At 44.7% G+C, this 72,089-nt stretch overlaps 1 long non-coding RNA gene across 1 annotated transcript; it reads left to right on the top strand.

The window, feature by feature from the left end:
• The first annotated feature begins 24,420 nt into the window (after positions 1–24,420).
• On the top strand, positions 24,421–61,302 carry LOC146856794 (uncharacterized). The gene is made up of 4 exons (XR_014979503.1): positions 24,421–24,582; positions 54,072–54,167; positions 56,875–56,947; positions 60,699–61,302. It is a non-coding gene; the product is annotated as an uncharacterized LOC146856794 (long non-coding RNA).
• The last annotated feature ends 10,787 nt before the right edge of the window (positions 61,303–72,089 follow it).

Below are 72,089 nucleotides of genomic sequence, written 5' to 3'. Positions count from 1 at the left end.
CCCAGAAGGAGAAACAGAAATTTTACCTGGAGACTCTGACCTCATCCCAGAAACAGTGAAACATTCATACGCGCTAGCTCCAGCATTATACCACAACCATGTTAGGTGGGACTATGGTTCCCTTTATCACGTAATACCCGTGAGGTCGACCCCACAACCTCAAAGACAATACCCCCATTAAAAATGAGGTAAAAAAACACGTTAAAGAGATCTTTACACAATTTGAACACCAAGGTATAATATAACCTTGCACCTCTCCAATGAATAATCCTTTGCTTCCAGTAATGAAACCTGACGATTCAAATCGTCCATTATTAGATTACAGACACCTGAACATAGCTACACGTACATTCGCTGTACAAAACACACATAGTGCGGCACTAATAAACAACATAGTGTGAAAGAAATACAAAACAACATTGGATTTCGCAAATGGATTTTTCTGCCACTCTATAGCACCAGAAAGCAGGTTTTTGACAGCATTTAACGCACTCTGTTCTCAAAAACAGTTCTCTTGATTACCTCAAAAGCATAAGAATAGCCCTGTGCTGTTCTCAGCATGGGTCACAGAACTTATGCAAGAATTATTTGCCAACCAGGCATTGTCCTATGTCAATTGTAGGAGAGTAGGATCTGCTTCTTATAGTTACCCCCACTTTTTGCTGATGTTTCACTGTTTTTTTACTTTAGTCTGGCTGGGGCCCTGCTAATCAGGACCCCAGCCTAGCTGCTTCCTCTCTAAAATGATTCCCAGTACTTTAGGTACACTCCAGATTGGATTCTGGGGTACCCTTATAAGTCCCTAGTATATGGTATTCTATGTACCAAGGACATAGGTACCCCAGAGGCCTACCAGGGGCTGCAGCATGTATTATGCCACCCCTGGGAAGCCTTCCAAAATGACACCACAGGACTGCTACTGCAGCCTAGGTAAGATGGTGCATGCACCCCTTACTGAGATATAGGTTCACTATATCTCTCAATATCACTGCACATATAAACCTATCAGTCACCCCTATGTAACTGGTGTGGGAGTATGATCCTAACCTTCTAGAGGGAGAGACATGACAGCACCGGTATACCCGGTACCAGCTAACAGAGCCCTGGCATCACAAAATGGATGCTGCCAGCCACAGACACGAGTATGCCCTCCTGCTGCTGGAGGAAACTCTGGCAGGGGAGTCCTGGACAATAGGTTTCCTGTCACAAGGAGGTGTCACCACCTCCCAGACAGGCTTTAGTGTATTGGGGCTGGGTGGGTGCACTCCCAGAGTGCTTTGAAGTTCAGCACTGGGGGCACATTTGGTGTCCCTGTGCATAGTCCAGTTCAAACCGGTTGCAGGGGCTACCAGCCCCTGCTCTGGCGCGAAACTGGACAAAGGAAAAGGGTGTAGCCACCCCTCTTTCCTGACCCTCCCATAGGTGGGTCCCCAGAGTATGTCCAACCCCTTCGTTGGGTATAAAGAAGGAACCCCTGACTACAGGACTTTAGATTACACCTGGACGAAACTCTGATACTGAATCCTGGAACTTCGATGATTTACTTTGAACTAGATGTCTGAAGAATCTCCCTTGGAGTAAAGGAGTTACTCCCCTGCAAGGCAGGCACCAAAGACGCATCTGTCCGGTTTGCATCTCCGAAGATCCTGCTGGACTCTGAAGAATTTTGCAACACAGGAGTTGGGTTTCTGTTGTCTCTGAGGTTGATCTGTGCACTCAGCAATTCTGAGGCCTGTATCCCTCGTGGAAGACCGTGCAACCCGAATCCCTGGACACCGCGACCATTTGCAGAAGCATCAGCTTTCCAGCGACTCCTGCAGCTGAGCTTTGGGTTACTTGTAGCCCTGACCCGAGCAGTATTTGCACCGAAGATTGCCCGCTTACACTCCACAAGTGTTCCGTGAGCTGGCCCTTTGTGTTTTCTCTCAAGGTCCCTTCGAGATCCCTAGTCCGTCGACTGGTGGGTCTCTGTGAAGGCAACTTTACTTCTGATTGTGCTTACCTGGTTGCTCCAGACGTGCCCTGACTCTCCATCGCTTGGGGAGTCCCCAGGACCTTGCTGGTCCACACCGAAGCATCTTTTCTCTTCCTGCATGGGTTGCTGTTGCCATAGCTTGTTGGGTCTAATCTGGGCACCGACACCGCAGCACTTGACATCCTTTGTGGGACAGCTCGAATCCAGCTCCTGGTCATCCTCGACATCTCCTGGTCCTCGTGGCTGCAGAATTAAGCTTCACCTCTTCGTACCTGACACACCCGACATCAATGGGCATTCATCTATTGTGTCCCTGGTCACTGGCAAGTGACCCAGACTCTGTCCCCTCTGCTTTCAGGTTCTTCTGATCTTCGATCCAGGCTTGGATCACACCGGACACTTCTATCCTTCCCGGCAGCAGCACTTTGCAGCAGATCGCCATTGAAATCAACGACGATTCCCAACACCATTTGACACCATTTGACACCTATGCACTCTGCTTCCCTGGGTGAGTGTCACGGGGTCACTCCCATGGACGAACGAGCTGAAGATATTCTTGACTGTTCCTTTCCGCCCCGGCCGCAGGACTCACATGGTCCCTTTAACACGAACTGGGATATCCCGGGGGAGGAGTCAGTAGGAACCACGTCAAAGGCAACCGCCCAATCAGGAGCCCCGCTCCCTAGTAAGGGGAACCCGGAAGAGGAGGAGAGCGCGAAAGCCGGAGGCAGAAGCGAGAGCGGAGAGAAGGAGGCACGACAGAAGCGAGGAAGCAGTGAAGACCGAGAGAGCCCGAACGAAGGATACAGCGGAAGTCGAGGTGCGGCGTCGACGGAGCCAGGGTGCCAACAGATACGCCACTCGCCCCGCCACGTTCCTGGAGGAGCGTGGCTGGGAAAGGTACGTGACCGTATCCTGAGCTTTTCACTGCCACGGGGAGGGACGGAGTGATTGGTGCGAGGGAGGTCACAGAGACGCGGGGAGACCGAGTGTTGGGTGTTATCTGTCGGTTTTCTTCACCCCACAACCACACCTCTGTGCTTAGGCCTCTCGTTTTCTTTTTGAGTGAGACACGACAGACGGTGGCAGCCCCGGTGACCCCTCACAACCCTTTCCCCCTCACGTCCTCTACGCCCCCTTCAAGCCTACTTACCTTTGTGTCCCTGTGTGTTTTTGTCTCCCTTGGTTCAACTGGCGAGGAGATGCCCCAGGAGGAGGAACCCTTGACCAGGACTCCCACAAGCCAGAATACCCTACCTCCTCCATTCCCTCTTCCACAGTGAGGTAACTCGAGTACTACGGTGCTCCCGTGGGTGCTGGCCCTAGAACCCCCCCAAAGTCCTCTCCTAAGTGTCCTTAACTTGTGAAATTCCAACTGCGACTTTCCCATAAAATAGTAAGGGGCTCGCAGCTGTGTTCTCACACGTCCCCCGTGGGTCTCCTGTGTCACTACCTTGGGTGGTTCCTTGGGGTCCAAGCGATTCTACGTGCTCTAGACACTGTGTCTAGTCAAGTTGTGGTTCTTATACCACTTTCTTAATATATGGTTTGGTCCGCCCCTAAGGCCCATTGTATATTGTGCTATTTACTGTCGTTTTAGAACCGTATTATTGCGTGCCTTGTTCTTTAACTTCATAAAGAGGTTAGTAGAGGGTGTTTGGAAATAAATACATATATTTTATATATATACCATGTGTGGTTCTCCTTTCATTTAGTAATTCAAGAGGTTATAATCTGGTAAACCAAGCTGCTTTACACTCCTTCAAGACTTAGCCTGAAGGCTGCTCTCCACAGCTACCACTAGGATAGCTTTCAATAAAGGTTGTCTTTAAACCTAACATCAATAAGGGTTGTTTGTACTGATGCAAGGTGCCCACTATAACTAGTGGACAGCATATGCCAGGCCAACTTCTCACATCGATGATTTATATTTGACGAATTAATACCTTTCTACACACTTGACAAGAGTAGATCGTATAGTTCTGGGATTTGCTCACATGGGCTACACCTTTAATTTTAAGAAATCAAAAATAGCTCACCTCAATGTCCTATTCTTGGGATATGTGCTGTCAAGTGTAGGCAAAAGCCTTGCGATACATCTTAGAGAAGTTTGTGCTCTTACAACCACCAAACACATTGAAGAAGCTTCAATCTATATCGGGATTCCTAAATTATGCAGAACTTACATTCCAGATTAAGTAGAATGGGTTAAACCATTCTGCGACTTGATTAGTCCAGACTTTTCAAGCACACACTGGACAACTGAACACACAGATTTTACGTTTAGTACAAGCTGACATGCTAGCTTCAAAACACTTACACACATATGTAAATACAACAAACCTGGTGATCCGTATCATTGAAGGTGCATCAAGATATACCTAAGTTATATTCAACGAGGGAGACACTGTAACAATTGAACGTAAGTCACATTTTTACACCAATGCTGTGATGTGTTTTGCACCGTCAGAAAAGATTCTGACAGCCGTACAGACTGCTGTGGTGAGAGAGAGAGCACTGGCTCAGGGTAAACAAACAATTGTCAAGATTCCAGTGCCGGCCTTAAAGGCTGTCACAAAAGCCAGCATTCCCAACTCAAAAGCATTACATCAAGATGGATACAGTGGGCCAACTCTCTCACCACAACAGATGTAGACTACAGATTGGACTCTACACTACAAACACAAAAATATCTGCAATACAAAAATGAATACCCTCTGCCTAGTGAAGTTATGCCTCTTGATCAGTAGGATTATATCATCCATACTGAGGGTTCTGCATAGCCTTTCGTAGGGACAAAACAGCAATACTCAGCAACGTCAGGCGCTGTTAAGGGTAAAATGCAGGATGGAGAATTTCGCCCTGAAAAGACCTGCACGCAGTCACAAGGTGATTGCACAGCATAGCTGGCAGAACTCAGAGCTCTGATTCTGGCACTAAAGAATACAGATCCTGGATTCCGCACACTCATAGTGTGTGATTTGTATTATTGTGTCCAGTCTTACAATGAGTACCTGCACTACTGGAGCCAGAATGGATCCAGAGATTCCAAAGGGTACACCATCAGTGCTTAATTTGTGCTGGTGCTTTCCGGTGCTTAGCACCAGCATTTAATTATCAGGGCCGGGTCTACGAGTCTGCTGGCTGCACACAGTATTTGTAACAAAAGTATTATATATAATAAGTTAATAACTCATATATTATAAAGCTAAACTCACTCCAGTACTGACTCGGCACAGTGTTGTTGTTGATTGCTCCTGAGTCCGACTCGAGAGTCCCAACTCTGCTCCCGAGTCCCGATGAAGATGAGTGTTGCGGCGGCTGTGAGAGCCAGAGAGCTGAGCCATTGATTCGGCCAAGTGACAGAACAGAAGATTAAAAAATCAAATATGATGGCATTGACAGCCGCCGAGCCGCGGCCCTTAGTTTAGTGTACTGTTGTGCCGGTGAGCGGGACATTGAGATTGGGGCATTGGGCTGGATTTGGTTGTTCGGGGGTAGGGGCTGTGCGGCAGCGTGCGCAGATTTTATTCAGAATTGCCACGCCCCAGCACACCGCACCGAGTCATCATCATTCTAGGCAGCGGCCGCAGCACGAGGACGTTGAGGGCAGCCAGTGTAGCTCCAGGCCCAGGCAGGCCAGCTTAAATCGGTAAATAAACTGGCTCTAAGGCAGTGAGCCCCAGCCCACCACCGTAACTGTAAGTACTACTAAATTTAGCAGTATTATAAAGTAAATTAAACAACAGTAGTAGCCACGCATCGTCGTTACTGTCTACCCCCATCCTGTGGCGTAGCTTGGGCCGCCAAACGCGCCTCTTGGTGTGGCACTGCCCCAGCATCTGTGTACTTGGCTCGAGGGGGTGGGGGCAGCGGCTGTCGAACTTCTTATCTTGTGCAGGTGCACAAACCACAAACATTATTTACTGGCGCTAGTTTATGTTGTACTGCAATCGGAATGGATGATTTGGATCATCAGTAAATCTTAGCAAAAAGAGAAGAATCTCCCTCAGTGCTGCTCCAAAATAAGTAACAGACAAACGGAGTCCACTGTCCACCCCACCCCACGAGAATGTGTTAGTAATCGCCATAGCGCACACAACGGAACTATATTATTGAAGCAATTCTTGTGGGTGCAACAGCAGTTTCAGTTTTGGTGCCGTGCTGCGATGGCCTAGTCGGAAAGGCCAATCCGATCGGATGCGGGCATAAGTACTATAAATAGCCCATTACCATTGCAACACCGCGCAGGCAGTTTGTGAAGTCACATTTCTGCCATCCGTGGCCTGCTCCCAGCCCCGCACTTGCAAGACAAGGAGCTGCCAAGCTGGAAGCGCCCAACAACCCAGATGAAAGCCATGATTTGAGGCTTTTTTTTAAGGGGGGAAGGCAGCAATAGTCAGAGTAGTTTAATGGCAGCTGGTAAATATATCTCCAACTCTGAGTATGGAAGACTTTCAAGAATGCTGACTGACCGGCCCTAATGGATGTGTGCCTCAAATCGGTTCTCTCTGTCCCTAGTCTGTATTTTCTTCACTCTCTTCATGAGCCCACCCGGATGCCTAATAACATCACCTATATTCAGTTTTTAGTTTGAGCCGGTGCCGGTGGCTTCCGGTGCTCGGCACCTGCGTCTTAATCTACAACATCGGAAATAATCCACTAGGTATTGGAGTGCTTTTCATGAGCACCAGTTAATGTATGCATTCATTTTTTTGTATGCACGCCTGTTATCCTATTCCTAACTCGAGCAAACTTAAACCATGTATTGCTCTAATATTCCAGTTAAGAGTTTTCGAATTACGTTTAAATGCATATATTGAATAGGAACAGAATTCAGTTTTTAAAAAGCACACGTATACGTGACCATTTCACACACTGTGTGTTTATATTGCTGATCACATGTTTAATTCCATGTTCATGACCTCTGCCTGCACTTTTTACAATTCGAACAACACTAGCTGCTCATTATACTGTTGCTCAGTTGTTGCTCAGTTGTTTTGAGCTGGTGGTATAAATGGGAGGTGTGCTAACATTTCATGTGAATAGAAAGCTCCATGCAGATTGCATCGTGACAGTCCCATCATCTACGTGAGTAAGCAGTAGCTCAATACTGACTATAGTTGGACTAAACTAGTACTAGTACTGACAAGAGTTACCTCTGCGAGCACTCATTTAGCATTGAACCTGAAAATGCACAATTGTGGCTCAAAGAGGTAAAGTGGGGCTGGACTCAGAGCAGCATAGCCAGTGAGAGCAGGTTTTCTACTTGGCAAGAGCATCAGACCAGAACGGAGTGATAAAAGAGTATCAGCATCTGATAAACTTAGAATCAGATGGGACTTAAACTGCAGCCCAATATTCCAGTGAACAAGCCCGGCCTCGGTAAGTGGGTGCGCCAGATGCAGACTTGGTCAGTGCACAGTTAATGCTCCGCCACTGACCCTCTCCCCGGGCAGCCGTGACCTCACACCTGCTATGGAGGCAGCACATTAGTGAAAAAACGGGCGAGCTGGCTAAAGTAGCTGTTCCACTTTTCACAATGCAATGGCAACATGAACTGTTACTGCACCTGCCTGGAGAGGAATGACTGGGGCATCAACGGTACCTCCTTTTCTCCCCTTTCAAGTGGTAGCCCCACGCCACCATCAGTGTGCCACCTCACATGAGGCACACAATGTGGCCCCTGCCTGCTCCTTTTCCCTGCGCTGATATCTCCATGCGGTCGCGTAGAGAGCGTGCACAAAGTAAAAAGGTTTCCCTCATTTGCATGGAGCCACCTGGAGGCATTTCTTTAGGTTTCCGTAGAATAGCAGGGTCCTGGGGGCTTTAGCAGGTGAGTGTAGTTTGGCATCAACCGGCATGCACTGGCCGGCCACAGCCGAATAATTTGTTCTCTGCATTTACCTATGCATATCTGCCTGGGGCCTATACTATAGACCGACGAATTGAGGTACCTGCTTTCACTGCCTTGGAAGACTTTTAGCTCCAGTGACTTTGGAATATCATATTACCATTGGGGGCAAAATGCTCTAACAGCTTTATTAACCTGTGTATGTCAATACCACTTATTAAAGGGTCACCCTCTATCCCTTATAGGCCTGTGAATTGGGCTTTTAACTCAGGTAGGGGGCCTTTAACAGAAAGTATAGACATTGGTAGCAGAATATAATCTCTGGTGCAGGAAGCAGCTTGGTTCCCCCGCAGGCAGAGGCTGGATGAGTAAATAGGGAACAGCCAGGCCTGGGAGGAAGTGTTCTCTTGGCAGGAGGGCTCACATTGGAGAGTTTCATTTGCCAGGTAGTGAAGTCCTAATCTGCTCTCCCTGAAGTGCAGTGCACCCTTCACCCAGTGACACTGACACCCGCCCACCGCATAGCTGCCAAGGTTTCAGATTGCTATAAGTGCCATTTTCATAATTTCAGTCAATTTAGTGTAATTATTAGTGATATTACAATGACTATGAATGTGTCTGACACTTTCTAGCGAGCAAAATCAAGTAATGAAGAGAGATTAGAAACATAAATATCAGACATTGCACCCATTTGTACATCGAGATTGTCTGAATCATACGTTTTGAGCTGATTATGCTCCCAAACAGGGCGTCACATGTCTGTGATTGTTCAACACCTTTGAGCGATGCTTGTAACTTTTAGGCCAAGGTTTTGGTGAAAATGTACTCTATTTTTCTACGTAGAATTTTTTTTTCTGTAGTGTGGCCTGCAACAAAACCAGAGACTCACAGGACTCGCTTTGCTTCAGAGTCCTACGTCGAGCCATTTTGATTCTGAATTGAGTGGGTGGAGCCAGTGGATGAAGTGGGCGGAGCCGGAGAAAAGTAGGTGTGGCCTCCGACAAACATTTAAGCACCTGCACTTCATATTTTACAAATTAAGCACTGTACACCATAAAGCACAAAGTGCTGTGGGGATATGTGACTAAGCTGAAAGAAATCTTGCCACAGACTCATGTGATTCAAACCTTGAGACAATAACGTGTAGGAATACATGTTGCAGATCTGATGAAGCCACAAAAGCAACAGTGCAAACTGCTGCTTTCATTGCGATTACTCATTCCAGTATGAGGATAGATAGAGACATTATGATGTATGTTAACACTGCACATGATGACACCCACTTTCCTAAGGGATTTCCAGCAAAGTACTCCTACAAGTTAAGTGTACAAAAAATACCATTTGCTCATATTACCGGCGTGGGGGATAGAGCAATACCAAATTCAGATTGCAGGATAAGTTTAATCCTAGCAGCGCATGAGGAGGAGCCAAGATGGCGACCGGGACGGCAGCGTAGACTCCCGGCTCCGTGAACCTCCGCATCCCGCACGGATATCCTGCACGAGATCCTCAGTCTGCGCCATGAGATCGTGTTTGTAAATGAGAGTGGCAACCGATTGTGTGCCTCCGAGGTTTCTGGCTGCCGTACCGCCGGAGAAATCTGCAGTTGAACTTTGCGGCCCGTGCAGCCCCGGAGCCGGGACCTCGAGTGGACGCCTTGGCCGGGTGGCAGCTTACCAACAGCGGTCTGTGGTGACTGGGTGGAGTCGGTCCACCGGAGCGGTGCTGCCCTCGGCCTGCATTTTGCCGTAGTCGCTCCCACTGCTAAGCGTAGCGGACCGAGGACATGCCCGGGGGTGCAATTCTCAGATTCTTCGGTGCTTGCCCCTGCCTTTGACGGTGAGCTGCCCGGACGCCGCCCCTAGCTCGCCCTGATCCTTGCGGGCTGCTCCCGGCTTTTCGCGGGAGCTGGTCCGTGGCGGGGACGACTGTTGCCCGTGACCACGCAACGGCGGAATTTGTGCCTGCCCCCGGACCCCTGTCTTCAGCGACGTGGACCTCGAGGCGCTTGTCCCTGGGTCCCGGCCCCAATACGAGTCGGGCCTTCCCGGCGGCCATCTTGTTGCTATGCAGCCTACCATCCTGTCCACTGGGTCGCAGCAGGATTGGGAGTGTGTGACTTTTGGGAGTGTGGCGGAGCGATCGCAGAGAGCTGTGCTGGGATACGGCGACCTCCTAGAGGCCCTTGGTGCCCTTCATTTCTCCTTGGCTCGTGGCGCCGGGGTCTTGGGGAGTAAGCTCGATGGTGTGGCGTCAGCGTTGGGACAGTGGCGGCATGCTGGTCCACAGGTACACAGGGGTTTCCCACACTGCACACAGGAGGATAATGTTGCGGCCACCCCTGCGATTAGTGCACAGCCGGACACTCCGGACAGTATGCTACCGTGTGATCGGCTAACTGAGGGTCTGATCTGTTCCGGAGGTATTGGACCTGAGTGGAAGGTGGTGGCCTTGTCCCGTGCACGGCCTCCGGCGACCCCGGGACAATTCCAGCAACGTTTGTCTACTTTGGCTGATTCAGCCTTCCTGGACCTTGTGTGCAGTGCAGATCCTGGGGCAGCACTGGGAAAGACGTCCCTCCATGATGCGGACTGTGTTGGTACTCAGAGACTTCCACCCCACCTGTGTGCGTCGCTTCCCGTTTGTTTTTGGACACTCCTTTACCTTGGAACATCGGACATGGTGCTGGGTCGAGGGGTAGGCATGGGCAGAATTGCAAAGAGTGGTCAAGGATGAGGCTGATCCTTCGGGGGTGGTCATCTAGTGGACGGGCGGACTCATGGTAGCGTACTCTCATGGTTATTAGCATAGTTGGTGCATAATGCTCCCCATTTTCCTTTCTTGATATGGTCGATTTGGTGCTGCTTATTGTTTGCTGTGGGGAGACTTCACCGTGCGGGAGGGAGAAGCCGGGGGTATGTTTTGAAGGCCCTCCTCCAGTTTATTATACTTTCTCCACCCCCCCGTCTGGTGGGGTTCTTTCTTACTCCTTTTTCCCTGTTTCTTCTATATTTCGGGTCTAGTTCCAGGGCGACAGGCACACTGCTGGGGGGGGGGGCCATACTCATTTGCAGAGGTGCAGGGTGGGGGGTTGGGGGAGGGGACTCTTTAGTCTTTATCTCTTTTTCCATGGCCTCCTTTTTCTTCTCCGCTTCTTCTTGTTTCTTCTTTTCTGGGATCAGCGCGGTACACCTCCTTTGTTGTGAATCGTCGCCTCTTCATGTGTGCCACAGTTTCCGGGGTGTTCTCTGGGCGTTAGGTACCGGGGCCTGCAGGCGCAACTGTTTTTGATATTCTTCCTCATCCGGAATTTCCCGTGTCTGCGCCATTGATCCAATAGATTGCTGCTTATTGCTTACGTCGATTATTCTTGCCCCTTATCGCTGTTGGGAAATTGTTTGGCACCTGATCCTACTGTCTTGTTTCATTATAAAATGAAAAACCCTTTTTCTCCTGGTGTCCTACCTGCGCGGCTCACTGGCCGGACTATGTTGGAATGAAGATCCTGCTCTCCGAGGTGCCGCCTGTGTTTACATTTGCTCTTATTGTTCTGATTGCTTAGCGGCCGGCCCCGGGGGGTTGTAGGCCCATACTTGTTAATGATTGAAATGTCAATAAAGGTTTTTCAAAAAAAAAAAAAAAAAAAAAAAAAAGAATTCTAGCAGCGCATGAGGCCTAGCATCTGTACATGCAGGGGTGGCACCTACAATTATACTATTGCAAACACACTATTGGTGGCCTGGTCCTTTTAAACACACTATGAACTTTGTCCTTAAATGCAACATCTGCTAGCAGATGAAGGGTTCCTCCATAGCACATCCACCACAACACCTCTACTGATCTAAAACAAGCTTCTCATGTGTATTTATCTGGACCACTGCGGCCCCTTACAATCAGATGGGGCTTACAAATACATCTTGGTTTCAGTGGATTCCTACTCTCGATTTCTATGGGTTTGGCCACAGTGATCATCTGACGCCCGAATTGTTATCAAAGATCAACAAGTCTTCATTGGAACATATGCAGTCGGCACAATCCATTCGGACCAGGGGCCGGTGTTCACCTCTGAGGCTTACAAAGACACCAAGTGACAATTGGGTGTGACGGTGCGGTACTCTCCCCCCACCATCCAATGGGAAATTTGGTAGTGGAGAGGAAGAGCTGAGACTTAGAGAAGTCTTTAACAGCTAGGGTACTGGGTTCAGGTCACAGTTGGGACCATCATCTATATGGGGTCCAGAGAGCCCTAAACAATCTTCCTAGAAACTCCCTGGGTGGTCAAGCTCCCTACAAAGTCCATTTGGGGTTAAGATGTTGGTGCCAGTCCTCAACAGTCCCAGTTCATTGGTCGCTGAAACACCACTTGACATCAATGAACTTTTGAATGTTTTGCTGGGAATGAACAGCTTCCAGGATGCACAAAGTAACGTCTAAATAAAACGTACTGTAACTGGTGAAGTAAAGGAAGCACCGACAACTCCTGGTTGGATCCCCAAAATTGGCAAACTAGCACACAAGCAGACTGTGGAGAAATAAGAATTCAGGTCATCTTACGGAGCCTGTAGCTGTTGAAGGTACCAGAACTGTACTTTTGCCACCACTTGCTGACAGCAAAAGTAAGAAATTTGTGTCAATAGATCTCAACCCACATTATGTGGCTGGTTTTACACAGTAGGCCGCGCAGGCTCCTGGGTAGTTACCTGTCTCCTCTTGCTACCTTGCAGGAAGTCCCGTTGGGCACTTTGATCAGGGAAGAAGCTTCTACTCCCTGTCTGGACATGGCTCATAATTAAGGCTCCCTGTTTTCCATTTTTACTGAATTTTACAGATAAATACAGACAGAAAACATTTATTTTCCCATCTGTATTTATTTTTAAATGTGGATAAAATGGAAATTATGTTGTGTTTTTTGAACGATTCCAAATGCTGTCAACCATAACTGCCAGGCTAATAGCTGTGTGGATTGACAGGTAAGGGGTTTGGAAAATAAATATTAGTAATGAGGCTTACACAGCAGTAGAAAAGCACAAGACTGACAGTCAAATTTGCATGTTTTCATATAAGTATATTGATTTGTTATCTGTGAGTGTTCATATCATTGAAATTTGTCAGGTATTCAAGTGAAAGAGTACATTGATACAGTGCATAAAATATTAGAAGACCAGAGTATTCCACTGTTTTAAACTCTGATGATATTTATAATGGTATGACTAATTATGATTAAATGTTCTGTTTTCAACATTATGGTCACCACCTCTTGCCATAAAACAAGTACTCCACGTGCAGGATTTAATTATACACAATGGGAACACTGCCCTACACCACCATAGGGTAGTTCAAAAACATTTACACAGACATTTGCATATTTTTCTGGTCACAATACAGCAGACCCAGGGTCTTATTAGGCTCACACCATCTCTCACACTGAAACATATGCTCACTGAGACAAAGCAGATATATATTATGCATCTTTTCTTTCCTAGTTGTCCACACAAGGGTTTGACTTTCGGAGAAACACTGTTGATTTAAAATCCATTTGGGGAACTAAAGATTGGCAGGTTCAGGGGAACAAGGCTTTATGTAGAGCATGCAATATTCTACATCAACGGATTTTCCTAAACAAAACTGTGCAGCAAACATCATGTCTTGGCCTGGCTAAGATAAAAGATTTGAATACACCAAATATTCCCACATTTGCTCATTTTGCGAACTGGCGACGGTTCACAAATTTCACGGAGAAAATATTACACACCATGCTTCGAACGGTTCATACAATTCGACAGTACCCAATCGGGGGGATGGTTAGTGTAGTCATTAGATACTAACGGATGTCATGCACATTTCCTAGCTGACACAAAAGGATTTAAGATAAGCAGGCCCGACCTACGAAATGCGCAGACTCAACACTTGGGGTGGTAACAACTTACAGTGCTGGGAAGTTATGCCTAGTTTGGCTAAAAACCTCAACATTGTCTCAAGTGAAAAAACAAATGTGCATTCTTTCTGATGACATGGGTCTACAGGTCTTTTTACCAGGTCCTCAGAAGTCACGTCAAAAGCGCTTCTTGAATGCAATATTCCAAGAAGTGTGGACGATTTCACAGCAGGAAGCTGTTGAGAGACTGCGCAAAATTGACAGGGAAAATTTAGAAAGGGCTCTAGCAGTAGTTGATAATGGTATGACCACCTTATCTACTAGAATATACTCTCTGGGTAACATTATGTCATCTGCAATATACATCATACAGAATGGCATGTCCTCTTTATAACATGGGCAGTCACAGCTTATATTGATTATGTTATTATGATGGACTCTTCAGACATTTCATGACGGTCGCATACAATGGCGACACCTTAATGCCAACAGCTTGTTTTTACCTTACAATCAACAAAACAACAAACCATCATGGCAAGAAAGAGCACTACATATACTATGTTACACATAGAGAAGTTAAAGAAATTGCCATTCACTGTTGCAGAAATACTTTCTGTGGATTGGATAGTCCAAGGGTTTATTTTTCTGCCAATTTCCACATTTCACTTCCAATACTGTTTACACCACCATCAAGTAGACAGATACGAAGTGCTAGGAGAAGGATTTGTGCACAAGTCATTTATCTTACCTTTTAGATATCTCAGTAGGAATGGCGATATTTAAGTATTTCTTTGCAGGACTGACAGTGAGAATAATTTACGGCATTTCTTGGTGTATAGGAAGGTTTAGTTTAATGATGCATGTACTGCGTCAATTGCAAATTTGTCCTTCTATCTGAAGGGTTCTTCAGCTGTGGTGATCTGTCTGTCTTACAGATTCATCTGGAATGGAAGTTATTTTTTTTTATTTTTTTATTTTCAATTCATAAAAAATATCAGTATACCACTTACAAAAATAATTGTAAACAAAATAATGACCAACAGTTAATGATATAATGCTGCAAGAAGAGAGAGAAGAAAAAAACAAAGAGGAAAAGAGAGAAAACAAAACCAACAAAAGGATACAGTAGACATTCATTTGGCTACTTCGAGTGCTCAATCATGGGCCCCCATATTGGTATGCCCAATTTCTGTCTTCATGCAGTTTTGAGGGAATGGAGACTAAATTCAAGATTGTAAATAGCGTACAATTTAGTTCTCCACATCTCAAAGGAAGGAGCATCCTTCTGTAACCAAACTGATGCGATACATAATCTAGCGACAGCTGTGGCCATAAAAATGAAAAAGCGAAACGTATGCAGCCCTTGCCCCTGCGTGGAGTTATCCCCAACACCTAATAACATTACTTCAGGTGATATTTGGATGCCTACCCCCATGATATCAGTCACAAACACTTCAATGTGTCTCACCAATTGTGCTAGAGAGGTGCACGCATAAAAGATGTGTACAATGTCTGCCTTCTCAACCCCACAGCGAAAACATTTCCCATCATTCGTGCCACCCCATTTCAACATCTTTGCAGGGGTGTGATACAGGCTAAATATCGTCTTATAGTGTTGTGCTTTTTGCTTGGCTAATACCGGAATTTTTTCAGCCATATCTATAGCGTGCTCCAAATATACCCCTTCCCACACCAGCCGTGTGCTCCATTTAAGATTTTGGGCAGTCAGATCGTCCGGCTGTGTATCCTGCAAGCTGTTGTACAATACACCTATCTTAACTATCCGTTTTATAGCCTCAACCAGGAGATTAGGCTTTATCCCACTCTGTTTCTGCTTCCTATTTAAAAAGTCTCGAAACTGCAAATATTTGAAAAAGTCAGTTTTGAAAAATGAATATTTTTCCACCAGGGCTGAAAAAGAGGAGAGTCCTTCGTCGTCATACAAATCTCCTATTTGCGTTATGCCCTTAGCTCTCTATCTATCCATTCTCACACCCAAAAAACAGGAGTATAAAAACATACCCCCTTAATGTGAAGAATACTCTGCACCGCCTTCCAAACCTTAAATGCCTCGACGACAACCTTGAACCAGGTTTTTATAAAATAGCTTGGCTCCAAAATCCTAAATAAGCAATTCTTAGCTGCCGAACCAAGCAACGTCTTATATATTGATGGTACTTCCGCATCATTCCTCATTTTCTCCCCTGTTCAATTTTTTTGCATATTTTGTAGAATACAAGCGTAATAGTAGAATGTAAAGTTGGGGACTGCCCACCCCCGCACCTGTGAGGTAGTATCATATATTAAAACCTATCACATATTGATTGTAGTTTTTGCAGCTGTGGCCGCGCTAGTTCGAGTGGTACTGCTCTAAAGAAATATAAAACTTTGGGTAGGACCTTCATTTTGAGAACATTACACCTTCCCACCAGTGAGAGGTGCAGACATTCCATCCAATTTAATTCATCCTTGATTCTGGCAAGAATAACCCCCCAGTTGAACTCAACTAATTCCTGCAGACAATTCCTGATTTTAATCCCCAAATATGTGGCTTCATCATTTACCCTGGGTTCATCTGGACAGGCCGCCTTGGTGCAGATAATCTGTGTTTTAGTTGGGTTGAGTTTATACCCTGATACCACACCAAACATATTGGTGAGTCGTTCTATCTCCGGGATGGCTACAGCTGGGTCTGGGGTAATTACAACAATGTCATCTGCATAAGCCATTACCTGGAACTTGTGCCGCCCACATACTACAGAGCTAATTTTGTTACTTCCTTGCAGCATCAAGAAGGGATTAATATACAGGGCAAATAGCAGAGGGGAGAACGGGCAACCCTGCCTGGTCCCCCTAGTAATACGAACTGGGTTTAACTTTTTTTTTTTAAATAATGTTGGCCTCGTCCCAGGACGGTGGAGCATTCCCATGCTGTGCATCTTGAAAAGTAGGCAGCATATCACCCTTAAGCTCCTGAAACAAAGTTCTATAAACCTCAAGCGGAAGCTTATCTGGACCCGCCGCCTTACCCCTAGCTAATGAGTCTATTGCCTCTTCCAGCTCATCCATAGTAATTGGGGTATCCAGCATTATCTGTTCTTCCCACCCTAGCAATACCGTATCTAGTTTTTGTACAAAGGCCTCGTCAGTTTGGCTATCACGATTACTCTCAGTATTTCAATACTTCAAAAAATGCCTAAAATACGCCTAGAATCCACTCACTTGTTTCCACTATCCTCCGCCTAGAATCAGTCATGGTGCCAATTCTTTGTGCCGCTTCCTTAGCTCATAGCCTTTGTGCCAGACAACGCCCTGTACCTTTCCCATATTCGTAGATTTCTTCTCTAAAAAGCTTGTATTTACTAGCAATTTCCTTGCTCCACACTAAGTTAATCTTGACCTTGCAGCAGGCTATCGTAGGTTGCAACATCTTAATAGCAACACCAGCAGATATCCCTTGGATTAGCTTCTCCTCTGCAATTCTGAGATCATCCAGGAGACTCTGCATAGTAGTTTGGAGTTGTTTCTGTCTGAAACGTCCATAGCTGAGAATTCCACCCCTTAGGCCAGCCTTTAAGGCATCCCACATTATAGCCCTGGAGGTTGAATCCCTGTTGCTATCCAGAAATTGCACCAACCAGATTTTAATATGGTTAAGAAACGAATATCCAATAGGAGCTTCCTATCAAAAGAAAAGGATCTTGCCGGAATCATTCTACTAATGGCAGGGATATCCAACAGCAGCGGACCATGGTCCGCCGTAATCCTCGGTCACACCAGCATCTTAGCCCCAGATGTGAGTGCCCTTGACATAAAAACATAGTCTAGCCATACCAGTTTGTGGTGTGGATATGAATAAAAAGTATATCCTGGATCGGGATAATTCAGAGTATGCCACACATCAACCAATCCATGATCAGCCTTTAGCTCCTGCAGTGCCTTCAACTCGTTAGGTTTTCTACCCCAGTAATTGTTGTTATTTAACGCCGATTCCTGGCAGCCCGGGTTAATGTTAAAATCCCCACATAAAATCAGGGGAGTAGGCCATGATGCCAATTCGACCTTCAGCCCTTCCAATACTGTTGCCTCACCTAGATTCGACCCGTAGACCGTACACACTACAACCTTGGCGGCCCCCACCACACATTCTGTGATAACCCATCTACCATGATTATCAGCCAATATCCTCCCCGTGGTCTGAATCCCCAGTCGCGCCAAGATAGCCACTCCCCTGTTTGTGGTAGCCTGTAATGACCCAGCAATCATTGTATATCCGAGCTCATTCAAAACTCTGCGTTTACCCAATGGAATGTGCATTTCCAGTAAACATACCCGCTGCCTTTTTCCACTACTGTTCAGGTCACACACATTGAATGAACATATACGTATCCCTAAGGGTGCCGTCCTACCCCCATACCTTATTGCAGCCTTTACCGGGCATATGTCTCTTCTATTAATATTGACAAACCTAAAGCCGTCCAACTTCCTCATGCTATGGATTGATCTTTTCTCCCCAGAAGCACACCACACCCATCACTATCACCACACCTTCTCACCCTGACCCAGCCCTGTGCCCTCCACCCTACTCCCTTTCACCCTAACCACTAACCCCTCTGCCCCCCTCCCTTCCCCAAAGGCGAGGCAATAGGACCCAGGGTCCTGTGCAATGTGAAGCTCCACTGTCACCCGGTATATCCCCCTTCACTTGCCTAGCCTACCTACCGTGGAAAAAACAAGCCTAATCATTAAATGTCAAACCTATAAGTACGCATTCTAACAATCCAGAGGTACAGAGTCTTGTGTTTGGAAACTGCCCCTACATCGAGTGTAAATACTCCTTAGCTTGCACCTCTGATATATAAAAGCACGTTTGCTCCTTATACACTATTTTTAGCGTAGCAGGATTCAACCAAAAACCTGCACTTCCTTGCCTTGGAACGGTGTAATTAATTGACGGAGTTGTCACAGTTTTCCACCGTTTGGTGGTAAAAATCATGTCTGAAAAAAAACTGGGTACCCTTCACCGCCCGCTTCCTATCTGGCCGTGCTAGATCATATACTGCCTGGCGAGCCAGAAAATTATTTAGGCAGATCAGAATAGCCCTGGGCTTAGGAGCAGGTTGCCCTGCTCTAACGGGTGGTTGTTTAAACATAAACTGATGTGCCCTTTGAATTTCATGGTCCCAGTTCCACACTGATAGTTCCGGAAAGGCCTCAATAAACAACACCACAAATTTCCGAATATCCTGCCCCTCAGTTCCCTCCAGTTCCCAGGATTCTCAAGTTATTGCTCCGTAGGCAATTCTCTAAGTCAACCAGTTTACATTGGGTGTCATCCTTATGTGCACGCATGGCTTTTGTAACAGAATTCTGGACTGCCACTTCATCTTCAAGGGTGGATATGTGTGCCTCCGCTTCATTAATCCTTTCTGCGAATTCGGTACAGGATTTTGCTATTCTCCTGACTGTGTTATGAAGTTTCCGACAGGCACCCTGAGTTTTCTGACTCTCCATTCAGGTATCAACTCCATGATCCAATATGCTTTGGTATATCGCCACCAAAGAGATCTCGTCATCTAGTTTTTCCGTTGGAGCTACTGCTGTGTGACTGGAGGCAGCCCCCATGTCGTGTGCCATCCCAGGTGAAAAAGAATAATCCCATAGCGGAGTGGCTGTATCCTCTGGTTGTATCGCCTTCTCCGTGGGTGCCTGCTTCTTACGCACGGTCATCAGCCCATATCGGTGTTCCCACTATCATCTTGCTCTAATTGCATGCTGCCCAACTTGCTGCCACCGCTGCTGGATGACTCTCCTCGTGATAGTATTCTCAGGGCCACCTCTACTTTATCATCTGAATCGGAGGGGTCCGACATAGAAAATCATTTTTCCCCAGAGCCACTTTCCTTCCCTAACTCCTGTATATTGCCAGCGAATTCCACCCCTTGCCCCCTACCTTCAGTATTACATCCACTGTGCCTTTGTTCAGGGGAGGTTCAGCTTGTACCACCATGGTTGACTCCGTGGGCACGGTGTGCTGCGCGGGATTGACCTTACCATCTCCAAGATGTGAGGATTTGCAGGCACATGCATCAATGGAAAAACCGGTCGCAAACGGGCAGATTCTCAGAATCTGCCCCTTTGCGACCGGTATTTTTGCATTTGGGATGCAGCATCCCAAATGCAAAAATCGCAATTTAAGGAATCTCTAAATTGCGATTACTTAAATTGCGATTGCATTTAAGGAATCCCAAATTGAGATTCCTTAAATGCAATGCATTAAAGTAAAAAAATATAGCGATTTCGCTAATAGGGGGAGCAAATTACCATGAAGTTGAACTTCATGGTAATTTGCAAAAACTTTGAAAAATGCACTTTTGTGCATTTTTCAAAGTTTCATGTTGCACACACACATGCCCTTAGAGCATGTGTGTGTGCAATATATGTGCACAGATCAATTTCAGGGGTGCAATAGGGTGTCATTTTGACACCCTAGCACCCTTGAAATTGCATGAGAAATTTGCGAGTACCTACTGGTACTCGCAAATTGCGCATGCAATCTGCAATTCATTCCTATGGGCCTGGAGGCCCATAGGAATGAATGGGACGGCATTCCTTAATTGCGACTCGCAATTTGCGACTCGCAATTAAGGAATGTGTAGGAATCGCTATTTTTATAGCGATTCCTACATGCATAGGCTTTTGCAATTCCTTAATTGCGATTCCTTAAAAATCACAATTAAGGAATCGCAAAAGTCCTTGTTGATGCATGTGCCTGAAAGTCTTTTGATTTTCCACCAATCCCGGCTTACTGCCTACAAGCCCCTACCTTCCTTAGAATTCAAGTTGGATCTGTTCTTATTTTTATTTAACTGCTGCTGGGGTTCTGGAACCAGCTGGACATTGTTCACCTCCACAAGATCGGTGCTTTGCAAGATAGACTCTGGGGATTTCCAATCAAGCAGCAATGGATCTTGTGTCAATACGGATATCCTGCTGTCGGCAGACAAGAATAATGCGGGAACCTTTTTTCCCCCCTGTTCACCTCCATGAGAAACATCCAGTTTTCCTGCTGCTCTTTCCTGTGCACCAGCACTACTACGCTGTACACCGCTTCCGGGACCTCCTCTGCCTGTCCCAGCAGTATCTGAGGCTGCCCGGGTCTACCCTCCTCTGGCTGACTTGGGCGGCATGATGAAAGGAGGCACGGCCGAAGCGAGAGCAGACATGCCTCCAGCAGGAGCCAGCACCAGCAACAGCCACGAAACCACAGAGGCAGGGAGCGCGGGTCTACATCGAAGAGACTCCGAACATTGGGCCGAGTTTTCCCATCAGTGGCACCGACAGCAATGCGGGACCTCGCAGGTATGTGGCAGCAAAAGGCAGCAAAAGTGAAAATCAAGCCTCTTTTCCTTTTTTCCCTGACGCGCTTAGAGCCGCGTTGCTGAGTCGGGGGGGACCGGGAGCTTTCTGCTTACACGTCCGACCCGGTGGACGCCATCTTGCCTCACCTACAAATGGGAGTTATTTGATGTTGAATGATCAGAGCTGCTGTGGCATGAAACCATGCATTGCCTATCTGGTATCGGTTTCTGCAGTCCTGACCTGTTGAGCACAAGTACTGTTTCCACCTGCCCGCACAGTTAAGGAAGTAACGCTTTAGCCCTCTATAAAGCTTTTGAATGTGCACTTTGCTGCTTTGAGCAGACTAAAAGCCTTATTGTTCCGGAAGGATGTGGCCTTAACATCTGCAAAGAAGACATTTGATCTTCGAGTCGCAAGGTTTTCTTCTAAGATACAGTTGCTACTGCGCACTAATTTCCTACTACATTTTGGGGAGCTTATGCACCTCATTTTTAACATGTCTAGTACCACAGGAGTAGCACACTTTTTCGAATCAATTGGCTTCGGGTTGATTAGCACCTTCCAGACAATCTTCGGAGTTATTCCATCATTCATACACTTCGTTCTTGGAAGCGTTTTTGGAAGTTGTTAGAAAGGAGGGTCTCTGGTTGGCAGGCTTGCACCCTGTGCAAGTAGGGACCCTTTCGTTCATGTCAGTGTAAGACGATTTACACTTCTAAAATAAACCCTGTTCATCCCCTTGGTAGCTTGGCATGAGCAATCAGGCTTATCTCAGAGGCAATGTGTAAAGCATTTGCACATAACTCTCGGTAATACAGTGAAAACATCTAAAAAGGTCACCATACCAGTTTTAACAAAATGCCAATATTTTTCTGTGTAAAACAAGACCCAAACAATAAAAATCCAACATACAGTAATAAGGAAATTCATTTTGCAAGAATCAGCTTAAAAGACAGTTTATTGAAGTTGATAGCTCTGTCCGGTGCTATCACGGCATCGTGAACAAACAAATCCAAGCGTTCAAGCTGATCGCGAGGTCGCAGGCCAGCTACGTTGTTGGGAAGACCAGCAAATAGGATCTTAGAAACGCAGGGCATTGTGAATCTTTCGATGAGTTCTGAAGAGGCAACGCTGTCAGCATCGGCAGGTTTCAGTTCCAAAGGTCGGTGCAGGAGTCGTCAGGTCCTTGAAGTCACACGTGTTGCAGATCAAACTCCGTGAGTGTTGATTTCAGCAGCACTGGTGTCGATAGGCATTGGTGCTGCAGTGCAAAGTGGAGCAGTGTGGCGTGAAGTGCCTTCAGGTTGCAGTGCTGGCAGCGGCTTGGTGATGCCGTCCAGTGGCAAGACTAAGGCTGCAGTGAGCTGTGGGGCGGTGCTCATTGCGGTGCCGACAGGTCACGGTGCAAGCAGTGTTGTTGTCAATGCTGAAGCCCTGCTTTTGTAGATGATCTGGTGTCGATGGCGCTTGCGTCTGTGGACCACTGCTGCGGTGTGGGATGGGTCGCTGCGTTGTGTAACTTATGAGCGGTGCGCTCAAGCCACGGTGCAGACAGCAGTGTTAAGGTCAGATTGCAGCGTCGTCGTTGATGAGACTAGGACAGCGATGTGAAGCGAGGCAGTGCAGCATGTGGTGCCAGCAGCGGCTCGGTGACGGCCTCGATGAGACCAGGGTTGTGGTTTGAAGTGCAGAGGTGCTCATTGCAGGGCCAACAAGTCACAGAGCTGACAGCTGCATCCTTGACAGTGTCGGGTTGCTTTTTCCCCTCTGTGTCAGCTGAAACACACAGTTCCAGGTGCAGGTGCCCAGAAGATGATAAAGTCTTTGGTGTGCCTGAGATGGCCAGCTTTACTTCAAGCCCTTAGTGAAACTTTAACAGCAGGATTTAAGACAGTTCCATTCAGTCCGTTCACTGCCCAAGACAGAAGTAGCAACTGCAGGACAACCCAACAAAGCAACAAACAGCAAAGGGGTAGTACTCCTCCTAATAATAAGAATCAAAAGGAGAGGGAGGAAAGGTACTGGAGCCAGTGCGCTTCCCCTGGTATATATGTTTTATCAAAGAGAAAGGAAACACATTATGTTTATAGTAAGGCCCTCACTCACCCACCTAATTAGTGACATGCTTCATCATCGGGCCCCACACAAGGCACCGAGTGCACCTCAGGTGTACTACGACACCTTCATACAGCGGAGCTAGTATTGTGCCGTGAGAATGCAGTGAAAGGAAGTGAGTGAATGTTAAAAAGGCTGTCCTAAGGGTCCCTGGGATAAAAAATGACTATTTTATTGAGTGGGCCCTTGACAGTTAATAAAAACGAGAGTCGGATACTAAAGGAGATCTTAAGGTAACTCCAATATCCTAGTCGGTCAACATGTTTCAGCCATGCTCTCTTAGTGGTATGGCTTTCTTCAGGACCTATGTGTAGTGCAAAGTGAGTGGTCTAAAAACATGTTATTAAAAGACCATATATGTGACACATGCGCTAAGGTGTGATATGTGGTAGAGGAGAATTTTCTCTAGTGGCGCTTTGTTAGACAATATCCGGAAAGTGTGTTCCATGTGGGGGCCCGACCTGTAGTCACACTTTCATCAAAGTCTAGGACCCTTCTCAGTACCTGCTTCAGCCGCCATGGAGCTCCGTGGTAGTACTCCTCCTGGCAGCTCTTCCAGCTCTTCTTCTTGGCAGGGTCCCTAGTCCAAAAGTATTTTAAAGTTCTGGGATCAGGGCCCCAATATTTATACTACTTTTCTCTTTGAAGTCTTTGGCAAAAAGTCTCTCTTGCTCAGTAAAAATCAGTCCTGCCCTTCCTGGTCCAGCCACACAACAGAGTGTGGAAACAGCATTGTGCAGAACAGCCACGGCCTATTTAGATGTCAGTGACAACTCCTACCACCACTCTAGCCCAGGATGGCCCATTAGCATATGCAGGGCACAGCTCAACTACCTTTGTGTGTGTATCTGGAGTGAATACACAAACAGCCCCTGTCAGTCTAAAACCACACGGTTAATCCACAAGCAGGCAGAGGCACTCACAGTGCTTAATTTGTGCCGGTGCTTAGCACCGGCACTTATTTGACAGGGCCGGGGCTATTGAAATTATATCCCTGTGATGGGCCAAGTAATTATTTAAAAAAAAAAAAAATACCTACCTGTCCTCTCCTCCTCCTCCTTCTGCTCGGATGAAGTGTTCCTCGAATGTCTTCAGAGGAAGGCCCACCCAGCTCCAGGCATGATGACTGCATCACGTTAGTGATGTCAGTAGTTCACGCCTGCCATTCATGTAGCACGTCGTTGAAATGTGTTACTTATTACAGTGGAGGGAGGGCTGATGGGTGAACTGGGGAGAGGCACTGAGGCAGGCTGGGTGACACGTCCTGGAAAGATCATGTCTCAGCCAGACAACAAACTTAACGAGACATCCTAGGAGGAATTAAAGAGCTTGTAGCTGCTTACTATTTTAACAGCTCACACGATGCACGCACAGAACTGAATCTAGCCGAAGCAGAAGCAGGTCAGAAATGATTAATTTTGACTTGTCTTTTACATGCTTGTGCTCGTGGCCTGGCCCCACTGTGAGAGCCTGATGTGCACGGGTCAGGTCGTGATCTTGTTAGAATGTGGCGAATGATAGCATCAAAAATACACATAACTCTTTCTTAGGAGTCTTGGGGAATTTAATCCTCTTTTCTTTCTTCTCCCTGGATTATGATGAGCTGTGTTGCACCATCATTGTTTAAAAGCATGCAATGCCAAAGTCTACTTATGCAGATGTCTGCAGTTCTGTGTGTTTGATTCCGTGTGGGGTACATTGTGTGTCGATACCTATGATTGGTTATGTGTTTGTTTTCGTCTTACGTTTTGACTTGAGTTTGCTTTTTGACTGGGAAATTGTGTGCATTTTGTTTGTGACTTCCTGCGTCACACGTGTTTGTGTTTTATTTATGGTGGATGCACTGATGTGAAAGTTCTTAGTTGTGTAGGTTTCTGTGGTTTTTCGTAGGCGCATGCCTTTGTGGGGATGTTTGTGATTGCATGTATTTGTGTTTATATGTGCTCGTACTTCCAGCTATCACTCTTTTGAATGCTCTGGCATATGTTTACAGTTTTCCCTCTGTGTATGTGAAAGAGAAACATGTATTATTTCTATTGAATAATTATTTATTCCATTTACATTCCATGCATGGTGTGTAAGAATATTTACAATTGTATGTGTGTGTCTGTCCCCCTGTCCAGGTCAGGTCGCAGATGTAAGAATATACATTTGTGTGTGTTGTATTAGAGACAAAGCCTACACATTTATTTGGAGTGTTTAAAGGTCGAACTGGTTAGTTATTCATATTAAGGAGAAAAAAAACAACTAGGTGGTGGTTATAAAAACACTCCTATCACTTCCTGTTTACTGCTGAAACAGGGTGCTTAAGCCAAAATAGGATGAGTGAAATACATCTCTACTGAAACGAATGAATTGCAACAGTAAAGTACCTAAGTCCTATGGTAAGAAGAGCGCTGAAGCCCACTCCCTGCACCCTGGTCCTACAGGGCGGTGTCAGGAGAGAACTGTAAAAGTGACATGTTTGGGAGAGATGTGGCCAGGCTCTCTCTTACAAGTGCCCAGAATGATAGATGCATACACTCTGCATTGAAGCAGTTGTTTGGTTTAGCGCTGCGAGGCACGGTTAAAGGCTTGCTGCAAGAAATGTTTGTTTTATTATCAGGGAAATCAACAGTAAAAACCAGCCAAGCAGACCATAAAACAGGCTCACCTGTCTGGCACTGTCTGATTACCCTATAGGCCACTGTCCGATTCTGCTATCAAGCACCCAAATCGAGCTATTCTGAGCTATATTCAAGGGAAGTACCATGTAGTCTCCTCTGCACAGGATCCGACACTATGGGCCTCTTCAAAATGGTTGAGTGCCTTGTTGCACACCCAAGCCCCTATTTATTTAATTCTTTCACAATTTTAAACAGCGTAATGTCACCATGAGGTATTCAAGCCAGTGCTTTATATAGAAAAAAGATCACTATTTACGAAAATATCAAGCTAGAACAAGATGTAGCGGGTGGGAGAAGGAGGAGAAGATGGTTTGTTCATGACTTCAATGGGGTGATCCAAGTCAATTCTGAAACTGCAGTGAAGATAGGGCCATTCCTGATCCCATTATGATGGAACTGTCGAACAACCAGGCTCACAGAAATATGTTTTGAAGTTTTTAAACCTTTTCTGAACTATAAGATGTTGGGGAGTTAGTGAGTTTCAGGTGCTAGAGGTTGAACCAGAAAAGGATTGTTTCAGAACTTAGGAAGATCCAAGTTTCAGTTTTTCCAGTATTTGAGAATTCCTACTTCTAGATTGTCTTACACCTCCTGATATGACCAGGAGATCTGCTAGGTAGGTTGGTTTGCAAAGGCGCCTCAGGGAGAACTACAGGTTGGTGAATGAAGTCCCCTTAGCTGTTCAGTGTCCTTGGGGGTCAAGAACCCCTCCTGTTACCACCAGTAAGTCCCACATTACGGGATTGCTGAGAGCTTGTTGGAGTCCCCACCCCTTTTCCCCACCAGTCAGCAAACGCACCTTCCAGCGTGTTTCTGGTTGGGGGATGAAGTCCCCTAGGATGCTGAAGATATTTGGTACTGGAATATTTCATGTGTCCCCTTTACATGCATTAGTTATTTTAGCAAATGTATTCCAAAACTGTGCTTTAAATGCACTTTTTGTTTTCTATTTGTTTCAAAGTTTTCTTGGGAGAGGTGAGAACCTCCTATCAAAACTTTATTTGATGAAGGCTCCCTTGCTGAAATCCAGATAGGGAACTAGATCTGGCTTTCAGCAGTACCAGTTGAGGATGTAGGTGGAGCCAATATAGTAAGTGGGGGGAGCCAGTGGAGGAAGTGGGTGGAGCTGGGGGAAATTTGAGTGGCATCCTAAAACAATTTGAGCACCTGCACTTAATATTTTACAAATTAAGCACTGGGCACACACAGGATGGTTAAGCAAGAAAAATGCCTGCTTTCTAAAGGTTTTTATAAAGAAAAAGTGTTGAAATTTTAGTGAAACCTTGACCTCAGTTAATATAACATGTTTAGACAAGGCTGTACGTGTATAAAATGATTATACTTTCCTATATGTCCCAAATAGGAGAATATAAGACATTAAAATTTGATTGTTTCATGTGAGGTCATCTATGTCCAAAAGTAAGTACTAAAACTTCATCTAAAAAAATTATTGGATTCTCTTTTAAAAAGAGAATTTCATTCAAGTTTCTGTTTTCATAGGTCTTCTTCTGTGTATCATTTAAGAGACCTTCTTGGTATATACCATGTCGACTTGGAAAAAACCAACCAGAAAGTGTACCTCAGATTCTGCACTGGAATTAGGTGGTGTAAAATCTCAGATTGAATGTGCATATATTTATTTTTATAACACTACAACCATAACCTTCAGTTATTTTTTTCATTTAATAATTGGTGTTTGTTGAAGTTTATCAACACATATTTGATCTTTAATATTATAAATTTTTGTTGCACTTCTTCACAATTGAATTAGAAAGTCATATATATTATACATATTCTTGTTTCTGGAGGGTAGGGAAATCTCACAAGATCCATCTTTGTCCTGAAGATGGTCTTGTCAGCATATTGCAAAGGAGACCGAAACGTCGATGCATAACACATTCTTCCCTTTAGTTAGTGTTAAATTCAATTTAATTTGAGTTTTGAATTCTATGTTTAGGATTGACTCAATCTTTAAACATGTGGAAATGAGTACTTATACATTGATGACTGGCATACTTTCATTTATTGATTATTGATCTCTGTTATCAATGTATGTGAGAACTGTTTGCATCTGAATCCTTGTCACATATATTTTCAATATAAATCAAATGATTTATCGATACACCCGGTTATTGAAATGTATTTACTGAATGAATCATGTAAGTCTTGTATGATTTGCTTCATGGTGTTATACGTTGTCACTTTATAAAAGAAATACCTGTTTCACTTTCTAAAACTGGCATTTTCAAACACAACATTTTAAAGTGACTTTTCCTAAAAGATTTGTGTTTAAAATTCAGAGCTCAGAGAGCCCAAGCTCCATGGCAGCACCAATGATGACAGCCTATGGAACAGCTAGTCCTTGCAATAGTGAAAAACGAAATTGGCAGTATTTCACTAATAGGACATGTAAAACACACCAGTATATGTCCTACCTTTCACATACACTACACCCTGTCGATTGGGATAACTTGGGCCTACCTTAGGGGTGCCTTACATGTAGTGAAAGCGAAGGTTTGGACCTTGAAAGTGAGTACATTTGCAAGGTCGACATGGCAGTTTAAAACTGCACTCACAGACACTGTAATGGCAGCCCTGAGATAGGTTTACAGGGTTACTCATGTTGGTGGCACAACCAGTGCTGCAGGCCCACTAGTAGCATTTACTTTACAGGCCCTGGGCACACACAGTGCACTCTACTAGGGACTTTCCAATCAAATTTGCCAATCATGGTAACCAATCATAATCACAATTTACACGGGGAGCACTTGCACTTTAGCATGGCTCAACAGTGGTAAAGTGCCCAGAGTACACATACCAGCAAAAACGAAGTCCAGCATACCATCAAAAATACAGGAGGTAGAGGCAAAAAGACAGGGGAAACCAAACAAAGAATGCCAGGTCTAAAAAGGAGTTTTAAAGGTAACAAAGTGGCAGCTTTGCTAATACTGCACACTGCAAAAAGTTACATTAATTCTGATTTCAGATGCAAGCTGGGCTTAATGTAACAAGCGATTTGATATCATGGAGTGCCCATTTTGGTCGCAGCGTTCAGGAGTTAGCACAACTGAGGGGTCAGCATGTAAGCCTGCACTCACCAATTGGGTGGCCAAGTCTTTCCACAGTAAACCTGTAGTTTTTAAAGTTTTACTGCCAGGACATGTAAAGCACATTTTCTGCCTGTGTCATATGTTGCACCCTGCCTTTAGGGCTCGGTAGACCTGCTAGAGGTATAACTTCCACACATGTCCAGGGGAAGAGGTGGCTTTACCATTGCTTTTAATTGCAAAGTCAGGCTAGTAGCGCACAACTGCTCTACCAGTCTAGAGTGGCGGGCTAGGAAACTGGTTTTACTTGGGTGACCTCCATGGTGGCACAATCAGTGCTGCAAGCTCTGGGATACCCCTCTGACGTACATGCCCTGGGTACCAGGGCACCATTTACTTCTGACTTACAGTTAATTTGGAATTTTCAATTGGGTATGGACAATTCGACATACACATTAGAGTATGTTGAATTAGGCACTGGCACTGAGGTCTGGTTAGCAGGCCTCAGTGCACTCTCAGAGTCGAAAAACCAGCAGCATCAGTTGAAAAACCTGGGAGTGCCCATACAAAAAGAGGCATTTCCTTATATAAACAAATAGTTTATTCATTCAGATTCATTCATTCATGTTTGTATGTCTTGTCAAAATAGTGCATGGACATTACTTGCTTGGTCTTGAGAAACCTAAAATGACTCACTTTGAGTTGCCCCCTCTTTCTTCATCACATTTTATGTGGTGTGCCTTCAGTCACCCTAACAGCACTCCAAGATGGTGTTTTCTGAAAGAAGTTGCAACATCAGATTATGGGTCCTACAGTGCTTATTTAAATTCCACACATCTTCTGTCTTCACCTTTGTTACAGTGTGTCCCCAGAACTGTTTGCAAGTGTCTGGGAAGCTCAAACCATGTCTCAAGCCTACACATCTTTCCAAGATGAGCATTCATACTTGGACACTCATCACTGCACTTATAGGCATACTTTTACCTCCAAGTCTCCATCTCGACAAGTGAAATCTTCATGTATGCTCAATGAGAACACTGAACTATCCTGCATTCTAACAGTTCATTATAATCTGTAGAAAAGTGTACTTTGTTTTGAAATCATAGGTTATTTCTTCTTAATGTAATAAGAACATTTGAGTTTGCTAACATGTCATAATTGTAGGAAGGTGGAATCTGACTATATGGTTGCCCCCAACTTTTTGCCTGGTATTTGGATGGTTTTTGACTAGTCTGGCTGGGATCCTGCTATCCAGGACCCCAGCCTATCTGCTTCCTCCCTAAAACTGATGTGAGTACCCTAGGTACCTTCCAATTGGATTCTGAGGACACCCTATCAGCCCCTTGTACCCTAGGTACCCAGGGCAGGGGTCCCTCAGAGGCCTACCAGGGACTGCAGCACTTATTGTGCCACCCCTGGGACAGCCATACCAAATGACACCACCAGACCACTACTGTAGTCTGGGTAAGGTGGTGCTTGCACTCCTTACAGGGATATGGTATCCTGTATCTCACTTAATATAACACATATATCCTCATAGGTCACCCCTAAAGCAGGCCTTGCTAATCCTACAAGGCAGGGTGCTGAGATATGTGTGAGGGGGGACCCCTACCTGAGTAGGGCCCCTCTGCAACCTTCGTAAAATCATTGCTGGGTTGTTTGTAGTGTAGCCATACCATATACTCTTAACCGCATTATAAGTATATCGCGATAGCGTGATAACTTGAGAATGGCTACACAGAACCATATCGTGTTTGGTGTCAAACATGTAGGAATCATAACCCCAATCCAGCCATGGGACTGAGGGCATGATTCCCCCCTGCTAAAGGGGCGATATGGGAAAAGCGGCAGAATTTAGACACCAATTTAAAATTGCACACGTAGTACAAAATGGATGCTACCTGCCACCCACACGACTCTGGCTGCCTGTTGCTGGGCAGAACTCCAGCCACGGCAGCTGGACAATAGGGATCCTGTTGCAGGGAGGTGTTCCCACCTCCCCAGACAGACTATGTGGATTGGAACTCGGTGGGTGCACCATAGGATGCCTTTCAGAGTTGCACGTAGGCTTCCCCAGTGCCTACATTCTGCATACACCGCCTGGAACCGGTTCAGGGGCATCCTGTCCCCTGCCCTGGTGGGAAACACACAAAGGGGAGAGGGTGTAGCCACCCTTTTCCCGCCTGACCTCTCATCGGTGGGCTCTGATCTGGACACTCCCCTAATCTTTGGATAAAGGTGAATACTGGGTCCCCAGAGCCTCAGATTATTCTTGAACTTCACAGACTTGAACTTCGACTTGCTGCCGCACAGCTGACTGAAGAAATCTCCCTTGGGGTAAAGGAGTTACATCCCTGCTTGGCAGGTACCTGAAACACTGCAAGTGACCCGGTTGGAACCTCGCTGCTCCTACGGACATCGACGACTCTTTCCTACCTTGAGGTGGGTTTCCAAGCATCCCAGAGGCCAGTGAGTGTGCACAGCAAAGCTCAGCACCGTGGACCCCGTGGGTGCCGAGATCCCCAATACCCCAGGACACTGTCCACCTTCTGCACAGCACCCGACCCCGACAAGTGGGGAAGTTGTGCTTTGGCCCATTATTGAGCCAACCTCTCAGCATCCTCTGTGCCAAAGATCGACACCCTAACCTGCTCCGGCGACCCGTGGGCGCATCTTTACGCACACCAAATTGCTGCCTCCCGCGGTCCCTTGTCTCTCGACTTGTGGGCCCTAGCGGAGGTCAATCTTTGGTTCCAAGAGTTCCCCTGGTTGCTCCAGGCCTGCTCTTCAGTCTCCTTGCTGGAGACCTCGCTCAGACCTCGTGGGTTTGCACCAGTAGCAGTTTTGTGTTTCTTGCGTGGGTTACGGTTGCCAAGGCTTAGTGGATCCAATCTGGACACTAATACCGCAGCGACCCTCATCCTTTTTGGGACAGTTGCCCTCCAGAAGCTGGCCTTCCTTGACGCCTCCTGGACCCCGTGGGTGACGATCCAAGCTACACCTCTTCCACCTGGAAGCAACCGACATTGAAGGGCTCCTTCTCTTGAGCCCCCTGGTCACTGTGCCGTGACCCAGACTCTGTCCCCTCTGCTTTCAGGTCCTTCTCTACAAGATCTACATTTTCATTCTTCACGACAAAGACGACGCTTCTGGCTAGCAGCAGTTCTTCACGTTTTGCCATTGAAAATCAGCCCGCGACCCGACATCGAAAACGACCTATGCACCCGGCTTCCCTGGGGCAGGTAACAGTGGTACCTCGGTACTCTCGTGGATGTGGGCCCTTCAAAAGCTTAACTCTAAAGTATTGAACTTGAACTCCTGCTAGAAGTGTTTTTAAACTTGTAAAATTCAACCGCGACATTCTCCATAGGCTTTAATGGAGATCCCGACAGTAGCTTTAGCCACTGCACGCGTCTCCCGTGGGTCCCCTTCCTCACTACCTTTGGTGGTTTCACAAGGGGCCAGCGACCCTAAATGCCCTAGGCATTGTCTGTAGAATTGTCGTGGTTCTTATACCACTTTTTTGATATATGGTTTTGTCCCCCCCTGGGGCCCTGTGTTTCCAGTGCTATTTATTGTAACTATCAATGCTTGTTTGAATTGTATCTTCACCTCTAGCCTCATAAAGAGACTAGTGGGGTTATTCCTAGAATAAATACATATATTTTATATATATACCTGTGTGGACTACTCTTTCATTTGGTTATTCAAGAGGTTATCTATGGTAAAACAATAAGCTTAACACTCCTTCAAGACTTAGCCTGAAGGCTGCTCTCCACAGCTACCACTAGGATAGCTTTCTTTAAAGGTTGTCTTTAACCAATCACCATAAGAGTCGAATTGGACTGGTACAAGGTGTCCCCTATAACTAGAGGACAGCATATGCCAGGCCACACTTCTCACAATAATACTGTGCATTCTTCGGACCACATTTTGTAAGACATTGTGCTGGTGCAATTGCCACAAAAAATTAAGCATAACGGCTCAAAATCTTGAATAGGGAATTACTTTCCAGTGCAAATTTTGATTTGCACTGGAAAGGTCCCCTATAGTAATGCAGAGCGACTTTGCGTCAAGGGGCGTCCCAAGGGTGGTACATGAGCATTACAATGCAACCCTTCATGAATTTTCACACCAATTCACATCTACCAAAAAAAGGTAGGCAGGGCTTTGACCCAAAAATGTACGCCTCCTCAAGGCAGGTGTAATGTTTCAGAAAAGATTTATTTTCTCATAAATTCAGAGTTCCACGGAGTTACCCAAAAACTCTGCGAGAATCCGCGGTGGCACGTAGCGCTGCTCATGCTAATTTGTAGTGCTGCAAGGTTGTTCCATGCTGTAAAATCAGCCCAAATGGCACCAGGCTGCGCACCAGAGGGTGCTGCTTCTTTCTGACGCCAGAGTAGATTTTCTACTCAAGCGGCAGCTTGCTCAATGCACCCAGCAGCTTTCTCAACAAGAGCGGCAGTGACCTGCCAAGACCGTGCACCTTGAGAAATCTCACTGGGAGGGGGTCTGGCGTTTGATTTTTCACTCGCCAACTTACCGTTAGTTCTTGATTTTTCACTCGCCAACTTACCGTTGGTGGGCCATGCATGAGAAGAAACTCTGCCACGAGGTGGTTGGCAAAGTTTTTCTGAAACTTTGTGCTCCAAGCAGAGTGAGGAGTGGGAAAACTCTGTGAACTCCATCTGAGGAGCGAAGTTTACTGCCCACCTCTAATAATTGCTCTCATGGTAATGGCTTTCATGCACATGTTTTCTTACTAGTGTCAACGAACAGCCAAATCATTAGAGAAATGGAAACTAATAACTGGAAACTAATAACACAAAAGTTGATCCTCATGTGATTGATACTAATGAGCACATTTTGCCAAACAAATCAGTATCAGAACTCACCTCGACTGCACTTAAAAGTGGACAACATCAGCACAGCACCATCTCTCTCATTTCCAAAGGGCATTTGAATGAATGAATTAAGTGAAACTTGTATAGCGCATGGCTACCCTGAGGCCTGCCAGCGCTGAGGACGGATCAAGCGGGCCGGGAGCAAGTGTTAGAAGGGGATGTTAAAAAGAAGAGTTTTAAGGAGTTTTCGAAATGCTAACAGGTTGGGCTCCTTCCGCAGATGGAGAGGGAGCGAATTCCAGGAGTTGGCAGCATTGAAAGAGAAGGAATTTTGAAATCATACTGCCGTTCTTGATCTCTTTTAAACAATTCACTGTTCATACAATGTGGCCTTAGTGCTACACAGTGAGCTTTTAACAGATGTGAATCAATGCACTCATGTCACATCTTACAGCATGATTCAGAGTAGAACTCACTGGTAATGGTATGTTTTTTAGGTCTTTCCTTGTGTTTGGCGAACACTGTGTGACCCTGATAACTGCGATTGGGGCACGATGAAAAGTTTCTCTCACTCCACATTATCACTGTAAGTATTCCATTTGGTTGGTGACACTTTGCAGGCATTCAGCGGAGCTGAGAGCAGGAGGCAGATTGTAATTTGCAGAGACATGAGGAATTGAAACATGGAGGTCCTCTTCTGTGTAAACCATTGTTTGGAAATGCTATTTTCCTGGAAATGTAGGCAGATCTAACCCTAGATCCATGCATTTTTTAGATGATTTTCTCTCCAGGGCATGCTGTCCAAGAATCACAAATCAAGCTACCCATTACCTCTTTTCCTGTGATGTCATTTCCTCTCTTACGTATACATTAGCAGGAACATTGCAATGCAATAGTTTTCTGATTTATCGAGTACATCGACCACAACTTTTCATTTCTAATTGTTACCCTTTTATGTAGACACTTGATACTTTAACAAACAAGCATTGGCATAGCCAATAGGTCTCGCTTTTGGGACCTTAAAAGTGTTTAGCCATGCAACAGTTGATGTTGTTGCACAAAGGATATTGTGCTGCATAATTAAATACTTATAAGGTTCCAAAAGCGAGACCTATTGGCTATGCCAATGCTTGTTTAATCCTGTGTTCATGAACAACTACTGGCATCTGTTGTCAACCATTTGCTGTCTTTTAGCGTCTGGAATTTTAAGTGTTTAGACGGCTTAGCCAAAGTTATGTGTTTGCTTGAAATTGATCTAAATGTGTGTTATAAATTTTGAGGATATTTGGGTTTGTCTATTTATGAATTGGGTAATGTGCAATATTTCTGTAACCAAAACCAAACTGTTGATCGTTTTAGCTGCTTTAGCTGTTCCTAATTGGGTTGTGCACGTTTTTGGGCAAATGCACCAAAATGTTAGTTTTAAACGATTTTGGGAAGCAATGGCTTATTTAGAAAGGGAAATATCAGTTATATTTTGTTAATTTGCTCTCATTGTGGACTGGAAAAAATCAGGGGGGGGCGGCGAACATAATAAAAAGTTAGCCTTTTTGTTCAACAGTCTGCATTAAAACGCTGCAGAGAAATCAAACAGTACTGGTAATTTCAAAGTTCAGTTTTGCAATTTCGAGTATAATGTGAGTGTGTGTGCATTTCTGTGTGTGTTTTGTCCCTGCAGTGCGCTTTGGTCTGTGTAAAGGTATTTGCATATGTGTATTTGTGCACGTATGTTTGTGTACGTGTGCATCCACTCATAGTGTGCCTGTGTGTGTTTAGGGGACCATTTATGTCTGTGTTTGTGTCTGTATATGTATGTATCGGTCAGTTATAAGGCTTGTGTGTGTACGCCAATAACAGTGAAAGTCAACCACAACAGTAGCCCCTATGTTCCAGGAATGCCCATTAAACTAAGTGCAGTGTAAAATAAGTACCAAATATTGCTTTGTGTTAGCTTGCACCAGGTGAGTGTTGAAGGATCTTTAGAAAGAGTTGCCATGCAGGGCACAGTTTTACATCCACTGACACAACGCAAGCAAGCACTGTTGTAAACACAGCCGCTAGGAGCAGATTCAACCCTCAGCCAAACGCATTAAATATAAAACAACAAAGAGAGGAGACATAATATGTTTTTCTCTTCACTGGTGAATTATTCAAAGTGCATTTCACCAGCAGTCAGCGGAGCGTGTAAAATGCAAATGATGAGTTTAACCAACAGGGGATGTCAGGCATGAATGTGACTTCTGGTGAAAAAATATTTTTGCGCCCAAAAAAACGAGTGGTGCGCTCACTTGCGAGCAGCAGGCCGAAGTGGATGCCTGCTTGTGCCCCAGGGGGACTGCTGAGTACGAGTGGTGCATTGGCCGCACGGCCGCGAAAGTGATCACAGGCTGTAAGGGTGCCCATGAGATGGTGCCTGTGCTCGAAAGCCAGATGGCGGCTGTGCGCGAGCTCGGTGCGCGACCTCGTGCACGTAACCGCAAGCTTGTCGCCAGCATGGTAGCACTTCGAAAAGTCCACTCCAAAATGTCTCGCCAGAGCAGCGCATGCGATGGCTCAGGCGAGACCTAAAAGGGCCACCCCATACACTTAGTTACGTTCAGGAAACGGGGCGGGGGGGGATCATAGCAACTGACAACTAATACATTTCAGTATATACTGTTTTTATTCCCACTTTTGAATGAATCAGACAAGTCACTAACCCGATATACTTCTACATGTATGTAATCAATTTTTGTTGATTTTATTTTTATCAAATTTCACTAAAAGTGCACAGTGTAATCACATTGTATTGAAACTTCATTATATAAAGTACATGGTTACATCCTAGTTTCAAATCTTTCAAATCTTTCATAGCTATCTAACCATCTTACTAAACAGAATAAAGACATAATAAAAATCAAAACCCCCTCTCAAATATTTCTCAGCCATACCATTCAAACACACTCAAACACCCTCAGACACTCCACTCCCCAAATAAAGTCCTTATCGATCGGGCATAGCAGTAGTTATTCATTCTTCTATTGCTGTTGCATTGCGGCTGAAGCACCACACAGCAGCGGTGTCTCCTCCGTTATGGGAGAGGAGCGTACCCCCTGCCTGCTGCCAGTGCAGCAGGCACATACATTAATAAACTTTTAAAAAATACCATTTTAATATGTGTGGCAGGCTCGGGATGTTACAACGCGGGGGCAGGGGGCGGGGCTGATTAGTGCAATTCCACTATTACAGAGGCCCCCTGCCAGGGAGCATGAAAGATTGGCCAGCTGTCGACAGCCAGCCAATCTTTCATGCACACTTTGAAGCCTGCAATCCCAGGGCTGAGGGATTGCAGCCGCAGGCCCCCAGCCTCAAAATGAGCGCTGGGTTGGTTTGCTCCTACCAGTCCTGGAGCGATTGGTTGGATTAACGTGGCACAAGGGAGGAAGTCCTTCCCTTTACGCCCAGGTCCGAAAGCACCAGAAGAAGAGAGAGACGGCGACCAGACCCTTCGGCCAACAACATACTTACGGTGAGATATTTGGGCATCACGTCTCACCATATGTTAGTGTTGCCGGCCGCTACTGCCCAACAGACGATCCCGGCCAAAGCACATTTCGGTTGTGAGAATGGTTTACAAGCACCTTCATCAGGGCCTAATACAGATAACCTTCCTTACAGAAAGGTTTAGGTTTTTTTTCTAAATGCAATGTAAGCATTCTTGGAGTTAGAGTCAGTCATAACTACCATCATTTTTTAAACAACATTATAATATATTTTTTTCATAATATATATGTAGGAGGGCAGGCCGGATAAACAGACGCGGAGGCTTTTCTCAAGTTTCACAGCCCAGTTATAAGGGACTCTCGGTGTAACTCGGGTCTTCCTCTTCCTTCCAGTAGCCTTGTTTCTTCTTCCCACCGTCTCCTGGTTGGGTGTTTTCTCCGGAGGCTCGGAAATGAGGAAAAGAAAGGGGCAGTCAGTAAATGGGCCAAAAAGGAGGGATGTACTCCCTTCGCCTCACCCGTTCCGTACACCAAAGAAAAGAATGTGGGGGAATTTAACTAAAAATAGAAAGAACAAATAATTGTACAAATGCTTCTTCCATGGTTTTATCCAATGTAGTTTGCAAGTCTTCCTCTCAGTTTGTGGTGAACACCAACTAAACTTAACAGCTTAATGGCGATCACGTCCAGTGCCCCGTCTTTGGTTTCCCACTTTGTGCCTTGGATTAGTGGTTTTCTCGGTATGTGTCTAGTGAGGATAAACAAAACAGAGCCAGGTGCTTGTCCTTTTGTGCTCCCCACCCTCCCGTCACCTTCCGACGTGCTCGTTCTCTAAACAGCTACCCACCCATCCCGTCAGCACTTACCGGCTCTGCTGCAACTCTCCCGAGTTACGGTCGCACTTCTGCATCTTCTGGTGGACACCACCACTCCTCCCTTCACCCCTCTGATTCTTCCTCTGCTTTGCCTTCCTATCGTGATCCCCCCTCTGGATTTCTCTGGACTTCAGCTTCTGTCGAGTTGTCTACGTCTCCTTCCCACAATTCCCGGTCTTTTTTCGTTGTCTCTGGATTGTCAGTTTTCTCTCCCTCCACAAGAGTTTTTCCAGGGTTAGCTCCGCCTCTGGGTGCAGGGTTCAACCAACCTCTCTTGTCCTGTGATGACACATGACAGGGAGGGGTTATTTCCCGGAAATGGATGGGATCCTTGTTTTGATTCCGGGTCACGTCCTGCCTCCTGTCGAAGGAACGCGGACCCTCGTCCGGGTGTGCAGGTATGTTTTGGGGGCCGGGATGGATTTCCTCACATCCCCCTTCCCTAGTTGTCTTTCTAGTAGTATTGCCTTCCTGTGGATATCTGGATAGAAAATCCACATTGACTTGATCTGTCCCTTTTCGATGCTGGGTGAGAAAGCGATATGGCTGTAGGACTAGGAACCATCTTAGCACTCTCTTGTTATTTCCCTTGTTCCGGGCCAACCATTCCAGAGGAGCATGATCGGTGAATAGTAGAAACTTCCATCCCTCCAAATCGTATTGTAAGGTTTCGATAACCCATTTGATGGCACGTGCTTCTTTCTCTATGACGGCATAGTTTTTCTCTCTCTGAAACAGTTTACGGCTTATATACAGGATGGGTTTTTCTTCTCCTTGAGGTGTCTTTTGGGATAAAACCGCCCCAAGATCCCTGTCTAAGGAGTCGGTTTGTAGTACGAATGGTCATAAATAGTTAGGACTGGATAGGACGGGTTCGGAAGTCAGGGACGTTTTTAGGGAATCAAAGGTTTGAAGTAGATGAAGGGAGGGATGCCGTAATACCGCTTCTGTTTTAATGGTCTTCTGTAACAAATCCGTCAGAGGGGAGGCTGTTGGGAAAAATTTGGAATGAACCCACGGTAATAACCCAGAATATCCCAGAAGGCTCGGAGATCTCGCTTTGTTTTGGGAAAGGGAACCTGGGAAATAGCCGCTACCTTGTTACTTTGGGGTTTGATAACCCCTTCCCATAACAAGTACACCAAGTAACAGACAGTTTGGGCAGCCAGGTGACTTTTAGTGGGGTTGATCTTCAGCCCATGAGCCCCCAATGCCTGTATCAGCACACATAGGTGGTCTAAGTGTTGGTCCCACGTGTCACTATAAATGATGATGTCATCCATGTAGGCCGCAGAGTACCTTTCATGTGGCTGTAGAATCTTATTCATAGCCCTCTGAAAGGTGGCTGGAGCTCCATGCAAGCTGAAAGGCAATACGGGGAATTGTTATTGCCCGTCTGGGATGGAAAATGCCGTCTTCTTCTTATCTTGTTCTCTAAGATGTATTTGCCAATACCCCTTACACAAATCTAGGGTGCTGATATATTTTGCCTTGCCCATTTGTTTGATCATCTCGTCCACCCTAGGTAATGGATAGGAGTCGAATTCTGATGTTTTATTGACTTCCCTGAAGTCTATAAGGAAACGAACCGATCATCGGGTTTCGGCACCAAGACAATAGGCGAACTCCATTCACTCACAGCGGTTTCTATGATTCCCATGTGCAGCATCTGTTGAACCTCCTCCTTGATGGTTGCTCTGCGTGCTTCAGGTATCCTATAGGATCCAGGCGTACTCTTTTCCCAGGAAGGGTTTTTATGAAGTGATCCAGTAAGGATGTTTTTCCTGGAGATAGAGAAAACACCTCTCTCAAAGGGTGGAGTTTATCTATCAGGTTCTGTTTTAAGGGTTGTGAGAGGTCCGTATCTATACATTGGTCAAACAGTGGATTTTATCCTGATGTTACCCCCACCAACATAGGAATAGGACCCTCCTATTTTTTCAACAGATTTATATGATATATTTGTGATGTACCCCAGTTGGCGTCTAGCTCGATCCGATAGGTGACAGGAGTCACTTTATCAAGTACTGTGTGAGGACCTTGCCATTGGCCTAAAAGCTTATGATCAGACGATGCCATCATCAGCAGAACGTGATCGCCCACGTTGAAAGATCTCTCCTTGGCTTTCTTGTCGTATTGGACTTTTTGTGCAGCCTGTGCCTCTTCCATATTGGTTCGGACGATAGCCCGAATTTGGCTTAAATGGATTTTGAGGTTTTACACATACTCCACTGGGAGTTTGGTTCTGACTTTCTTGCTCTCCCCTGCTTCGTGAGCCATCACCAATAAAGAACGGGGTTGTCGGCCGTACAATTATTCAAAAGGAGAATAGCCTGTACTTTTCTGAACCTTGCACCGGATGGCGAACAGTGCTAGGGACAGCATCACCTCCCATTTCCTTGTTTCAAGAGCAAGGAGTTTTTTTAGGGTACTTTTCAGGGTGGCATTGTACCGTTTCACCAACCCTTCGGTTTGTGGGAGGTACGCGGCTGTGCGGATCTGTGTGATTCCTAGCTGTGAGCATACCTGTCTCATTAGTTTGGAAACAAATGAGGTGCCTTGGTCGGTTAATATCTCCTTCGGGAACCCCACCAGGGAAAAGATATTAACCATGGATTTTGCGATATAGGAGGCATTCGGGTGACGCAAGGCTCCTGCTTCGGGGAAACAGGTGGCGTAATCGGCCAAGACCAACACATGACAACACCCACTCTGTGAGGGTAACAAGGGACCTATGATGTCCATGCCTACTCGACAAAAGGGCTCGTCTATGATGGGGAGCGGATGAAGGGGTACTCGGGTAGGCCTATATCTGCTATTCTTCTGGCAAATGGAACATTCACAGCAGTAGATTTTTACCTGCTGGTATATCCCTGGCCAGTAGAATCCCTCTAAGATGGCCTTCTCGATCTTTTCATTACTGAAATGCCCACCCAACAGATGACTGTGTGCGAGGTAGAGGACTTTATCATGAAATGGTCCAGGTACTAATAACTGTGGATGTTGTGTTGGCCCCCCCTTTCTATATATCAACCCATTAAAATTTGGGACCTACGTGAAGGGGGTCTTCTTGGGTTGTTGCACTATTCCAGGCTTCCTGCAGAACAGAGTCCTCTCTTTGAGCTGCATGGAAATTCCTGTCAGTTTCCCAGGGGGTTTCCTCTCATAGGACAGGAAAAACCCAGACAGGATTCTTCTTCTCTTTTTGTCTTTGCTTCCGGCCTTTTCTGACTTTCAAAGGAGGCCATTCCGGTTTTTCATCCCAGGAAAAAGGAACGGTGTCCCACCACTTTTCTCCCTCGTCTTGTGTTTCTCGGATTAACCCGGTCAGGTCGGGGTAATCGTTTACGACGATTAACTGTTCTGGCAATTGTGGGATGAGCCCTACACGTAGGGTTGACGCTGGTTCTGACCTGCGTTGGATGGAAACGTCCGTGGTAGGGTACTGCTTTTTGTCTCTATGTACACATTGTATGGTCACAGTCCCAGTAGTGTGTTTTATCCCTTGATTCAGGATTTGGGGGTCATAAGACACTCTGGAGCCAGCCTGTGTCCACCAAGGCTGTGACAGGTTGTCCATTCACGGAAAGCCGGCAATGGTAGGGAGGTGTTTTTTGTTCTCTGGAGGGAAACAGTAGTAGTTTCTTACTACTGCAATCTCCATAGGTTCTTCTTTCTGTGGGCACAACCTTGCTAGATGCCCTATACCACCACAATGTAAACACTATGGTCCAGCCATTGGTGGTCTGAGTACAGGAGAGCTGGGTATGACTGTAACAGGGTCTGGTTTCCTCGCGATAGTGGGTCGAGGAGGACGATGACCCCCACTTCCTCCTGGTCTCCAAGGAGTCTCCTCTCGGCCCTTCTGGATTTCTTGTGCTCTGCTGTAGGCACTGGCTATCTCCACAGCTGACTCTAGTGTGAGACGGGCATGCTGCCAAACCCACTTTTGTATTGGGGGATGAAAGGACGACAAGCACTGTTCTAAATATATTTTGGCCATTATCTCTTCCTTCGTTGTGGCTATGGGTTTCAACCACCTGTCCGCCATGTCAATTACTCGAAAATACAAAGCTCTGGGTGTCTCCTGAGGCCCCTCTTTAATCTGTTGCAGTCGTATCCTATACGTCTCGTCATCAATGCCCAATCGTTCCAATATACACTGTTTAATGTCTGCATATGGGGTCACTCCTTGTAAATTTGTTGCCTGATGTGCTGCCTGTAGGTCTCTTGATAATAACGGACTCAAGTATTGTCCCCATTTGTTAGCGGGCCAGGCTGCCGCCATCGCCATTCGTTCTAAATTGTTGAAAAAGTAGTCAGGATCTTCACCGCTCACATACCTCTGCATGACAACAGAGGGTAGAGATTTATGACCCCCCTGTTGCCCTATGGCCTCGACTAGCTTTCCTATGGCGGTTTCTTGTGTCTAGCTTTGACCGGTCAATGTCTGTTGTAGCTTTCCCCGGTCCTCTTCGGCCACCGATAAGAACTTCTTCATGACCTTTTCCAGGTTCCGTTGGCTCTCTGTCATCTTGGTAATCACGTCCTCCATGTCTCCGGATCCCACTTCTGACACCACCTGTGGGAGGGCAGGCTGGATAAACGGACATGGAGGCTGGATATATTTCCTACTGGTACTTTATTTGGTCTCTCAAGTTTCACAGCCCAGTTATAAGGGACTCCTTGGTGTAACTTGGGTCTTCCTCTTCCTTCCAGTAGCCTTGTTTCTTCTTCCCACCATCTCCTGGTTGAGTATTTTCCCCGGAGGCTTGGAAATGAGGAAAAGAAAGGAGCAGTCAGTAAATGGGCTAAAAGAGAGAGACGCAATCCCTTCACCTCACCCGTTCCATGGGAGAATTTAACTAAAAATAGAAAGAACAAATAATTGTGGAATGCTACTTCCACGGTTTTATCCAACGTAGTTTGCAAGTCCTCCTCTCAGTTCATGGTGAACACCAACTAAATTTAACAGCCTAACGGCGCTCACATCCAATGCCCCGTCTTTGGTTGCCCACTACGTGCCTTGGATCAGTGGTGTGAGGGTTTTCTCAGGATGAGTCTAGTGAGGACAGACAAAACAGTGCCAGGGGCTTGTCCTTTCGTGCTCCCCCCTCACGTCCCCTCCCGACGTGCTCGATCCTTAAACAGCTACCCACCCATCCCGTAAGCACTTACCTGCTCTGCTACAACTCTCCTGAGTTGTGGACGCACTTCCGCATCCTCCGGTGGACACCACCACTCCTCTCTCTACCTCTTGGATTCTTCCTCTGCTTCCCCTTCCTCTTGGGGTCCCTCCTTTGGATTTCTCTGGACTTCAGCTTCTGTCGAGTTGTCTCCGTCTCCTTCACGATTCCGGATCTTTTTTCGTTGTCTCCGGATTGTCCGTTTTCACTCTCTCCACGAGAGTCTTTCCGGGGTTAGCTCTGCCTCCAGGTGCAGGGTTCAACCAAACCCTCTTGTCCTGTGATGACACATGACAGGGAGGGGTTATTTCCCGGAAATGGATGGGATCCTCGTTTTGATTCCGGGTCACGTCCTGCCTCCGGTCGTCGGAACGCGGACCCTCGTCCGGGTGTGCAGATATGTTTTGGGGGCCGGGATGGATTTCCTCACAATACATATCTGCAAGAGTTGCATAACTACATTGCAAGACACAAGAGATTGTGTCTATCAAGCCAATATGCTGTTGTTTCTCTTCCTTACGGGCCACAACTTATTACGGTCTTAGTCTTGATCAGTAGTGTCCTCTTAGATTAACATGTCGTGCCAAAGGCCACATACCTCAACACCACCTCCTCTCGTGTCACAATAAGCTCTTCTTTTTTAACTAGTGCCTCAGCAGTCTGTTGTTTAGGCATTATGTAAGTCAATGTGCATACCCACTTGACTATAGATACCTTAGAGTCATCACAGAACATATTTGTTGTTGGCAATTGTCTGATGTTGACTAACAGTCGTATTTAATTATACGCTAAATCAAGAAAAAGAGAACACAGCATGAGTTAACCTACTCATTATAGCTGTGTCTCTAGAGCAGTGTGATGTAATCTCAGATAAATATACCCACCAACAAAGATCTATAGGCGGTCGGTCCCACATCTCCAACAAGCCTAACTCGCCATAGGTTTTACTTCTCCAATAAGGTGATGTACCTGTATTATTTGTCATCGCCCATACCATACCCAATCAACAGTGCTATTTCTGCTGAATAAAGTTGAATATCAACAGAGGTGCTCTCACAAAACCCTACTTGCTCGTAATTTCTGTTGGTAACAAGAATTGTTTAAGCCAAAAGCTATCCATTTCTCGGACTGCAATAATATTAATAATAAGGGAGATTTATAGAGCGCACAGCTACCTCCAATGGAGGTGTCCCTGCGCTGAGGTGCAGATTCACTGTGAGGAGGAAAAGGGGTGAACTACGGGAGGTTAAAAAGCCAGGTTTTTTGAAGGCCGGTTCTGACTCAATCATATGGAGAGGCATGGAATTCCAAAGTGACGCAGCTCTCACCGAGAATGCGCTGCTGCCTATCCTAGCCTTGAAGAAGTGAGGAATCCTGAGCAGTTTCAGGTGATTAGATCTCAGAACCCTGTCTTGATGGTAGTTCTGAAGTCTATGTCTCAAGTAACCCTGGCCCCGATATCTAGTGGCTCTGTAGGCGAGGGTGAGTGCCTTATACTCGATCCTCCTTTTGACGGGCAGCCAATGGAGGCTCTGCAAGTGAGGGGAAATATGGTGGCGGAACGCCACTTTGCTAATTGATCTGGCCGTGGCATTTCTGAATTATATGCAGCCTGCGGACCAGATAGGCTGGTAATCCAATATGATGGCTATTAGAATAATCCAACCAGGACGTGACCAGTAAATGGACCACTGTCTTCCTGCAATCTATCGGAAGGAAGTGAACACATTTTTGTAGGGCTCTCAGCTTCCAGAAGCATGATGAGGAGACCTGGCAGATCTGGGCCTTACAGGAGAGGTCATTGTCAAATTTAAACCCCAAATTTCTGGCTGAATCCACTGGGATCGGTGGGGGGGGTTTAGCTCTGAGTGCCACCAGAGCTCAGGTGGAGGGGGTGATGATTGATTGAGGAATAGGACCTCTGTTTTCTCTGTGTTTAATTTTAAGCAATTCTCAGTCATCCAGGCCGAGATGTTATTCAGGCATTGCTTAAAGTTGGGGAAAGCAGCCTCCGAGTGTTCTTTGAAAGAGAACACCAGCTGAGTGTCATTAGCATAGGTGACTACTCTCACTCTCCATTTTTCGACCAGGGTCGCGAGGGGGGGTCAAATAAACATTGAAAAGTACAGGGCTCAGAGCTGAGTCCTGGGGAACCCCACAAAAAAGGGGTTTCTGGGAGGACAGTCAGGGCCGGAGAAATACCTGTTGAGAACGGTTCTCTAAGAACGACTGGAACCAAGACAATGTGGTTCCCCTCACTCCCAAGTGTCTGAGTCTCTCCAAAAGAATCTGTTGAGACACCATGTTGAATGCTGCGGAGACATCCAACAGCACCAGCATTGCAGAGCTGCCCTGGTCAACAGCTTCACAAACTGTTTCAGCAACTTCCACGAGAGCTGTCTCTGTGCTGTAGTCCGATCTAAAACCAGATTGAGAATCATGGAAACGATTGTTGGATTCAAGGAAATCAGACAATTGCTTCTGAACTTCCTTCTCAAGAATTTTGGCTGGCACCGGCAGGAGGGTGAGAGGCCTAAAAGTCTTGTGTTCTGCTGGGTCACCGTCTAGTTTCTTAAGAATAGGCCATAGGTAGGCTTGTTTCCAGGCAGCAGGATAAATACCAGTTGTCAGGGAGGAGTTCCAGGTCTGGTTCAGCTGCATATTGAACCAGGGGGCAAATAGTTTTAAAAACTGAGCCGGGCAGGGTTCACCTGGAGAACCTGATTTACATATGTACAGCTCTGAGAGAAGCCTCCAGAAGAAATGGGCAAAATTCAGACCAAGTGCCATGGAGATCAGAGGTAGGATTTAACATAGAAGAGGTCATAGCTGGGGTAAAGGAGAAGTAGATCAGTTGGATTTTCTCCTGAAAGGGTCCGATAGGTCAGCACAGAGGATAGTTGAGGGGGAAACTGCGCTGTCTAGAGCCGTGGGCTTGGTAAAACATTGGACAATTTTAAATACTTCTTTGGCCGAGTTGTCAGATAATTTGATTAGGCTAGCAAAGTAGTCCCTCATGGTGTTACGCTTCAGCCTGTGGAATTTATTTAAAGCTGCTCTGTAGGAGCATTTTGCCACCGGATTGTACGATTTTCTCCAGGAGGGTTCAAGTTTCTTGCAAAGACTTTTCTCCGCTTGTAATTCCATGGAGAATCAAGGGGCTGAGGGTTTTTGTCCTGGAAGATATCACTGGTCTACGAGGGGCCCCTCTGTCTAAGGTGGAGGTGACACAGCAGTTGAAACTGGATACATCACTGCTTGGGTCACCCATCAGCAGTGGGGGGGTGTTTTGGAACAAAGGTCCCATAGTTTCAGGAGAGACCTTCCTCCAGTTTCTCCTTTTTTCGGACTCTTTCTTTGGGAGTTTGTTTCGGAAAAACATAAAAAATCTGAATTTTGGTGGATGGCCAACAAAACTGATGTCAACAGTACACCAAACCTTTCGTACGTTGAAAAGAACAGCAGGGCTGACGGTCATCTCTAAATTTGGATAGCAGAGTGCCATTGAAATGGCAGAAGTAATATCCGCCGCCATCCCGGCAGACACTCCTTCGTCCACCAAACTCTAAATCAGGCCCCAAGTAAAGTTAGCATCCATCATGTCAGATTTCTGACAGTAAAACGTAACCTCCAAGTATTTGAAAGTTGTGCCCTCCCATCTCAATGACAGCTGATGTAGCTGATCAATCACTCCTTTGTCCACTACCTGCAGTGGAAACAGACACAATGTATCATTATTTATGTATAGTCCAGATGCTGTGCCAAAATTCTTCAGGGTTCGTAGAGCGTTTAATAGACGAGGCTCTACATTATGGAAGTAAAATGATACATTGTCTGCACATAAGAAAAAAGAGTGGATCTCCTTGCCTATCTGTATTCCCTGCAGGGGGTGGGGGGGTCTGTCGGAACACCTCCATCAATGGTTCCATTACTAGGTCAAAATAATAGAGAAGAGGGGGCAGCCCATGGATGTCATTTGGGAGTAGTCAGAGGTTGCAGCTGTGACCAATAGCTTACCCCCTGCTACTCCTGGCACTTCCAGCTAGAGGTCACAGCTGCGTCCCATGACTACTCCCAAATTACATCCATGGGGGAGCCTGGTTTATACTTCTCTTTATACACACATGTATAGAAATGACCTTTTTAGTCTTAACTCTGGCACTGGGTTAATATACAATGGTCTAATCCATTTAGTTATTTCTATTCCTACTGAGAAGCGTGGGCCCTCTCAAACATTTATCTTTTAGCCAGATGATCTTTGTAGCAGCTTGAGAGGTAAGAGGGAGAACACAATCACAATTGAATCTTAGTACAGTGTAACCTATTTGGTCAAATAATACTCCACTGGACAACTAAATCTGAGATAAGTAAGGTTTATTTATAAATTTAGAAACAGATCTATATAAACCAGCCTCAACATTATCATATAGAAATACAGACCGAACAAAATGAGTCTGAATCTCCTAAAGAGATTTACCCTATTTAACAAAAATCTGATGACTAGTTCTATAATGACAATGCCAGTAATCAGGAAAAAAGAATTGAATATTAAACTGCATCAAATGGTCGTCACGGGTAAGCACTGCCTTAAAGGGACATCTCTAAACTATGAAGCATTGAATAAGGGTGCAATTACGAAGGTGTCAGCTGTCAGAATCTTCAATAGAAAACACTCCAACCCTGGGCCTAAGTCCTAAGTTGTCTCTCTTGACCCGCACTAAGCTATAGCATGAGATATTAGTTGCATTCAAGGTAGACAATCCTCATGACTTTCTCCAGTACTTTTCCATGGTTCCTGCACAATTTGAATACTTGCACCAACTTTCCCACATCGATAAGTTGCAACTTCATTCATCCTTGGTCATTCTCCTCCTCCATGACTACATCGTTTCTCCTTGCCAAACTTTGTCTTCTCATATCTTGTTATCTAATGAAAACAAAACTCTTCTATGCTAACTAATGAGTCTTTGTCCACACCTGCACTGGAAACAAAAATAAAAGCAAATACATTCTACGTTGAAGGTTAAATATGAATTACTTGTTAGACTTTCAACATGAGTTTGAACTGAACGGTTCTCGAGGCCCAAACTTATGACAATTTAGCAGTGCGCAGGGTTACAAATATCTGCACATTTCTACACAAATAAATGCAGCTTCTTAATGCAGAAATAAATTGCAAAGAATTACGAAGATGTCATTTCAAATGCACCAACATGGATATACTTGCTTGTTACACGTATACATGTTTAACATTCGTCTACACATACACATCCCGTTTTAATAACTTCACAATGAGACACATCTAAATGTAAACTTCTCTTGACATATTAAGATGTAAATATCACAAAGACCTTTATTAGTCACGTCTATATGCACACAGTTAAAAGTCTCATTAATTTTCATGTGGAGTACATTAAATATGCAATACTCAAGCTTTTATTAGTAATATTAATCACACAGAATATATTTGAACACTCACTATGCATGATTATGATGCACTCCTACACTATCTCAGAATGGGATCAAAATTACATTGCTCCACTAGTCTCATTTTATGTATCACAGTCCAGTGAGTCCAAAGCCTTCTCCATATCAATAGACAAAACTACTGGAATACCATGGTCAGCCATGCAGCCATCCATCACATGGAAAAGTCTTCGGACATTTAACACTGTATCCTCAATGGTATATGGTGGTAACGCCCTGCTCTATGGCCTCCCAGACTTCACACTGGCACCCCTTCAGGACATCCTATATGCCTTTAAACGTCTCATCCAGGGCCTGAAGAAATATGATCACATTACAGCCATTCCACTTGAACTTCCTTGTCTACTATTACCCTTCTGCACCATGTTCAAAACCAGCTACACTATTTACAAAGACATCATGGCCAGCACCCCCCCTTATCTTGCAGACAAGCTTAACATCTCTGCTAATTCTTGCAATACTCGCAGCCCGGACACCATTAGAGTGCAGTCTAAGAAGTGTAAAAAAGGAAACAACAGGCCTTTTCCTTCTATGCATGTAGGATCTGGAACAATGTCCCTGTAATTATCAGAATCACCCTAATGCTGCTCCGGTTTAGGAAAGAACTGAACAAGCACCTCTTTAAAGAACACTACATCACAATAAATTAGCTATCGTAAAACCAGCTACCCCTCCTAAGCTCGTTGACGTTATGCTTGTCTTTGAGCTTATACAGTGTTCGCCTGCCTTTTAGCTTCGATCACGCAATAGAAATACCACATACATACAAATATAAGTATAAAACAGACTGGTTTGGATGCAACAGGTCTTTCAGTAAAAGCAGTAATCAGGTTTCTAAAACCTTGCTCTCTACCTTGCAATCAGAATTCAGTACAGTAAAGAGTGATATGACTTCACCTCCAGAGGCACCACTCTAAGGCAAAAACGGGGCCACCAGCACCAACCGCCACCCACACTTTAGATCACACCAACAGGTCTTACACTGGGGTAGTATAAGGTCACCTAAGTCTTTTTTTTCACGGCACGTCAGCCTGAAAAGTGCCTCTGACACCCTTGTGGCCTCCTTAAGTGCACTTTACGCTACTGATTACGAAGGATGCTTACAGGCGGCACAGGAGTATGTAGATTTCTCTGCAGCTCCACAATGTTGCTAAGCCTCGCCGTATCTTATTTCCATGTTGTTCAGGGTTTTGGGAAAAGATGTCCTAACATTAGGAATACTGATTTCCTAACTGCGATTATCTCTGCCTCGCAATTAGGAAATCAATATTCCTAATGTAGAAAACCTTGTATTTCTAAATACCAATTCATAGTAGGTCGAAAATCGACTTGCCCAATGAACATTATCAGCAGACCACCACGTCTGTGATTGCTTTTTAATAAAGCAATCTTTTGGTTTTTTAAAAGCACTCCATTTTCTTTAAAGGAAAACGGGATGTGTTTCAAAAAAGAAAATTAAACTTTAAGTTTCATTTTTAAACATTCTCAAAAGGGACAGGATCCCGAGTGGACCCCTTCCCATTTGGAATGGATTACTGCTACTTTTGAACTGGTAGGAAATTATTACTGTTTTGCAACCAGAATTTAGTCAAAAACAGTAATACATACCATACCGATTCGCTATTTGGAACTGACCCGAATTGCAAAACGTATTAGGTTACCGAATGAATCACAATTTTGAGTTTTTACATTTGAAAAAAGATTTCGGCCGTTTGCGACCGCAAAAATCTTTGTGAAACTGACCCCCAAGTTCGGTATTTCGAGTTAATGTAACCATCCCTCCCACATAGAGCACGCCAGGAGACGGGGATGCACAGACGTTCGCCGACAAAGCGGAAGCAGCGACAGGTCTTTCTTGATTATGAAGAGTTATTAATAATTAATGAAGGTTGAACGCCAGATAGTAGTTGTGTTGCGTTTAAGGATTTAAACACGAACACTTGGTGGAGGGTTTACTTAAGCAGAGCTGTGGTCTGAGCAGGTTGTTTTTTCTTAGATATTTACTTCGAGCAATATTTTGAGGTAGAAAACATGATGACGCTCTCGTTATTTTTTCCGGCTGGAATCGAGCGGGTCTTCAATTAGTTCGTTAACAAAGCTTCGATGAAGCTTAATTAACGTTGTGAGTTACTTTCAAAATTCGCATTACAGGAAGAATAGTATTTGTATCAGAAATAGTTTTCTTGTCTGGTAACCAACTTCTTCATCTTTGGTGACATCTAGTGTCCAAGCTGAGAAACACAAATGTACTGTTGAGAGGATAGGATACAAACGTGTCCACAAGTCAGATTTCCGCATCAGACAACTTTATTTATTCTTTTATTCATACATTTTTATGTAGCGCGGACATTACCCAAAGGTATTAGAGCGCATTACAATAAACACAGGTTTCATTGCAAAGTTACAAACAGATGAGGGTCTCGATACGGTCGTTACAAAGGCATGCATTATATACAGATTAAAGGCGAGGCGGGGGTTAAGGTAGTAGTAGCAAGGTTAGGTAAAGTGAGGCAGGAGTAGTGCAGTAGGACTCAGTCTTGGGAAAGGTACATTATCCTGTGGGCTTGGCTAATGGAACAGCTGGCCACAGTGTCTTTGTAGGAGAAGGGCTTTCAGCTCAATTTTGAAGACCTGCAATAAAGTGGTGGTACATGGTTTCAGAGGTAGGTAGGGAGTCCCATTTTCTACTTGCACTACCTGAGAAGGATCGTGCCATGAAAACTTCCTTTGTGACGGTTGGAGGCCCCAACAGCAAAGCGTCTGAATTCCGTGATGATCTGGTACCTCCCCAAAGCTTCAGTTTGTTCACTAGGTACAGAGGAGTTGGCTGTATGCAAGGCCTTGTGGGTGAAACAGGCAGTCTTATTTATCGCCCTGACTTCTATAGGGACCCCGCAAAGAGTGACAAGTATTGGGGAAATGTGGTTGTTTCTTTCTGCCCCATAGACGAAGCGTGCTACTGAATGCAAAACTGATTTCAACGGAATGAGGTGGGTCTTGAGGAGACCTGTCAGAAGAGAGTTTGCAATAGTCAATTCTGGAGAGAACCAGTAATTGAGCAAGAAATTTCAGGTGTTGCTCAGGAATGCAATGGTGGATTTTCCAAAGAAGACATATTTGATATTGTGCATTCCTGGCCATGGTGCTGATTTGGGTTTGATGGTTGAGCCTTTTATCCAGAGTGACTTCCAGAGATTTAGCACTGACAATGACGATAGGTTTTGTTGGTGAGGATGTTGAGAGAAGCCATACAGGATTGTACAGGTAGTGCTAATGTGAGGAAGTCAGGAGGAATTTGGTTTTGGAGGGGTTCAGTTTTAGGTTGTGAGGGATCATCACATCATAAATGGAGTTTAAGGTGTTGGCAAGATGGGAAATGTCGGGGGCGTTGCTTGAGCTGCCACATGATGGCCGCATCCGGCTGAGGCTCCGCGTTTCGAGCGGGTCTGTTCCTCATCTCGGAGCCACTTCTGCCGACTTTTTGAGCCATGCTATAGTTTCCCTGGAGGAGCGAGCGCGGAGGCACAGGTAGCTATCCTTTGTTTCTTCAATCCATAGCTGTTTTTGCCTGTTTTCCTCCACGCTCCGCTCTCCTCAGTTTTTCCGACCGCGCCTGCCATTTTGCCTGCGGCGGGACGCTGCTTCTATTTTTGGCTCATTTCTCACGTATTGTGGTGCGCTTTGAGGGCGATGCTGATTATTTCTTCTCTGAGCTTGTGTTTTTTTTGGCATCTTTTTTGGAGATTCAAGTGCTATCTCCCTTATGCAATTTTTTGAGGCGGCATTTCCCTTTCAGCGCTGTTTACTCGCCTGCACTACCGGACATGCCTGCAACTTCTATTTAAATGCAGGAATAACGTGGGGCTCTACAGGGTGGCCTCCTTTATATAAATGTATTTCTCTAAGGACTGGACTTTCTCCTGCTGTTGTGGCAGCAAATGTCTCTGGTTGTTCTACACTGAGTTTGCCCCTTTTTAGCTCCAGCAGCAACTTATATTTTGTCAACTGTGGCCAGCTATAGAGTTCTTTGAAGTGTTCAGCTGCTTGAATTTCGCTCTGTTTCAACCCTGTCAGCAGCTTGCCAATAATGTCCCCAGGTCATGTTTTTTGCTGTTTTGGATTCTTTTGAGCTGACCTCATAACCTCTTAAAGCTAATTTGTTTTTTGGCGACCTCTACAACACTCTGCACGTTGTCACAGTGAACTTACAAGTTACGGTTTTGCCTTGTTTTTCACCATTTTGATCCATCTCTTTATATGGAGCCTACCTCCTCCCTGGGTCAGAAGGGTACCCCTGCCTGTATGTCTTCCCTCTGCAAGGACTCTAACACTGCTGCCTCCTCTAAACGCCCAAAAAAAGGAACCAACCTCTCCTACCAAACCTCCTCTCCCTATAACATTGGAAGACCTCATGGAAGAGATAAGGCTCATTAAATCACTTGTTCTTGACACCAATGCTACTGTTCAGAGGATGGAGGAGAAATGGTCTACCTTAGACTCAAGAGTGTCTGCTGTGGAACAGAAAATCAGCGATAGCCAAGACGTGATCCCTCGGGTTGCTGCTATGTCTAAAGAGATTGCTCTCCTTAAGATGCAAACGGAGGACTTCGAAAATCGCAATAGGTGCAACAATCTTCGTATTTACGGTATTGCTGAGGGAGAGGAGGGGTCCGACATGCTTACCTTTTTTAAAAACACACATCCCTAAAATTGTTGGTCTCAAGGACAGCACCACTCTCAACCTGCAACGAGCTCATCGCATCGGCCCTAAATCTGGAGGTTCTTCTACCTTGTCAACTAAACGCCCCAGAGGGATAATCGTTCTGTTCCTGGAGTACACAGAGCTGTTAATGATTCTCTTGGTGGCAAAGCTAAGAAAGCAGATGCTGTGGTCTGGCCACAGAGTCTTCTTTTCCCAGGATGTGGCCCGTGCCACTGCTGCTCGTCTCAAGGAATTACTTTCTCTTCGTCCGGCCCTCTGCTCCATAAACGCCAGATATGGCCTGGTACATCCGTGTTTCTTCAAGGTCACGTATAAAGATCGTCCCTACTCTTTTGATCATCCTGAAGATTTAAGACAATTCATTTCCCGTCATAAAGGAGATGAGATGGATTTTGGCGGGGCATGAGCGATGTCTCCTCATGCCTTGTTTCATGTGTTTTGAGTTTTCATCTCTCATTCCAATGTTCCCAAGGCTTTTGTCTTTTGTTGTTGTTGTTGTTGGTTATGGCTTTTTGTTGCTGTCTGTTCGTTTTCCACAGAGGCCATTTCTTATCCTCTATGTGGTTTTTCTCCACAGATGTCTTCCTTCACGTACAGACCCACTTCCCTGATGTCTCCTCTCCTCCCGCCTTCCCTTCCCGCTCCTAATGTTCATAATCACTCCCAATGTTTGGTAAGTGTTAACTCACTCATTATATACCTTTGTTACTGTTGTCTGTTTGGTTTTTTTTTGTTTGTGTTTCTTTATCTTTATTTGCTCTCTTTACTGCCTCCTGTTTTGTCATAAAAATGTATGTGTTTCCCTCCCTTAGTCTACTGGTATGAGGTTGTTCATTATGTTATTGATTACCGCAGTTTGTCCGCCTTCTATGGCAGCCTTTTTTATCTCTGCTTTGGTCTTTTTCCACAAGTTTCTTCCCTCTCACTCAGCTTCATTTCCCTGATGCTTCTTCCCATTCTGCCCTCCTATCCTGTTTTTTTTAATGTTTACAGTTGCCCTCACTGTTTGGTAAGTGTTAATTCTTCTACCTGATACCCTGGTTGAAGCTGTTTGATTGTTTTAATTATTTCATTCCATGTATTTTCTAGTCTATGTTGTCACTCTCTTCTCCTATATTATTTCTTTCAAGGCTCCCTGTTCTCTATATATTCTTATGTATTCAATGGTTCCTGTTGTTTCCCGGTGTCTTCGCTGGCTCTGCCATCTGTCCTTCTTTTGCGGCTCCCTGCCTCCACACAATACTCTTTTTCCTCCGGATTTATACTCCGTTATTCTTGATTGTAGCCTTCTGGCTTCATGTCAACCTTTCTTCTCTTTACCATCTTCTTTCTATACCTTCTTCCTTTTCCTTTCTCTATCCTCTCTCATCTTCCCTTTTCTGTCTTTTCTTCACTGACCTCTGATCCCTTTTTTATTTTTATTTTTTTTCACTTCTACTGCCTTTTACTTTTTTTGTAGTCTTTCTTTTTCCTCTCTTTCACACCCTTTCCTCTAATTTGCCTTTATATCAGCCTCTTAACCCTATTGACTCTAAAGTTTTTCATATTGGATTTTCATTTCTTTCTCTTAAATTTATAATACTCATGGTGATGTTTGATGCTTTCCCCCTTGCGATGACTGACAATGTTCGAATTATTTCTTGGAATGTTAAGGGCCTACGAAACCCTGTTAAAAAACAAAGAGTTCTTACGCATCTCGCCAAATTACAATGTAAGATTGCTATGTTACAAGAAATGTGCCTTAATGATCAAGATGTTAACTCTCTTAAAAAACAATGGGTAGGCCATATTTGTAATCCCCAGCTAAAGACCGGAAAAATTGAGTAGTTATACTTTTTCATAAGTCCCTTTTCCTGACAAGTGAATGCGAAGAGAAGGATACAGATGGAAGATGGCTTCTTCTTCACATCCTTATAAATGGATCCTGTTTTTCTTTCCTCAATATCTATGGCCCCACTGGCATTGATCCCCAATTTTGGCAGTCAATGTCACACACCCTTCACTCCTGTTCTGACTCTAACCTCCTAGTGGGCGGGATTGCAATCAGGTCTTAGACCCTTTTATAGATAGGAAATCTTCCTCTAGGTACATCCCCAATAAAATGGAAACAATCCTTTGCCAATACAATACAGTCTAGGGGTCTGGTTGACGCCTGACTCTCCGGAATTCACTTTTTACACTCCCACCCATAACTTCACCTCTAGAATTGACTATATTTTTTTAAGCCCACACCTTCTCTCTCATTTAAAACATGCTGAGATTGGTTCCATTCTCATCTCCGATCATGGTCCCGTTTTCATTACTTTAGATCTCCCCTCTCCACCTTCTAAATCCCATCACTGGCGCTTCAATAGTTATCTGCTCAAAGACCCCACATTAATTAAACGCTTTAAAAATTTAACTTCAACATTTTTTCTTTTCAATACTTGCCCTGCTATGCCCTTTTCAACCATTTGGGATGCCTTTAATACGACACCCAGAGGCTTTATTATTGAATATGTGGCAACCAAAAAGAAACAATGTCTTAAAAAGTCTGCTTCTATTCTATCTTCCATCAAATAATTGGTGTCAAGGAACCACACACTTTTACCTGTTCAATTGCGTGGTGTTGTGTTTCGCAGAGACGCAATGAGCCAACTTCCCTGATTCCTATTTCATAACTGGTGATTTTAAATATTACATTAGTTAACAGATAGAAACTGGGGAGGAGGGCCGGATACTGGACGTTCTTTTGTAGTGGGTTCTTGCTGTCGACCTGCGAGGCAACAAGGGACAAATCTAAGTAAACTGTCCAGAGTACTTTGTTTTTTAAACTACTTTCTACTGTGAGTTTTCTTTTTAAATTCAAATCTAATAAAAAGCCTACCTGCGATCAGAGGTTGGAAGTCCTAACGTCCGAGTATGTCTTTGAGGGGCTGGTTTGCAGAGGTGGGGTAGATTTAGTGCGTCTTTGCTTTGAGATGGTGAAGTCTCAGGACACTCTTGAGGAAGAGAGCAAAACACCAGTATGACTCTAAGTTCAACTACATGAGTCTTTCTTATAACCTTGGTTAAATACTTAAATATTACTTTTAGACATAACTCACTTGTGGGTTTTAGTATTCCCTTTTAACCAGCACCTACTAAATGGGAAAAAGCAGAAGGAAAAACAACATGCCTTCTAATATTAATTTGCTATTCCAAGCAACTAAGAATGTTCTTTCTTTAAATAAACTCTATGACTTTTACTCAAAAGCTACAAAGTTTTTCTTGACAGTGTTCTTTTCTTTCATAACAAAATTGAGCACAAAATGGTTCCAAAAATTATTGTTGACTTTCTTGCGTAGGGCGCCAGAATTAACTTGTACTTAGCTTTCTTATTTCTTGTTTTGCACGTCTAGACGTCGCAGTGAAGAAAGAAGATTCCCAGGAACCAGAGTCAAGAGCGATGAAGTCCTACGCGTTGCCTTTCAGGTAAGTTTTGAAGAGGAGCAGCACGAACTTCATCCCGGCAAAACGAACAGAAGGCCAAGCGCCTTCTAGAACTCAGGTGTGGTCTTTTATAAGTAGACCACACCGAAGCGTTCACACGTTCGCCCACGTTCCCTACATGGCCACGTGTGCACACAGATTCTTCCTGGTCCCGGTAGCGAGCAGAAGTTCCGCCGGAACCCACAGCTCCGTAGCTTTCTGTATTCTAAACACAAAGTGTTTCCGTCCAACTCAATGATAAAGATAGAGCTGCAGACATCTCTGGGATCTCGCACTTAAAACTCCAAGTGTCCTTTGTCAATAATACCCGCTATATGTCCAAACATACTTAGAAACAGTTTCATTGTTCATGCTTTAACCAAGTACAATATTAAATCACCTAAGCCTCATTTTTACAATACAAACAAGCATAAAACTAATTTACACATTACACTACATTAAGGAGTGCTGGTGCACGGGATAGGGGCGGGCTTTTTATAATTCAAAAAGGCTTTGAACTATATAGAGACACGCACAGAGATGTGTAGTACAGAACATGTCTTTGACTAGATGCTCCAATCATGACAATTGGAGCATGCATATTTTTCATCCAATAACGAAGCTACAATTATTAATCTGGTCCAGGCAAAAATGACTTTTAATAGCAAATCCACTGAGGCTGCTTCCGGGACGTTACTCAAAATTAACTCCAAATTTTAAGTCGAGCCGGTAAATTGTTGGCGAACTATTTAAAGAGCAAGTCTCAATGCTCTAGAATAGCTAAAATCACTGACGAAAATGGTGATCATCACTTTAAAGATGACGAGATACTGTCTTGCTTCACGGAATTTTACAAAGTATTATACACTCCTAAATCATCTCCATCGGACGCCGTTTTGGACTCTTTTTTCGATTCATTACCCTTCCCCGTTCTTCCCCTCCTCCCGACTGTTCTCCGTTTGATGAATCGGATGGGAGACGTTGCCTTTGTTGAGTATAAGTCGAATTGGACAGAACTTGTCGCTTCGTTGCCAAATCTTCGTATTGGATTTTTTGGCATACATTGCCGTGAAAATTTGGTTATCAAGCCATTTTTGTCTAAGGATAGTTAAGTGCCATCATAGGTACATATTGGACATATTTATGTATCTGGGAATTTTCTGGAAAATATCCGCAATAGAAACCATTGGTCAATAATAGAATTTATGCAAAAATAATTGCGGACATATGGATGTACAAGTATTTATAATCAAGGGTGGTCGGTGTACCACCATTTTGCCCTGAAGAAGTCCTAAGTCAACAGGATGAAACGCGTCGGCTGATGAAGAAAAGCAACACCGTTATTGATTAAAATGAAATAATAAAAATAGAAGAATGAAATGTCAAGAACTTAATTTACTCTTATTATTTCTGTATGATCACAGACTCTGCTTTATTGGCTGTTGATGTTTTGCGGTGCTTAGACCATATCTGTGGTTGTTTGCTCTCTGTTAGAAGCAGATATCTCCCTTTCCAAAATAAAATCGGCCTTGTCTAAGCTACTCAAGGATAAGGCTCCTGGGCCGGATGGCTTTACCGCCAGATTTTACTCTTGTTTTTCTCCAATACTTTACCTCATCTTTTGTCTCTTTTTCAATATTTTGTTTCTCACAAAGAGGCTTGTGGCTCCTTTCTTGAGGCCATGATTTGTTTGATTCTAAAGAAAGCTAAAGATCCCTCCTTTTGTGCTAATCATCACCCCATTTCTTTGATTAATTTAGATTGTAAGATTTTCGCTACAGTATTGGCCCTGCGCATTAATCATGTGCTTCCAGACCGGATTGGTTCTGAACAGACTGGTTTTGTTAAGGGTCAGACTTTAGCTGACAATTCTAGAACTTTTCTTAATATTATGCATCTAGTTTCCAAGGGTTCCTCCCCTGTTGCGGCCATAACCCTTGATGCAGAGAAAGCTTTTGACCGTATACACTGGCTTTTTATGATGCGTGGCCTTAGGTGGCATGGCTCTGGCCCATCCATCATGTCCTTGAGGAATCTGGTATATTCCTCTCCTACTACTTCGGATTTTGTTAATGGATCTCAATCATGCTATTTTCCTTTACAACGAGGCACCCGTCAGTACTGTCCCCATTCTCCCTTGCTTTTCATCCTCTCTCTTGAACCTTTTCTTCATTCTCTGCGTTCTTCATCAACTGTTCGCGGTTTTCTTCACAAGGCAATCAAAATCAAATTTACTGCCTATGCCGATGATATTATGCTATATATATCTGATCCCTCTACCTCCTGGCCAGCCTTCACCAATCTACTCTCCTCTTACACCGCCCCGTCCGGCTACAAGTAAAATTTTTCTAAATCAGAGGTGCTCCCATTAAACAAATATTGTTTGAAAAGTATGTTTGATGGGACCGATTTCAAATGGAATACTAATAATATCACTTGCTTGGGTATTAAGTATACTTCTTCTATTGCCGGAACTGTTCAGCTTAATTTGGAAGATCTTTTATTGAAAATTAATACCATGGCAGGCCGATGGTCTCCCCTCTTTTTGTCATGGTGGGGTAGATTGAACACTATCAAATTGATGATGCTCCCCATTATCAATTTCTATTTGTCCATGCTTCCAGTGAAACTCCCTCTAAAATTCTTTAAAACCCTCAATGGTGCTCTGAGTAAATTTATTTGGAATGGTCGAAGGGCACGTATCTCTTTATCTTTCTTCTCTGCCCCTAAGGATCGGGGAGGTGTTCACTTTCCTAATTTCCGTCAATACCACTCCATCTTTTTAATCCATCAAGTGATACCTTATCTGTCCACTTCAACAGATCTTCCTTCTCCTGTTTGGCATAGATTGGAGGAATCTCTGATCCACCCTTTTCCTTTTTCCTCGTTAGCTAATTTTTTCCATCCTCCTCGCTTTTTTAATGCTTCGACCATTTCCTATTTTATTTCCGTCTTTCATCGGGTCAAGCGCAAATCCCATACACCTCTTCAATTGTTTTTAGATTCTCCTTTATGGTACAATAAGTCTATTAAACTGTCTAATCGTACCATCTTCTGGAAAACTTGGGCCACTAAGGGGATTCTCCAGGTTAAACATCTCTTACAGGGATCACATTTTCTCTCTTCCCAGGAAATTCAGTCCAAGTTCAGCCTTCCTGGCTCCTCACTCCTTAGATATGACTCCTTACGATTGCTTTTAACTACTCAGCTTTCTTTACTCTCCGGTTCTCCTCCCTCTATTTCAGACCCCATTTTTGAGACTCTGTCCACCTCCTCTTCCATTCGGGCCTCCCATATTTACAAATATCTTCATTTTTCTTCTTCTAATCGCCCCAAGAGTAAAGTAGAACTCACGTGGGAATCCGAATTGCAATGTACCCTTTCTATTCACACATGGAATTCCATATGGGCGTGCATTCATCATACCTCCTGTACTGCTAACACCAACCAGACCCTTTATTACGTCTATCAAAGATTATTTTTAAACCCACTATCGCTTTCCAAGTATAGTTTGGACCTCTCCCCGAATTGCTGGTCTTGTGATAATTCCCATGGCTCTTTACTGCACTCCTTTTTTCTTTGTCCAAATATTACTTTGTTTTGGATTAAGGTGTGTAAATCAATCTCCTCTATCTGCTCCATCACTTTTCCCTTTGATATTTACTCAATTTTTCTGGGCGGTAATTCTGCTCGGTGGATTGGTTCTCGCAGGGTGGGCTTCTTTGTTGATTTGTTAATTGCTATTGCCTTTCAGATAATTACATCCAACTGGAAGGATGCCACCAAGGTCTCTTTTTCTGCATGGTGGAACCTTCTCTGCTATCATTACAGAATGGATAGATCTTCTGCCATTACATCTCAGCAACTTATCTGGAAAGAAGCCTTCTGATCTCCACTCACCAACTATCTATCTGCATTACGCAACAAAGACAGTTCCTTTGCCTTTCAACCACCATGAGTACTCTATAATTTCTAATATATGAGTCTTACTTTCAATGTTTGAGTTTTACTCTGTTTGCATATAATGTTTTGATTGTTTTTCACCAGTTTTTACTTATGTTTTCTGATTAGGATCTCATCTTTTTCTCTCTTTCTTTCTTTTCTCTTCTTCTCTTTTTCTTACTTTTTCCCCCTTTTTCTTTTCTCGTCATTCAAAATTGTAAAAATTGCTATTTGCTTTACGGTACAATTTTTCACTAATGCTTCCATTTTCTTGTTTTATTCCCTTGGCATTGTTGTTCAGATCAATTTTTCATCCTTCCTTATTATATATTTTGCCTGCTAGATTTTGCTATTTTTCTATATTTTTTGCTTTATTGTTGTACCTATGCTCTTACTAATCTCAATAAAACTCTTTGAACAAAAAAAAAAGATGGGAAATGTCATTTGTGGATGAGACCTTTAAGTAGAGCTGGGTGTTGTCTACATGCATTCTGATGGCAGAAGACCCCAGCCTTCCATAGAAGGATTCCCGGGTGGGGGGGGGGCAACCACTTGAGATGGCGGAAGCATAGTGAGGATGGTCCCAGACCCAGGACCTACAATCCGCTGCAATAAATCAACTGTTTGTAGCATCAGGACATGAATTAGCGGCATAGATGGCCTATACTGGCAGGCGGACTCTGGCTTGTGAGCATCGAGCTGCGAGCTGCATGGTGTGCTGAATTCTGCCCTTCCAGTGGCGAACCGAAGAAGGCAGCTGGGGCCATGTGCATCCCTAACCCACGAGCGGAGTAGTGGCCCTGTTGTTCCCTGCTGTGGCCTGGTTGGATGTTGCTGCGCCCGTCAGCCTGAGGAGGCCCCGTGGGTGCTGCTGCCCACTACCCATTGCTGGGGGTGAGCGCGGACACTTGATCGAGTTGGAAGGGGCACCGACAAGCACTGCTGCTTTGAAACCACACCGTACTGGGATTAAATGTCACCAGGTGAGCCGCAGTGTCCCGGCGCTCCAAAATGCACTTGCATCAAACTGGGCCCTGAAGCCATGGACAGCCTGGGGCACCGGGTGGATCATCCGTAGTGCAAAGGCGGTGCTGTCCTCATGCGCTAATTGAGCTGAGTGCACCCTCGTCCAGCTGATGGCATCATGCTGTGCTGTGGTGACCCACCTTGCTACTGTCATCAATAGCGATCTGGCGTTGGATGGTGTGGGCCGTGCTGGGACATACGAGGGATCCTGTGTGGTGTGATCCTGCACACACACCCTGTACAACACAGGTGATCTTGGAAGGAGGACATTGTTGTTCCACCTGTGCTGACACCCTCGACAAGTAGCGTTCCCCTTAAGGCCGGCGTGGGGAGGACCGGTCAGGTGCTGCACATGTAAAGACTTGGGGCACCGATGGAAACCCTATATGACTTGGAGGGGGCGCCCTTACTAGGTACTGTGCACCAAGTGCCCTGCAGTATTGTGACACTCGATGACCTCCTCCCCTTGCTGTGCAGAGTGCTTGCGGCAGAGCTCTGGACTGCTGTCGGGGAGTGGTATGAGCTTGTCCATTTGCTGCATATTGAACCAGATGCAAGGCCCGCTTCTAATTCCTGTTCAGCTGCTCCTTACTGGGTCTCTCCTCCACGACAAAGTACTCTACACCGCAACGCCGCTCATAAGCCGAGGTCCCTCCGAGACCGCCTGTGGCCCTCATAGAAGGGGATGACAAGGGGAGGGACACGTATGTCTCTCTCTGTGCTAAGGCCGAGGGACACTAATAAGCACTATGTGCATCAGGAATAAAACAGACAGACCACCTGCCCACCCTCGCTCCCGCAAAAACAACAATTGATGGACAGAATGCAGAACAATGTTATACATTTACCCTAGTACAGAGATCTGGGCCTAAATCCATCGTTTTTTTGCTCACCATGCCATTCCAGTTTGAACCCAGCAATATGCAAATCAGTCTTGACCTTGTGCCCAATGGGAACAGTCCAGCCCGTACTATCAGGCCAGGTCCTCCCTGGACTGGAAACAAGCATCCTAGGACCTGTTTTGGGGTTTCACCCCTCATCAGCCGGGATAGCTTGACTCCAGTGGCATGGAGAGCTCGGAACCCACATCTGGGCATACCCGTCCCACCCGGGGAGATGATTGCAAAAACAACAATTGATGGACAGAATGCGGAACGATGTCATACATTCACCCCAGTATAGAGATCTGGGCCTAAATCCATTTTTTTTTGCTCACCATACCATTCCAGTTTGAACCCAGCCATATGATCAGTCTTGACCCTGTGCCCAATGGGAAAAGTCCAGCCTGAACTACCAGGCCATGTCCTCCCTGGACTGGAAACAAGCATCTTAGGACCGGTTTCGGGGTTTCACCCCTCATCAGCCAGGATAGCTTGACTCCAATGGCATGGAGAGCATGGGACCCACGTCTGGGCATACCTGTCCCACTCAGGGTGACAATTGCAAAACAAGCTTTTGCAATGCAATAGGTCTCGCATTTACGCAAGTTTAACCTATTGGCATTGTAAATGACAATGCCTTTTATTTATATTTTAAAAACGAAAACAAAAATTAAAGGCATTGATATTTGCAATGTCAATAGTTCAAACTCACATAAATGCGAGACCTATTGCATTGCAAATGCTTGTTGTAAATGTTTTTGGCTGATACTAACTGCTAAGAGCAAATAGCAAGCGGGCAAGTCTGAAGGACTTGTCTGACAGGAGTGGATTCAAAGCCCTCTACCTTGTATCTAAAACTGCAATCTGTAAAGTTGCGACGCCTACGCCTTGGTTATATATTCAACGGACTATACCAATTACTTCTGGAGGGAGGGCATTTGGTTACTGAACCTAATTCTACAGCAGCGAAATCCTTTCATTGCATTGAAGACCGACAAAAACAACATACCGAATTTAGAAATGGAAGCAATAAAGGTTGTGTGTTATTCAATTTAAGTTTCTTCTCTTTTATTTTGTAGTGTACTCTCCCAACGTAGTATCCCTTTCACTTATGCTGGTTTCGTGGCAAATGTGCTACGAAACGGCGCAACTGTTTTGAGATGTCATTCTCAGCCGCAACTGAATACACAAACTTGTCGTGAAACAATACCATCGGATGAAGGTGCATTAACAGCCAACATGCAAACATCAATCTAACAGAAACACAGTTGTAGTATTTTTGTTTGCTATTGGATATCAAAAAATAAAAAGAAAATACCACACTGGCTGTACATAAGAAAATGTAGCCACGGAAGTCTCCATACACTGTACTAATTGAGTCCTGCACCCCTCCTAGGATCTTGGTATCGGCTATCTGGCCAAGGTCCCTGGGGAAGAGCTTTTGGGCTGGTGACACACACACAAAGCAGCTTTGTGTAAATTTATGCTCCGGTGTGGATGTGAGAAGGATAGGCTTAGGCTGTGAGGTGCTCGAGATGGAGCAAGACAAATAGAGTTGGGACACGGGCACTACGTGCCCTCCATCCTAGGCAGCGCTGCTTATTGAATTTCTCTCTAGCGTAGCCACTCTCTTCAGCTACCCCAGAGGTGTCTCGCTCACTCTGGATGCGGTGATCAGCTTGTCTGTGATACACGCGGGGCAGTCCTCTGCAGTTAGACGTGCGGGTCCTCTTCTCCCCAGCAGGTTTCTGAGCTGTTTATCCATCTCTCTCTCATTCTGCCCGTTACTCTGCAGTTGTCTCCCCGCCCCCTCTCTCCTGACAGCGCTCGCTTTTCCTCCCCGGTGCTCTCAACCCGCCCGATCAGTGGACACTGCCGCAGGGAAGGCTATTTATTGATCACTGACTCCTTTTGCTCTGTCCAGCACCCTCGGTGCATCCCGGCTCTAGGCAGCGAACTTCCATCACCAGACAGAAGTGTATTTATGCAAAGCCCCTGGACATGGAACATCATTGTACAGAATAAAAGAAAATGATGAAAAAAAAAAAGTGCTTACAGACTAATTGAAGGAGACAGTATAACGCCGCAAGTAAAAGATCCAGTCCTGATGGGCGGTCACAAAAGGAGACAGGGCGGTAACAAGGAGGGAGTAAGAAGCCTCATTATCAATCGGAAGCCAGCGTTTACCATGGACAATGACACCAGCCAATGAAAATTATGGACGGGGCTTCAACACCACTTCTAAAACATACCCTACTACAGCATGCCTCACAGAGCGAGCAGCGCATGCGCTGCAATGCTAGGCTCGACCTAAACAACAATTGATGGACAGAACGCAGAACAATGTCATACATTCACCCCAGTACAGAGATCTGGGTCTAAATCTATCGTTTTTTTGCTCACCATGCCATTCCAGTTTGAATTCAGCCATATGCAAATCAGTCTTGACCCTTCAAGCTATCCTGGCTGATGAGGGGTGAAACCCCAAATCCGGTCCTAGGATGCTTGTTTCTGGTCCAGTGAGGACCTGGCTTGGCAGTTCAGGCTGGACTGTTCCCATAAGGCACAGGATCAAGACTGATTTGCATATGGCCAGGTCTAAACTAGGGTGGCATGGTGAGCAAAAGAATGATGGATTTAACCCAGATCTTTTGACTGGGGGTGAATATTTTGATTTGTTCTGCATCCCGTCCATCAATAGTGTGCCTTTTGCACTCTCGCTCCCGGTCCACCCCCTTTGAGTACTCACAGGCTCAGACTCTGGATGACTATGTGTCCCTTACCATAGCGCTCCTCCTATAGAAAAACTGAACGTTATTTTTCTGGGAAATATGAGACTCTCATGTGGCAACTGAACAACACTTTGCTGCCCTGATGACTGTTATTAGCCTTCTTAAAGATGACCAGCACAAATTGGCAGAATGGGTCAAAACAAATGAACTGATACTCTCCATCCTATCCCCGAGCCAGGCCGAACACTCTGTGCAGATTGCCCACTTACGCCAAAGGTGGAGCAGCTTCACGAACGCTTGGATGAGGCGAAAGAGAGAGCCCAAGGAATAATGTCCAGATTGTGGGTGTCCCTGCTCATAGAGGATTGGCTCCAGACAGTGGTGGCCCCACCCAGCCTGTCAGAACTATTTAAAGTGGAGAGTGCACATCGATTCCCATAAGAGGCCTATTGCTGGGGCACTGCCACAACCTATAGTGGCCAGGATTCCTAACTTTAAAGACCGGGATACACTGCTATGAGATGCACATGAGAAGGTGCCCATTCTCATGGAAAACACAAGGACTTCTTTATTTCTGAATTACACAACTGCAGACGAATGCAAATTCTTCTTTTTTCAAACCGCGCCACCCAAGACTCAACGAGTTCCCCGTGAAATGACAGGGCGCGTCACCCCATGACTATTTGGAGGCAACACACCCCCTCCCACAGCAGGCCATAAAGGGTCAGCTGGAGGCAATCCGCTGGGTGACTACTTTGTGAACCACCAAGATGCCCATCAGTTTCAGCTCCTCACTGGGCAGTGCCTCAGATTCTGTAGGCAGCATGTCTCTGTTCCCTTCAATGACCCCTTAGATGACAAATGATTGGCTGGATTAACTGTTGTGAATGCTATTTGTGAGCTAATGTTTTCCCTTTCAGGTTAAATCTGCTGCACCGGTGTGCAGGATCGTTCCTGGCCGCTTGCAGGCTGGACACTGGGGCTGATTGAACTATATTACACATGAATATCTGTTTCTGCTCTTGGATCTGGCCCAGATACATAACTTACTCATTGTCCCTGCCACTGATATATATGGTTCTGTTTCTTTATTTGTAAAAAATACTGGGGCCGGGTCTGGATGACACAGTAGTCATGACTCCACCATTCCATTCTAACATCCCCAAACGGTTTGTTTCTTCATGGTTGATATGTTATTGTTGGTTATATTGTTTGGTTGAGCAACAAACCATCTCTGCACCGAGTATTGTGGGAATATATTTAACTGTTTGACACGGTCACCTAATTTATCTTTAAGAGGAGCTGAAGTATGTGATATGGGGACAGCCACAGATGAAGGACCAGGGGTTTTAACACCGCATAGCTCACCACGATGTTAAGTGCTTCTAATATCATCACTGAGAATGTGCGGGGTATGGTTTCAGTGTATAAGAGAAAATGGGGTCCCCAGGGCCTTATGAGGATTGGGAAGAGGGCCAACTGGCCTCACTCCCTTTATAGAAAATAGCCCTGGGATGGGTTCCCCAGGATCTAAGGAGGCTTGGGGACGGGGGCCACTTGTCCCCCTCCCGTTTAAAAAAATATATGACCCTGGGGAATGGGGTCCCCATGGCCTAATGAGGTTCAGGGAGGTGGGCCACGTGGCCTCCCGCCCCTTTAAAATTGTTAAGTCCCTTTTACAAAAATATGGCCCTGGGGGACGGGGTCACCAGGGCATAATGTGGCTTGGTGAAGAGGCCGCACAGCCTCCCCTCCCACTCCATCTTATTGGTTTTGATCTGGGGGAATCGTATCCCAGGGGCCTGTTAAGGTTCGGGGAGGGGTGCATAGTGGCCCCTCTCCTGTTTTTTTATTATATTTGGCCCCGGTAGATGGGATACCCAGGGCCTAATAAGGCTCAGGGAGGGGGCTGCTTGCCAACCTCCCCTCAGATTTTGACCTTGGGGGATGAGGTCCATGGGGATTCAAGAAGACTTGGGGGGGAGGCTGCGCACCCCCTCCCATTTTTTATTCTATTTGGCCCTGGGGGATGTGGTCCCTGAGGCCTAATAAGGCTCAGGGAAGGGGCTGCACACCTTCCTCCCCTGTTTAATTGTATTTGGTCCCAAGGGATGGGGGTCCCTGGGGCCAATTAAGGGTTGGGCGAGGGCTGCTTGCCCCCTCCCCATAATATATATGTTTGGGTCCCAGGGGATAGGGTCCCAGGGGCCGGAAGACCAACCCTATGCTACGTATGGCAAAGGCTGTGCACAGTGTAGGGTTGGCATTCTGCTGGGGGTTACACCACAGGGTCTGATGGCAGGCCAAGCCCTGTAATTAACCCCTCGCTGCGCAGAGCCAAAAGCTGTTTGCAGTGTGGGGTTGGCTGACTTTGAGGGGTTGGCAGCAGGGCCTGGCTGCAACACAGGCTCTGCGGCTAACCCCACACCATGCATGAGAAAAGGCCATGCGCATCGTAGGGTTGGCTCCCTCCAGGTGGCTGCGTATGTGGAGTTGGATGCAGAGTCTGGCTACAAGTCATGCCTTGCCGCCAACCCCACGCTGCGTGCCTTGAAAGACCGCGTGCAACATGACGTTGGCTGCCTCTGGGCAGGATGGCTATATGTTGCCAGCCCCCTGCCATGCATGGCCAAAGCTGAGCGCAGTGTGGGATTGGCTGCCTGTGGGGGGTTGCGCCGTGTAGTTCCCACTAATCCGTAGGATCTGCTCATTGTGTGGACAACATAAACTAAGGGTTTGATGTCTAGACTGGTTTCGGACACCCCACAGGATATGTTGGCCGATAGACCAGCTAGCTCACAATGCCACCATAAGCCCACCTAACCTTACCAGTGAGCGAATGGACTCTGGTAACCATTGAACATGACAACCCTGATCACTCAGGGATCGTAGAAATAGTACTGAATCTTTCGCTCCGTCACTCCTGCTTGCTTTCTCTTAGAGAAGTATACAGAATACACAGTGGAACGTTTTCAAAATATTTATTGAACCAACGTTATTCTTGTATAAAATACATGTGCTGCAATGATTAGGAGGGTGAAGAGACAGAATATCTAGTACAAAATATTGAGTTGCACAAATATCAACTCATTAATATTGTGGGTCAGGAATATCGACAGCAAGAATATTGTGGTCAAGAATATCGACTTAAGGTAAGTAATATCGATTTTAAAAATATCGAAGTGTTTAATATCGTTGGCAAAAATATAGTTGTTAAAAATATAATTTTTTATTATTGTTATGTATTTTAGTATATATTTTATATGTATTTGATGTATGTTTTTGGATAAGATTTGCTTGTATTTGTAATATATGTGTTACATCTTCAGTAGTTATTATTTTTTTTATTTGAATTTTGTGCTTTTAGTTCCGTAGCGGGTTGTGGGTTTATAGGGGAATAGGGTGGGAAGTAATTAAATTATATATATATATTTTTTTTAATTAGAATTTTGCGTTTTTAGTTCTGTAGCGGGTTGTGGGTTTATAGGGGATTAGGGTGGGAAGTAATTTAATTACATTAAATGTATTAATCTTTTGAAAATGTATTTTTGCATTTTTATTTCTGTAGCGGGTTGTGTGTTTATAGGGGAATAGGGTGGGAAGTAATTTAATTATATTTACTTTATTTATTATTTTTTATTTATAAATATTTGTGTAATTGAGATGTTAGTGTTAAATGTGTAAAGTAATTTATTATTAATTAATTAATAATTGGTAGTTAATTTTAATTAATTGGTAATTAATTATGGTAATTGTGTGAATAATTTTAGGTGTGTGTTGTGCTGTTGCTAGGTGTAAATGGTGGAAAGAAATGTATTTTTATTTTGTGAATTAATAAAGGGTGAGAAGTAAATTATTTTTAATTGATGAATTAATAATTATTTGTTAATTGTAATTAATTAATTAGTAATTAATTATGATCATTTTGTAATTAATGTTATGTGTGTTGTGGAGTTTATAGGCCTAAAGAGTGGGAAGTATTTTGTGTTTAATTAATTAATATATAGTTGTTAATTATTTGATATTTATTTTGAGTAAATGTTTATTTTTGTGTGTTTTGTTTTTACTTTTAAAGGGGTTAAAGGGTGGGTATTAAATACAATGTTGTTATTTAATTATTAGTTGTTAATAGTAGTTTTTCTTTTAAAAATAATATATAATTGTGTTTTATAATTTTACAGTTTCATTTAGGTGTGTGTTGTGGATATTAGAGTGTTAAAGCTTGTGTACTCAATTACTGTTTATTTTTTTATTAATAAGAATTTTTTAATTGATTATTATGTTAATAATGAAAATAAATGTAATTACATTTTTTAAAGTGTTTTGGTATTGGTGTGGTGTTATAGGGTATGAAATAAAAGAAATACATTTATGTTTTAAATAATTTTTTTGTTTGTTAATACTTGCTACTTTTAAATAATTAATGTTTTTAAGTGTTATTAGTAATTTTTGTATCTCTGCTATCTATTACTTTCCCTAATGTTGCACTCACTGGTGTGGGAATAGTAATTTTTACCTCTCTGCTTTCCAACACTTTCCCTACTGTTGCACTCACTGGAGTGGGGATAAAAATATTTACCCCTCTGCTATCCAACACTTATCGTACTGTTGCATTCAGTGGAGTGAGAATAGTAATTTTTGTATCTCTGCTATCTATTACTTTCCCTAATGTTGCACTCACTGGTGTGGGAATAGTAATTTTCACCGCTCCGCTATCCAACACTTTCCCTACTGTTACACTCACTGGAGTAGAAATAGTAATTTTCCCCCCTCCGCTATCCAACACTTTCACCACTGTTGCACACTTTGGATTGGGAATAATAATTTCTTCCCCTCCACTATCCAACACTTTTCCTACTGTTTCTATCGCTGGAGTGGGAATAGTAATTTTTTCCCCTCTGCTATCCAACAATGTCCCTACTGTTGCTATCACTGGAGTGGGAATAGTAATTTCTATCAAACATTTTCCCTACTGGTGCACTCACTGGAGTTGGAATAGTAAATTTAATTAGTTTGCTGTCCAAAACTTTCTCTACTGTTGCAATTATTGTATCGGGAAATGTTAGTTTAATTCTTTTCCAATAGTTTAATGTTTTAATTTATTATAGAATTTTTTTTTAATTTAAAATTATTGATATATATTTTATTTTTATTTAATTTTAAAGTGTAAAATTAAATAAAGATAATAGTTAATAGATACATTGTAAGTAAAAATATGTTTAAATTATGTTTGTGTGTTTATATTTTTTTTAATTAAGTTTGTGATATTTAGTTAAAAGTATATTAAATGTAATCCATTTTGTTAAAAATGATATTAGTATTTAATATATATATATTTTTTTTTTACTGAATATATTTTTTTAAATCGATATTTTTTCTTTCTATATTTTTACCTCAATACTTTTGAGTTGATATTTTTGTACTTACATGTTAAGGTATGGGAGTCGATATTTTTGCAGTCGATATTTTTTCCTCGATATTTTTAACATCGATGTTTGTTACATCGATATTATATCAGTGAACTGATTAGGAGACATAAGCAAATAAAGAAGATTACAAGCACAGAAAGAGTGAACAGTAGATACATTTCTACATTGATGCTGTAGCAATGAATATATGCTGGCATATGTGCAAAATATGGTAATCTAACGTACTCCTACGATGCGGACCCTACTCTGAGTGTACCTAGAGTGTGTATGGGTGTAGAGTCAAGAATCCCTCCAAGGGATGATCCAACTCCATTAACTGATAGGAAAGAGTGAAGGACCCTGTCTTGGTCTTGAGCTGGGCACCCCTCACGGAATGTCAGACCGATGCGTGGTGATTTCTCAAAACCTTCAGTGTCAGCATAAGTGCCTCCTCTGCCAATCTATCGGGATGCCTATTATTTATAAATAGTGGAATGCGAACCACAACTCAAGACAAGAGTGGACCCAGAAGAGATAGAAGAGGTAGAAGAGCCGGAGACCCAAGGAAACACCCAAAGTGAGTATCTAGGAACCCAACGAAGGTCGTGTGCAGAGTGGGAACACGACCACGTACTCAATGTTAGTCGATGGGTAAGTCGCGATTGCAGTTTTAAAGAAAATTGACCCTTCCCAGTGGACCCTGAAGACACCCTATGGAGGATGGAAAGTTGGAGAGTCACCCCACCCGTGGATACCCCTGAAACCAGAATACCTACACCAGGGATGCCCGGTGCATAGGTGTCGTGACGTCAGAAACCGCCAGAGACCACAATGGAGGACTTCGGGAAAGGTGCTGCTGGAGAAGAAGACAAAGGATTCCGGTGGAACTCAAAGGTGGATTCAAGGTGAGGTGAACCTGCAAGCACAGGGGACAGAGTCTAGCCATTCAGGAGTGACCAGGAGGCACAGAAGATGAATGCCCACAGATGTTGGGGATGCAGGAGAGGTTGACGATGCCCTTCAAGTTCCAGGTGTGCGGACCAGGTGACACTGTGGAAGACCAGGAGACGTTTACGAACTGTCCCATGTTGGATGTCGAGAGCCAGGAGGTCAGTGACCGGCAGGGGCACCACCAAGACTTGGCAGCAGCAAACAA

Source organism: Triturus cristatus, chromosome 3_2, assembly GCF_964204655.1.
Source record: "Triturus cristatus chromosome 3_2, aTriCri1.1, whole genome shotgun sequence".
NCBI lineage: Eukaryota > Metazoa > Chordata > Amphibia > Caudata > Salamandridae > Triturus > Triturus cristatus.
The sequence above is the reverse complement of the archived record's forward strand: the minus strand, read 5'-3'. Positions and strand labels throughout refer to the sequence as shown.